The sequence below is a fragment of the Pholis gunnellus genome (genome assembly GCF_910591455.1).
Source record: "Pholis gunnellus genome assembly, chromosome: 8".
NCBI classification, from domain to species: Eukaryota; Metazoa; Chordata; class Actinopteri; order Perciformes; family Pholidae; genus Pholis; species Pholis gunnellus.
The window spans coordinates 1,969,060-2,041,148 of record NC_136534.1 but is presented as its reverse complement, the minus strand read 5'-3'; the positions used below and the strand labels follow the sequence as shown (position 1 = coordinate 2,041,148).

Here is a 72,089-nt window from a genome sequence, read left to right as displayed (position 1 = left end):
GTGTAGGAGTCTTAAACATAATCATTGGAAGTATTGAACCAAAGTATAGTCACATAGGTTAGGGGGTTCTGAGCCATGAGGCAGAGAGAGCAGGGGAGACAGGGTGAGTGAGGAATGGCCAGGCTCTTCACGACCATATAAGGTAATAGGTCGAGGACCACAGACATCACCATGGACACAGAGGAGCTGGACAGATGACCAAGAGAGCAGGAGGAGTCTGGATGACTTCAACCAAACACTGAGCTGATAACTACCCAAAGCCAGGAAGGGGCGATTGAATTCGGCCAATCACAGAGGCTGATACTGGACATTTGAACTTTCGGACAGAGACTTTTAAATATAGGATAGTTCTAGAGGGTTTTTGCTTCAGTTTGCACCATTACCACTCTGTAGTTGACCAGCTGAGCTGGCCAATTAGGTGGGGCAAGTGAGGACACTGCCCCGTGGGACATATTGATATCGATAGAGTAATTGAGTTTGCAACTGTTCTAGCTTCTCTTGTTTATTAAATACTTTTTGATTGTAAACCGGATCCAGTTCATTTTTGGTGTGACTTCGCTGCAGAAAGTTAGCAGCAGCGAAAGTCCAGCAGCCTGGCTCTCCCCTGAAAAGGTCCACCCCCAACAATACCAAGAGTAGCGAGAACCATCGCCTGTACAAATAAAGTGATTAGTTTTCTGTATGGCTTAATATTAACTTCCTGTAAAGCTGTTAGAATTGTGGCCAATCTTCTATTTGCAATTAATATGCATTCGATCCAGTTCAATTATTTAAATTTAAATGAAAATCTACTCTAGTTTATCAAGAGTAAAATAATAGCTGTGATTTAACTGCACGTGGGACTGTTGGGACTGTTAGTACTCTGGCTGTGGTCATTACAGTGAACAGTGTCTGTCAATGTAATGAGAGGGCACGTGAGCCCTTGTTGCTGTACTTTATCTCCTTGGAGCAGAGGCTGCATTTAGCATACCCTGCCTTATCAATGTATTTAAAACACTGTGACAGCAGGAAGCTGTACTCAACGTCTGTTTAGACCTCCACCTTTATCCAGGCCCAGCTCCACCTTTATCCAGACCCACCTCCACCTTTAAACCAGGCCCAGCTCCACCTTTATCCAGACCCAGCTCCACCTTTATCCAGGCCCACCTCCACCTTTATCCAGGCCCAGCTCCACCTTTATCCAGACCCAGCTCCTTCACATCTCAGCCCTGCGTCAAGCTGCGCTACACAAACAGCATCCTCTTCCTGAAGCTCTTTGACCTCATCAGTATCTGGGCCTTTCATTCTACTTTGAGTTAAAACAAACAACCTGCAACCAGATGCGCTGGTGTTCGGGTTTAACGTTAATTCAACTTTAACGGAGGGAAAGACGCTGTAGATATCTTAACGCTGATTGGCCAAGACTCTACACATCACATCAAAGATGTTTTATTGTGAAGATCACCACATCACCTTTTCTCCTCATCTCACTCCAACCTGAGAAACGCTGGCTGGCCCCCCCCCCCCCAAAAAAAAAAAACACTCTACGGCTCTACACGATTCACGTGGATAATATATTTTGATTCAAAACCGCAAAGTTTGCAGATATGAATACAGTTCTTTAAATAAAAAAAATTCTGCATTTCCCCCGTGCCCCACCTGCAATACCACTGCGCCCCACTAGAGGGGCGCGCCCCAAAGTTTGAGAACCACTGCCCTAACCAATCGTTTCACAACGTTAACCATGGGGCATTGAGCGTTCCTGCAAGTGTGATACAATGCTAATATGGAACATATTTTTGAAACATATTTTTGGTTTAGAAAGGGTGACATTCAATGTATCCCGAGGTTTGCAGAAACGTACATTACCAAAAAGAATTCTGCCCACTGCGTTGGGAACTCTGGATAGAGAATGTCAGTTGGATCAGACAACTATTGTCCAAGAGTGAGGCTGTCAATGAGTTACAACCCGAGGGGCATGCAAACCCAGTTTACTGGTTCCCTCAATTGGTCTGAATTGAATCTATGTGTAGGAGCCAGGTGTAGTCTGTGTCATTTATACCTTTTTTTGGTCACTTCCGGTACACTTCCGGTAATTGAGTCACGTGGTGTGGGGGAAAGCAATATCAGCTGTTCAGGGGTTTAGTTGCAGGATTGGAAGGAGAGGGGGTGAGAGAGGGAGCCTTTTTTTTTGTTGACCGCTACCTCACAACGTTATGCACTATTGCCATTGTTTGACTAATGAATGTATGCCATAATCAACGTTTACATTTACAAATAAACACTCAAAATTCAACCACTGGATCCGGGAAATCATTTATATCCAGCGAGTCCGCAAGTCTAATCTCCCTTACTTAGCCTCTCGGTGACTATCGGAAAGTCGCTGTTAGTCTCCTACACTATGTATCCTCATGAGCACAAAGTAGCCACTAATCCACCACTCTCTCCCGCTAGTCATTCTGTGGCAGACGAATGCCAAAAAATAGCCACAGTCCTTGCTGAAGCTCCGACTGGACACGCCAGTGTAGATAGATAATAATATGCAATGATTACACATGCACAGCAGACCGAACTGCTGCAGGATTAATGCATCTCACATGTGCAGAGCAACACTCATCACTGTTTCACTTTCCACTATGCGTATATGAGGCCTGTGCAGGGAGACAGCGTGATGATTGCCGCTATGTTCGGCTGTGCATAGATGAGATATGATGTGTGTGTGTGTGTGTGTGTGTGTGTGTGTGTGTGTGTGTGTGTGTGTGTGTGTGTGTGTGTGTGTGTGTGTGTGTGAACGAGAGAGCGAAAGAGAGAGAGAGACTGGGAGATTTTCCAGTGGAGAGGAAAAAGCTGAGCTCAGACTTCAAAGGTGTGTCAGGGCATGCAGCACTCCACAAGCCCGGCGTATAGATACCAGCTCTGTGTGACCATGTAAATCTCATGACAAGAATCTATCACACTATCTTGTTATCAGTCTCACACATGCATAGTTTTTTACACTTGCATACAATTCTGTAAGTGTTTGTTCTTCCAAATACTCGCCCACTAGCACAAACACTCATTAAAGTGCATTCCACAACCATATATATTCACACGTTTCCTCCCCTCTGTGGACTTCCCATTGTTGTATTGTGTTACTCCTTGGTTTGCCAGCTGTCAAATGCAAGCCAAAGGTTCCCTACACCTCTTTATTTCACCCCTCCTCCACAGCTCTTTGGCCCAGTGCATCTTCCACACCTCTCTAGCTCTCTGAACCCGCATCCTCTCTCTGGGGCCGGGCTGTCAAGGTGAACTGAGCCCTAGCTCCGCTTCTTTCTGCCTGAGAAAGCTGGAAGCTCACTGAAGACAACAAGCAGGGCTGCAAAGTCTGAAAACACGATTAGTGAAATGGAAGTCCTGCTTTTAAGTTTACTGAAGCAGAAGTCGAACTAATGAGCTATTTGGATAAAAGTAAGAAAGAAGCTCAAATAAGATGTAGCCATACCTAACATCTAAGGTGTTCTCTCAATCTCAACTTTTTATTTACAGGCTTTTGGCACAGCAAGAATAAGTATACTTAGTGATGTCCTTAGTTGGCTTGAGGCTTGTATAAAAGTTAAAACATTTATTTACAATTTTAAATCATTTGGATTGTTTTGCCTGTATGTCCTCATTTTCAATACACCACAATAGTCTGTACATGAATGGATAGAGAAGAGAGTCTTAGTTCTGTACTGATATTCACACCAGAAGGTGTTTATTAGTTTGTACACATACTTACCGGTGAAGCGAAAGGCCCTGACGCACCAGTTGGGTTGTCGGGGAGCATATCTGAGGCTCTAGTTTTTAACGGGGTGTCCCGCACTGTTGGCCCTAGTCAGTGGCTTTTCAGCAGATTATGCATGTGGATTCGGAGTCATAGCCCGGTGGTGAGAGAAATCCCTCTGTCTGTTCAGCTTAAGGGAATCAGTGTAGAAGAAGGAAAGCGGATCGTTCCAATACACGATAATTTACACAACGACATGGCCATCTGGAATAAGTAGTGAGCAAGAGTGTTGTAAAAATAGTTGGCAAACACTGCTTTGTTTCATGCATGTATCCTAACAGTCCTAGCTATTCCGGTTTCCTTTTTTAAATGACAAATTCAAACCGACGCCACCTCCGTGTTGTCTGTACAGTGTGTTCAAGTGCAACTTTTTGACCAAGACCCAGGCGACGTGAGGTTACGCAATAGTCTGCCTTCTTCGCCACTAGTTCTTTGATGTTGGTTTGGTGGGTCTAGGCCAGGGTTCAGCAAAGAGCCATTTTGCCCTATTTTTAACCAAATAAAATGTGTCTGGAGCCGCAAAAGCTATTTGATATCACAGCTTATAAAGTTTTGTATATAGTTATATATACAAAAACTAGTTTGTTGTATTTGTGAAATTATAGAACAAAAATAAAGACAATTCTTGACATTTTACCTGTTATGGATTTATCCATTGATAGTGTAGCCGAGGGTTAATGTTGCGCCAATACTTTATGATAATAATAAACACGGGGCTCCGTAATCTGCACCAAGACGGCAGCAACTTTATTCACTTCTCCCACACTTCACCTGAACCTCTTTTTCTCTTTCCGTCTCATCCTCCACAATAAAAGCCCCAAACACATAGACAGGAACACTGCTTCCTAGAGAGCTCTTAACATGCTCAACATAACAGCTTACAATAGTTTACAGAGGGCGGAGGTCTGCAAATCATATATGATTAGCCACCTGCAAGGAAAGGCGCTTGACAGCGACGTAATAGGATGTGGCGCACATTTTAGTTGACAAACTATTACAATTTTTTATATTTTTGCCGGCGTGTCCAGCGGTGTTATCAGCCCTACGGAGCGGCCGTCTGAAGTCACGGTTAGCGACTTTGAGGAGGACGGACACAAAACGGAGGACTTTCCTTTTCTTATTATTGTTTCTTAACTATTATGAAGTCCACACATATAAACTATAAAGGAACTAAACATTGATTGCTCTCCAGAACAACAGAGACTTCAGTCACCAGCAGAGCAAAGTATAAAGCACGACCTTTCATTCTTAAATAATTTAATACTTTATTATTTTATTTTTTTTAACTAAGCAATCAATCTTCTTCCCGTTTACACCGGCACCATCATGCCCAGTGTACGTGAATAGTCAGGTGATATTTGTTTTCAGGCGTGTTAGTCTGGACGGAGATCATCTCAGAAACGATGCTGAAACGCCGTGTGGACGGAGATCGTTTTGTTTTTAAAACTCCAAACTCCACTCCAGTATTAGTGTGGATGTAGCCTCAGGGAGCCGCAACAGAGGGGCTGAAGAGCCGCGGGTTGCCGACCCCTGGTCTAGGCCTTAACATGCTAGCAGACTTAATATTCTCAGGCTAGTCATAATAGTAACACAATGTCTCACAATTGTCTACAAACCTTGAACAGCCAGACACCACTGTTAGTGAAGCTTTTAAGTCTGCGTCTTGTTGGTGGAGGAATGATGGACGTGCTGCAGCTTATTGTCTGGATAGGAACAGAATATGAATACAGTGACAATAAAGCTACATGCTTTATTGTCACTGTATTCATATTCTAATGTATATGTACTGGTCAGTGAAAGAGTAGGCTTACCATGACCTGCTCAAATCCACCACAAGTTATTTTAGCACTAAGACTAGGCAGCGTATCCTTATGCCAGACCAGATTTGTGAATCCAGGCTTTAGTTGGAAAAGCTCTGGGTTGATTAATGCTTTGATTTCCACCTGCCGTCCCGGATGGAGGTGGGACAGCTCAAATGAACTGGCTTCCGAGATGTCGCTGGGAAGCGACTGCTCTCGCTCTCGCTCTCCCTCTTCCTCTTCCTCCTCCTCCTCCTCATCCAGGGCACGGATCAGGAGCTGCTGGACGGGCAGCTGGTTTGGTGGTGCAGGCTCTTGAAACTCCTTCAGCAGGTTAACATGAAAACACTGTTGCTTTTTCACTCTGTCAGGCATGTAAAGTTCATATGTGACCTTACCCTGGCGCTTGGTGATTTCATAAGGCCCCTGCCATTTGGCCAACAGCTTACAGTCACTGGAGGGCAGTAGCAGCAAGACCTGCTGTCCTGGATGAAACGTCCTTTCCCTGGCCTTCTTGTCGTACCAGGTCTTTTGGTTAGCCTGTGCAGTTCTCATGTGTTCCTGTGCAAAAACTGTCATTTCTTCCAATCTTTCTCGCATCTTAACCACATAGGAAACCACATCCTCCTGGTCTCCAGTTGGATTCTCCCAGTGTTCTCTCAGGAGGTTTAATGGCCCCCCTCAACTGGCATCCGTAAAGAAGCTCGAACGGCGAGAATCCTGTTGAGGCCTGTGGCACCTCCCGGTATGCAAACAGCAAGTACGGCAACCATTGATCCCAATCCGAGCCTGTTTGGGAGACAAACTTCCGTAGCATGCTTTTAAGTGTTTGATTAAACCTTTCCACCAGCCCGTCCGTCCGTCGATGATGATATGGGGTGGTCTTAATGCCTTTTACTCCTAAGAGCTGATACACTTGTTGTAGCAGTTTGGACAGAAAGTTGGTGCCACAATCTGTAAGGACTTCTTTCGGTATGCCTACTCTCGCAAACAGTTGTAACAGACAATTGGCAACTTGTCTGGCCTTAACATATCTGAGGGGAAAGGCTTCTGGATAGCGGGTGGCATAATCACAAATGACCAAGATGTACCTATTGCCTGATGAACTTTTCTTAAGGGGCCCTACTACATCCATGCCTATTCTATCAAATGGGGTAGCAATGATAGGCAACGGCTGAAGCTGAGCTCGGGCTAGTAGCCAAAACCTCATCACTCCTTCTCTGGGCTCTGGACTTGGGCTGCTTAATCGTCTCTGCCTCAAACTCAGCATTGTAAAAAGGTAACTCCTCGAGATTATTCCTGTCTCTCTGTGCCCTAGTTGTGACCATGTTGCATGCCGTTACTTTAGGTGGGGGGTCCAGCTGCTGCTCAACCTTCTGGACTGGTGCTTCTACAGTGCCCTCTACCTGTCCCTCTGCGGTACCCTGGCCCTCCCACTTAGACTGCTGTATCATATCAAATCTAACAGTGTGGGGACATCATGGCCCAGAATAACAGCGTAGGGTAGTTTGGGTGCTAATGCTACTGACAAGAGGTAAGTCTGCCCACCTACAGTAAGATAAACCTCAGCTGTGGGGTACCTTTTTTCATCACCGTGGACACAACTAATATTGGAAGTGGTCCCACACTACAGTTCTCTGGGTACTATACTAGACTGAACTACAGACTGAAAACTGCCCGAGTCCAAGAGTGTCTCCTCACGCTGACCATTCACTAACACTAGGGCAGTGAGCGCTCCTTTTTGAACAGGAATTGAGTGAGTGGGTCTGGGGACTGAACACAAAAGAGAAGGCTTACTTTGTCTGGTTGCAGGGCATGTGTACTGAGTGTGACCTAGGGCATTACACTGATAGCACCGTGTATCTGGCCTAGAACTGGAGAATGGCTTTTTACTGGCATTGGATTTACTGGGAGAGAATTGCCTGCCACCGTATGGAGGCCTAACCTTAGCTTGACCACCCCTTTCACCCCCATTGGACTTACTGCGTCCGGTGAAGTGGCTGTCACGGCCAAAGGTGGTTCTTCTGTTCCCGGCTCTGGCTGACAGGAAAACCTCTGCAAGGCGGGAAGCCTCTTTTGCCGTCTCTGGGTCACGTTCAAGGATCCAAACCTCCAGCTCTGGCTTAACCATCCTCAAAAATTGCTCTAGAATCAAAAACTCAGAAATATCTTGTACAGTGGAGCTCTCTGGTTTTACCCATTTGGTAAACATGTCCTTCAACTGCACATACAGTTCACGTGGTGTTTCACCCTGATTAATGTCCAGTGAACGGAACCTTCGTTTGTATGTGTCTGCTGTGATCTCATATTTAGCTACAATAGCTTCTTTGACCCTTTCATACACTTCAGACTCTGCTATTTCTATAAGCATATATGCACCTGTGAGTAAAGGAACTAGATGAACAGCGACTGTACCATGTTTGTCAACTCCTCCATGTTATCAGGCGTCCTGGCTGCTGCAGTCGCTTGCTGAACCGCTGAAGTCTTTGGTCCCCCCTTCTCTGGGCTCTCCTGCTGCTCGCTCTGCTTTTTCCTTCTCGTCATCGGTCCCATCCATATATCGACAGGATCCCACCACTGCCACCACTTGTAAACATGCCCGAGTGGCCATGGAGGCAAATGAACAGATCAGGAGTCCAGAGAGGTTTCAGAAGACGCTTCTTTTATTTTTAAAGTCGACCATCGTACCAACGTTCATACCAGTGTCTAGTGGCCTCAACCAATTCTCCCACACAAACAAAGTGAGGGCCCTTTTGTACACCTGGTCCATCTAATTGGACCAGCCATACCACCTACAGGTAAGTATATTGCTAGCTATATATGTATAATAAATATTTACCTAATTTTACCCAGACCAACCGTACAAATATTAATTAACACCTATATATATATATGTCCTATACCTAAAGTAAATGATCAACCCATAATTTATCTAAATAAATTCAGCAACACATATGTTCACTTCCCCCTACCTGCTTCCTGTAGTTGGTATTTCCAGGAACTATAAATGGGTGCTCAGGCCCCCGGGGAAGTCATTTGCCCGAACACCCTGGGAAGAGGAAACAGGCAGAGGTAAGTTGTTGCTCTATATAGATATACATACAATAAACTTGTATTCTCCTTGACTCCTTCTTCAGTAACGGCGGTGCGTCGTTACAATCCTATGCCACACTCCTGGATTTATGCACTACAAACTCTGTGATTACTACAAACCTTGCCTCTTTTGGATTTATATGAGAGTGGATAGTTAAAAAATAAAAATAGAAACGGCTAATAAACTGAGATAGCGACCACTATTTTGAACTGTCTGGCTCTTCATTCCCTCAAAGGTCTGTTCTGTCAAGATGGTTTGCTATTTACAACTTCAATATGTCAAATCGCACCAAAGTTTAAGTGGACACAGAAAATTCACTACGATTTCCTATGTGTTGAAATTAAAATGAACTGATTATTAAATGGTGGTGTGACCAGGCCCTAAACAATGCAAAATATTTTCATGGATTTTGACAATTCAATTGCTCTTCGGATGAATATGTTTTGACATTTTAGCACTAGCACACATCATACTTTGGGTTGAATATAAACAGGAAGGTTAATGATGTCATGAAGTGAGTTGATTGGGGGCAAAAGTGAAGCTACGTGCAATAAAAGCATGCATGTACACAGGCAAACAGTGGACTTCTTTTGATACTGAAGAAAAAGTCCAAATGTGTCGAATGAGAAGTTAAAGACGTGGTTTATTAGCGCGTTTGTTAACATTTCTTTGACAGACATACTGATATTTCTGGAAAGAGTAAGGCGTGCTGAGATACAAACCAATGGCTATGTAAATCTTTCTGAAGCTCAAAATCTTTTTGACCTTGTTTTGATTCACAGCCCTCAGCATGTGTATTTTTCAGGGTAAATCCATAACATCTGCAGTTACTTTTTGCTTTTGTTATAAGGACAAGCATAAGCACAATACTTGTCAACACTGCTGTGGTTTCATGCTAAGCCAAGCTATTCAAAGTGAAGCTGTTTCTCTGTCCTGGTATCTGATGGAGTGCCGTGGTTTCTGGACGCACTCTAGCATTTGATATCCATTGAGCTGGTGTGTGTGTCTTTGGTTAAGATTACAGCTGAGCGGATTTGTGGAGCTCTCATACTTTAGTTAGGCATGAATATTTGGCATCACATTTGAGCTTGTTGTATGCAGTACATTATACAAACTAATACAAAGTTAGCTAATACAGTTATATGAACGGTTATGATATCAGTGGTCTTGTGGTGTGCATATGCAGGGTGGCCTGAGCCAGAGAATTCCTGCACTGAAAGAGGCCTGTGGAGAAACCCACCAAATATGGACTGTTGAAAGGAAGAAATTCTGAATGTCATTGTTATAGTATTATCTCTTTTGCCTTTGTAACAGTGACAGTGAACAAAGAAAGGTCATATTTGTCTATCCAACCCTTTGGTCTGGTATCTTAACAACTACAGGCCCGTCATTTGGATCTTGATCATCCCAAGAGCAGGATCCCTAATGATTCCAGGCTAGTATTTTCATTTGTACACAAGCACTCTCAAAAATGATTTGTCAGATTATCAGGGCATTGGGATGCATTTGCACCTGTTATTAACATGCAACCTGTATCTGGGAGAAGGTGGACTATTGCATGCAATGTTTCTGTAAGTTATTATTTAACTTACACAGAATCCTGATTTGTCACTTTCTGACCCGCCCAAACGCCTGATAGTGTCTACTAATCTTACTTGAATGTTGTGGGTCGACTCACGCATCACTACCGCCTATGTAGTGGTTGTATGGGGTACTCAATTATATTTACACATGTTCAATGTGGTCACAATGCATCCCTGTCTTTTGGCTGTCCTCAGTGCGTTTTGGGTGCATTTCCACCTGTAGTTTCATGTGGCCAAGCACTATCCAAGGCCCTGGACAGGCCCTGTCTGAAACCAGAGAATGTGTCCTGTCATAATGTTACCATAACTACCTCTGCTTGGCTGTTCATAAGCCATCCCAAACCTGCATGAGGTTTCGCAGACAAGCAATAAAACACAGACGGTTTCCAACTTCTCCCATTGCTTTCTGCTTCTGATAGATAGCTTTCAGAGAGGAGACAGTGTATGTGTGTCGCTCCACATATTCAGCATTAGGACCATATCCCCATGCCTGCTCATTAGCGGGCTGTGAGAGCACTCTCGGGCCAGTTCTCACATAAACAAAGTTGGATGGTTTTCAAGAAGTGTGTAATTACATGCAGAGCAAGGGACTAAGATGTTAGATTCCTGTCAACACAGTCCACATGTGTGTCGGCCTCCCAGTGACTATCTCAAGATGTTAAAGCTGCTGTGTAGCATTTTGGGTTTCACAGAAAAGATAGTGTTTCTGGTAAACAAAGCTGTGACCTGCCACTGTGACTGGTGGTGAATAAACTGTTCTTCCCACTGAATCTTCAGTGTGATGCTGCGTTCATACTCTCTGGAGCACAGTGTTCCCTCCTGTTTCAAAGAGGATGCACACATTTGGAAAAAGCATTTGAGAACAGCCAATATCATCAGTTCATTAAGTTGAAACTATGCAGGTAAAAAGGGGGAACTGCATTAAAGTTTGTGAATTAATGTTCAGTAGTGTCCGATATGTGCTGTAAAGTACAGTTTGCCCTGCTTACAATATCCTATTGTGCCTTAAAGCAAATCAGAGGCTGCCAACTGTCATAAAATGCTCTCTTTTGTTGACACTCCAGCCTGTAGAACTTGCAGTTCTCCATGGAGGCTATGGACTCCATCTCGATAACAAGATAACAGAGCACATTTAAACAAAGAAGATTTATATATTGTCAGGATTGGGCTTTGGCCCCTGTGTCTCTGTCTGTGTAGCTCCGCCCCTGGTCTCCTCCCGGCTCCCTCCTGTGTCTGAGTGTGTTTCCTGATTGTCCTCATTCACTACACCTGTGCCCAATCACCTGCCCCTGGGTTTTCCCTCTGCCAACCCCTCTCATATAAACTCCCCTGCTTCCCTGTTGTTTTATCGGATCGTTTTTGTTGCTTCCCTGTGTGTGCTCCGTGTTCCAGGTTTGTTCCCTCCATGTCCCAGGGTTTGTGACTTTGTCTTTTTGGACTTTGCCTTTTGTGACTTTGTCTTTTTGGACTTTGCCTTTTGTGACTTTGTCTTTTATTTCAGTTTGTATTTTTCACGCTCCATGTTGGAGTTGTTTTTGGTTCCTGTTTTTGTGCAAGTAAATTAACCTTGCCTTCCACCTCGTCTCCAGTGTGTTACTTTACATCTCTTTTCTCAAGTGTCTTCACTGACTTTAAACTCCAACACGGTGCACCTTTTGAGTTGGTTTAAATTACTCTGCATGTGAAAGTATTTGCGAGCAGTTTCAGAGCAATCTAAAGAGTGAAATAACGTGGCTAAAGAAACCACTTACTTTTCTCATATGAAATTTCAGTCTTCTGACTTTGAGCTGAAACAGATCTGAGTTAGTAGCATTAGCACATCCAGTTGAAGCAGCTCTCTGTTGACAGGAGCTACAAGTAAAAGACAAGAAGATGAAAATATGATATGCAGACTCTTCAGCAGTAATCCCAGATGATTGCATCCCTCAGGGCATTTCGCCGTCTCCTGAGTGTCACTCTCAGCTTTGGCTTTGTGTAACTCTGGACCTTCAGGGTTGCAACACAAACCAACAGTGTTTAACATTGAGGGCACTGAGAAGGAGGTCGAGTTTTGTTAGCATAGTCTAACGGGCTCCATGTTACAAACATAGGCAAGATGCATTTCAGTCATCCCTTTCTCAGGGAAATTCAATATCATTTTTAACCATTTAAATATAAGTTGCATGTGTAAAGCAAGAACCACAACGAAATACATTTTATTTGTGCAGTACTGTTCACAGAAATCTAATCTGCAGTAGGATCAGGGATATACCCAGGTTTGTTATGTGACGTTGAACTCGTATTTAGGCTCTATTTAAAGGGTGGGTCCATTTTTTTTGTACCACTCTAGTTTTCCAGTGGCGTATTCAAATTGGATCAAAATTTGGTTCGAAATACACATTTGTTTGCTTCAAATTGCTAAATTCCCTAGCCCTTCCAAAGATGTTTTCCACGTAAACCTGACATAGGTGTCTGTATGATGACGTATAGCCTAGTAATAGTCAGTGTAATATCTACAGTAACGTTTCCTTTATTTGGAGAAGCAGACAGAAGTACCAGCACTAAACTAAGCAATATATTGCATATCATATAAATGTTTGACATTTGTTTAACGTGTGAGAAAATAATCTTTGTAAAGTGCATATTAGGTCTGAAGAAATAATTTATTTTTACAATAAACACTTGCAAATGAAAAAGTAGTACAAAATGTAAACCAAACTTTGGTGTTTCATTTTTACCTCTTTACTTAAGATTTCATTAAACAGTTTGGATCCAAAAGTCGCACAATAGCACAAACTTGGTAAACGATCGAGGCAGCAACTCCTGTGTTCTGTGAGGTACAGTTTTTTTGTAATGAGGTCTGTCGGCTTTGAAGTGAGCAATATAATGGCATCAGTTCCCCACCAGAAAGGGCTGTCTAACGGCAAGGTCAAGTGGTGTATATATTCTAAATATAGCTTACACTTAAATGGGCATGGTGTTTTTAGAGAGGCCTTTTTTTCAGGTCTCTGAAATACGTTTTTTGTACTGCTCCCATCCACAGCTGCTTTATCTTGCCATCAGAAAGCCCTTTCCTACAGGACCCTGCAGCGGTTATATTGTTCTATTTCTAATTTTACTGATATGATTAGTCTTATTTATTACATACACGTCATCATTTCCAGCGTCACACAGTCCATGCTGAAAAAATACGTTTAACTCCGAGATGCGAAGTCTGATGGTCAAAGACATTCGCGGCCGCGTCTGCCGGCGTCCCGCCAGAACCCCCGAGATGCGGGAAGGTGCGAGGGCCCATACATCGCTGCTTGCAGCTTTAATCATTGATTGTATTTGTCAGTATACACAAGCTCAGGCTGCCAGTTAAATGGCCGACTGTGACACATCTGTTGTATATTGCTATCTGGCTGTCTTAATATGACCTGTTATACCAGCATGTCCACCATGCACGACCATGTACTTTTGCAGCGTGTGCAGAACGCAGCAAAAGTACATGGTGTACCAACAACCTATACCAATGGGTATACCGTCTATGGATTCTGTCCACAGACGGCTCTTAATTGTACTTCACGATAAAGCTCTCTAGAAAACACCGACTTTCTCTTTAGCATGACAGCTAACAATTAGCGTTCTCTCAGAAAGAGCAGAAAGTGTCACAGCAACAGCCTTAACAGCGCATTGACTGATTGACACAGATACATACAAATCATCTTATAATTGCTTCAATGACCTATCACATGTTTTTGTTTGACTCTACGCCAACGAGCACTTGAGCAACACTTCAACAGCAACTCGGCAACTATGTTGCTGTGCACGCATTGCCTTTTTTTTTCTTTTTCTTTTGTTACTCTTTGTGTAGACATGGCAGGTTTTTCCAGAAAGAGCTGCAAGCATCTTGGCAACAGCCTTTGCCTCGACACATTGATTGGTTGTTGGATTAATACATATACAGATAAATCAGTGTTGAATTCGGTCGCTGCTAGCCCTTCTTTCTACATGGTTTTCCTTTCACAATGGTCAGAATGTTTCATTTCATTTAATTGTAAATGTAATCTATATGTGTTTTAGACAGAAAAATGTTAAGCGTGTGCTCATTTGTAATTAAATAACAATCCACAATTAAATTATGTCACTGCATTTTCCACAACACTGTCCTCATGCAAATTAAAAAAATGCAGGAATGCACTACTGTTTTTGTTTTGTCATGTGTCGTGTTTTTGTCAACAAATGAAGGGATTTTTTCAGGAAAGCGTCTTAAAGCTGCATTCTCTCTAATGGCCATCAGGCGGCGACTCCTGGTTGTATAGAAGTCTATGAGAAAATGACTCTACTTATCTCTTGATTTATTACCTCAGTAAACATTGTAAACATGAGATTAGGTTCTCAATCTCTATTTCAAGTCTTCTTCAATACAGCATGATGTTAATTTCAATCAGGAGAGATAAGTCGGATAAAGAAACGATAATTGTTTATTGTGAACAAATGATACGTGATGATAAAGTCTTCAGAGTATTTGGGGCTTGGACTCTACAGGGAGATTTGTAATGGAGGGGCGTCTGCCCTGAGCAGCAGCAAGATAAATCCCCCCGTGTATGTGTGAAAAGTGAATGGCAGATGTATGAGAAATAAACTACGGGCTTAGGCATGCAAGAGGATAGTCTTCCTGTCTGAACTTGCACTAGAGCTTTATTTAGTAAATTATGGCCACCTTGGGATTGACAGGTCTTTGCCGCTACCAGAGCCGTATACAGCATCTCAATATCACGCCTCCGCAGTCCAAATATGGTAACTTCCGTTCACTGATTGCAAAAAAGCAAGATAGCAACGACAAAAACACCAAACTCAAGGCTTAAAAACAGTGGTTACGGTCTATGGATTCTGTCCACGTAGAGCTGTTATTCTGAAACGGAAACCGGAAGTGTTGAGTTAAAAATCAATACTTGATTTCTTCATGTCTTTTTGTCTCTTCATTACATTATCTACAGATATAGACATTGAAACTGAGCAATGTTGTTTGTATGATGACAATAAAATCTGAAAAGATAATTTTCACTGTCTATTTTTGCTGTGAATCGCGCGGCACATGGAAAAAAAATAGGCAAGACTTTGAATCACTAGAAGAGAGGGAGCCTACATGAAACTGAGCTTCACCTGAGCCACACTGCTCACATGCACGATGCACGCACACTGCGGCCCATGAGTTAGCCACAGCTGCACAGGAGCCTCTGGCCAGCAAAACTGGAAAAATGAACTGCGCCATGAGCTTGTATTTGCCTTTGCAGTTGCTCCCCGTTTCATTAAATCAGAGCCGTAAGTCTGAATACCACTCAACATTTTTTTTCTCCAGTCTTTTGTTCAAGCTCTCTTTCTGGGTCAGTTTAATGTTGCCTACGGGTGAATGTGTGTAAATAGGAGCGGCTCTCTGTTTTGGTATTGACCTGCGGTCCTCTGAGAGCTTCTCTCTCTGTTCTCTACTGAGATCCCAGGTGACTCAATCATTTCTCTCCTCACTGGAGCTGCAGGGGCTCTTCTTGGTGTTCAAATGGAGATGGAGAAGATGCTGCACGTGACTCGGCCCAGAAGGGTTGATTCCCACCCATCGCCGTTTGTTGAAACAGACCACCCTGGTGCTCCTGGTTCTTCTTATGTAGACTCACCTCCATCTCCTACAGTCAGAGACATGTAAAGCCAGGTGCCAGGGAGATGGAGTGGAGCAGGGCTTTTATTCGTGTAATTGGTGGACAGTGATACCAATATATTGCCTTTGGCTCAGAAAACTTGAGTTACCCAGCAGCTGTGCTGTTTTAGACAGATGTAGCACTGGGTGAGATGGAGTTTAAATAGAATTTTAGGATTTCATAGCAAAATAGCTTAATGATGGGAGGTAAGTCATCAACAGTAGACTCGTCAAAGCTCTAAAGAGGCTGCAGGGGTCATGTTTCAACCCGAAGACTAGGGACACGCTGACCTTTTTCACAAATGTGCCAAGACAACAGAAAACATGACTGTGGCGCTACATCGTATGTGTAGCGCCTCGTAAGGCTCTTTTCTAACCTCATTTCTAACGACATTTACCTTGATATTACTTGTGTTTGAAAGTAAAAACAACAAAAGCATACTTGTCCACGTAGCTTTTTCTTAAGCATGACGAAGACCATGAGATGCAGCTTAAATACCCAGAAAAAGCTAGCAAGTGGAACTAGTTATGTTTTTTTTCCTTCTTTTTTCCACAGTCACTATCACTCAGCTATACATGCATATGGTTAGTAGCTCAGCACCTATATATCTGCAACACAGTGATCGTATCATGTTTATGAGGGATTCCAAGGTCTTTCAATAAGTCTTTAACCAGAATCATACACCATAATATATATATATATATATATATATCACAGCTGAGCTGACAACAGTGGTTTCAGTCACCAGTGAATGGAGCTTAAATGCTAAAAGGTACACATTTATTCATTTTACTAGTAAAACAGTTTACAACGATCCACAGGCCAGGTTAACAGAAGACCGGCTTTTCACAATGACTTCATTCTTTTCTTAGATTCCTCCCAAGGACACCTTCCAGGTCTTCATCCTGCCCCTTTCGTCAGAATATGAAAAGCTTATTTACATTACTCATCCTGTGTGGGAAGAGCTGCAGAGGTGAGGCAGTAGAGAGGATTCTAGCTGTTTCTGTCCCTGTCCTCATTAGTGCAGAGCTAGTCTTTCCTCTCTCTCTCTCTCGCTCTCTCTCCCTGTCACACACACACACACACACACAGCACAATCTCCAGCTCTAAACAGGCTGACAGTTTGAAGATAGGCCCACTGTGCCGAGCAGAGCAGAGGGCTGCGAGATGAGAAAGCCCCTGAGTAAAGGAGAATGCAGGCGAACGCTTGTAATTGGGCCCTGAGTATCAGCTGCCAAATATCTCCTGTTAGTTCTCTGCACTTTCTTTTTTTTGCTCCCGCTATTACTATGCTAATACTGTGCCATCTATGCATGCAAATGAGACAGGGTAAACTTGGCAGAGTTTCCTGCCCTCAGCTGGTCTCTGCCACAGGGAAAGCCTTGCTTGCTTTTCTCCCACTGATCCGTGACACAAAAACACATATACTCACTTTACCTCCAGCAGGCATTCCTACTGCATCCATGGCATGGTGCAGAGCTGTCAGGCAGCCTAAAAAACATAGTATTATACCATCTTTGTGATGTGCGTTGTGACATCCAGCCACTTATATATAGATTCATGAGGTGTTCAGACTGCTTCATGTGTGTTGAGACATGAAAAAAGTGTCTGTTTGGCTATTTCATTGTTGGAATATTGATGCAATAACAACAATTTTGAATGCAAGGAACTTTCTAGTTCTTTTTTTTAACACATGCATGTTTTCCCTGGGTTTGATTATCAGCAGCCAACTGTCATATTGACGGAGTGAACCACAGAAAAATGTGTAAAATCTGCTGTGTGGTGGGATGCACTACCAACAGAGCAAAGAACCAGAACTGAGTTTTTATAGGATACAGGCAATAAAACGTGAGGCATCAACAGGAAGAATAGTAAAACTGTGGATTGTAACAATCAGTATGTCCAACGTTACGCTTGTAGAAAGCATTTTGTCTAAATGTCAGTTGTAGGTTAACTATAGCTATATTTGTGTAAGTTAAGCTGATGCATTTTGACAGTATGACACTTTTTTAAGTGTAATGTGGATACATCAGAATGCGTACCTTAGATAACTACAGTAGCTAGCTAACACATCGCTAACAGCAGGACAGAGAACAGGACTCTGGTGGACCAGAGGAGGAGGACTCTGTGTTCACATCATGATGCTTGGTGCTCAAACACAGTCAGAGTTGATGGACAATGTTTTCCTCATGTTGAGTTTTTAAAAGTGAAGTTGTCGGCCATATTATCTGCCCAGAGAATTGTTTTTTTCTGCTGTTTCCTCTCCTTATGATGCAAATTTATAAAAAACAAAACAGTACAGGAATGTACTACTGTTTTTGTTTTGTATGTCATGTTTTTTCTTGTTATGAAAATCGGTTACAACTGAATTTTGTTGGGCATCACAGTGATGCATATTGACAAAGAATTATCCTTGAATTAGCTTATTAACAGCTAATTGTCCCATCCCATCCTCATTTGAGTTATCAACTGCACCACTGGTAGACATAGGGATATAAAAAAAGTATTTAATAATGCTAAAATCTGATGTTTGTCCGACATTTTGTTAGCTTTTCAGCTCTTGTTTTTTCCCCCCATATCCGGGGGTATGGTTTTCAGAGTATGCTCTTTCTCTCTATCTCATATATTTTAGAGCTTTTAACAGCATGTAGATGAACCATACATCAGTTTTAGAATGTGTACAAGATGGCTGTAGTAAAACTGCTTTTAGTTGATTTTTGTTCAGGTCTGTTCCCTGTTCACATTAATGTTTTAAAATCAGACAGAGAGTAAATACAAAGTGAAACACAATGAGGTTTTTTTTAACCAATATTAGTTTCAAATAAGGCACTGAAATCCTACTCAGGTGTATTCAGACAGCCAGGTTGCATGTAGAAATGTGATCAGTAGTCCTTGTTAAGCCCAGAGCTGTGTACTGTTGATATGGTCACCAGGGTGCTGTGACACAAAAGCTCTTTGTTGCTCTTCCTCATGTTTCAAAGAACAATAATGGCTCTATAAAAACAGGAGTGCAGTTTCCCACCCTGTATCTGGTGTTACATTGTATCTGTATACATCCTGAAGATGAACCGTGTGTGTGTGTGTGTGGGGCAGAGGTTGGGCCAGCTATTTGAAGCACTTTTGTGTTAAGTAAATTATGACATGATGTGTTGACAGACCAAACAAAGGTAAAGAGATATTCCCATGGTGTAGGATGCCTGAACACACCACACATTGTGTGTTCCCTTACAGACAAGTTGCAGCTAATTACAAGTTAGCCGAGTTAGGATTACACAAATGAAAGTAAAGGCTGTTTACTTTGGCTCAGTGTTCAGTCTACCTGTAATTTGCTCTGATAAATACATGTAGTATTGTAGGTTATCAAAATACTGATTGGAATAAACTTAATTGTTTTCTAGAGGCAACTATATTGGTCTTATAGTTAAAGGCACATGTAGATACATTTTGTATTTTTAAAGATTCTTGATAAACAAGATTTGGCGCTCACATCTTTGTCTTAGGAACTCTTTCCACAAAGCAAACGTAAAATACTTAACTTGCTTAACGTGGCTCTTAAGTATCTAATGTGTTTCTTGTAACCCAAACGATGACCTTTTCCTAAACCGAACAAAGTACTTTTGTTTAAATTTGCAACTTTAACCACGTGTTGAAGTCTATGAGACTACCCTGCACGTTGAAAAATAACACTAAAGGCGTAAGCAGTTAAAAGTGACCCGGAGGGGTACTGACCAAGAGTCCGTATGTGATAAGTTAGTGAGAACGTTGCTGCTTTTTTCCAGTCTGAATGTTTGTTTGTTTTTGGACATGACCATGGGCTCTTAGAATTCTTTATCAACATTTCACTGTTTTTTGACATTTCATAGAACAAACATTTGATGTGATGAACATGAATACAAAATTATAAAAAGATGAATCTATAATTAAAATAATAATTACTGCAGCCCTACACTGAATATTTCCAATGTTCTGCTCTGAGGCATGTATGTATTTCCAGACCTTTGTACTCTTCTTCTTCCTGCTTTTAGTGGAATGAGTTCAGGCAGTGAAAAGCTCCTAGACACAACCTCATGTGACCGTCTAATTAATTCATATTTAGTTTCCACAATGTAGAAAGGGAGATTAAATAGAATGCACCATCACAGCATGACAGTTAAATATGAATATATGTTAAAAAGAAATTCAGTTTTTGGTTGTGTATACATACAAAATGGTATTTATTAGATTTGGATATATTTTCTTTTTTATTCTGTTTTTAAAATGAATGAGATGCTTCTTCCCAGATCAACTGGGGAAGACGTGGCTGCTGATATAATGTAGGTCATTTTAGATGAAAATTGTTGTAGAATGTGTTTACATTGTGTCTCCATGCTCATGTCTTTAGCTCCACTCAGTCTGACAGAGAAAAACAGCATTTCTGATTCTGAAGCTACCCAGGCCTTATTGTCATCCTTCTCAATAATATAAATACAATAACACTTGATAGAAAAAAAAATGTTATGTGATTTTTTGCACAAAAAGAGATAATTAATTTTAATTTAATTTTAAAATCCCTATTTTCCCACAGGACGCAGTAACGTTCATACGTTCATCTTCTAGATGGAGATTTTGACATCTCATCACCAGAGAAACAGGTATCTGCTGTGATATCTGTAATATAGACCAGAGGGCTCATTGACTTCAGATCCAAGCTTTGGAAAAAGAGAAGAAGTGAAGAAGACAAAGTACAAGAGTGAGGCAATGAATGAAGACATGCTGAGGCCATAAGAGCAAGACTTTAAGTCAAGGCAGATAAGCATTTACAATATTTCTATGCTTCAGTTTGATATAACTGAAAAAATAAAATAAATAAAGGGTGTGCATATACAGTAGTGTTTGTATTCCATTGAAACTAAGCGCTGATTTTAGCAGTAGAGAGGTTCATAAGTCAGACTTGTCATCTAAATAAATAAAGTATAAAGAAAGGCAACATGTAATTTCACCAACAAAATGAACAACTTTAATTGCATAGTGTTCTACTGGGATGTGATAAACCGAAATACATATTCAGTCAGTTCACTGCCCACTGTGGAGCTAAGCTCGAGAACTACATACTTTCAAGCCTTCTTTCTGTTTGCATTCACACAGCCAATAGGAACGCTGAAGTGATGTAAGCCGGAGCCGCTCACACACATTCCAGCAGGGACATCGGCGAGTGGCGAGTTTGTAAATTGAACAAGCTCTCTTAGCTTTTTCAGTAACGTAAGAAAAAATCTGTAAGATAAGAAAATATCGATCTATAACTAAACTTTATATTTATTGGCGTAATAGGACCAGAAATAGGATAAAACCCGTGGATGTGCGTCCATGTTTTTATCCCAGTCATACAAAGGATGTTTCCACAGACACGAATAGGAGCAGAGAATGTGGCGGGCGGGGGGGGGGGCACTCTGATATCTGGCTCATTTGAAGTGTTGATAGGCGAACAGCCACAAAAAGCCGAGTTAATAAGCAATTTAGAGCTTTAGACCCAATCCATGATGAAAGTTTAATGATATCAACACAAATTTGCTGTCACATAATCTCCCCTTTCAATCATTTCCCACTGTCAGCACAGGGCTAACAGAAAAACAAGCCTAATCCACCTGATTGACATCTCTTGCTAAATTCGCTGGGGGAAGGACTGGAAAATATGTCAGGCAATTAATTAAGTGTTTTTTTCTTCTTTTCAAGTTTTTGTGTGAAATGCAGAGTGACGTACCCAGAACACACAGAGGCAGTGGTGCATTACTGAGGTCAGTCACTGGTCACTTGTGTAATCGGCTTTAATATGCGCCTGCCACACAGAGTTCACATCATCCCTGTGAGATGTAAAACCACAGAGCTGCCAGACGCACACACACACACACACACAGCAATGTAGGCTATGGTTTATGTTTTTGCATGAATCATCCATTTTTTTTCTACCTAATCAACGTATTCAGTACCGTCTCTGAGAAGATTGTGTCTACATGTGAGCCTGGGTAAAGTAAACTTATGTAGACCAAAACTATGAATGCTTTCTTTCTTGTTTTGACCCAAAAGGCATTGCATGCAAAGGTCACTTCTAATAACGATAACACACACTAACTTCTATGTCAGCAACCATCCAGATTAAATTAAATTATGATCGTGATAAAGATCGTTTGGGGTGAAACACAAAGAAATAAAAGAAAATGAAAGTTGGTACACTAAGACAGAAGTACTCCAAATGTAGATTGAGATACTGTTAGCAAAAATAAATCAATTAAAGTAAAAGATTCTGACTGCTCTAGTGGAGCCAGAAGATATATAGAAAGTAAGTTTGTGAAAGCATATTTATACAGCACCTTTTTAACACAGCTTACAAAGTGCTTTATATTAACATTAAACAGAAAACACAAATACCAAGCACAAAGTACATACAAGAGAAGAACTTAATAAAAAATACATAAACACAACACACTTCCAAACACAGAGCATACAACAACCTGTGACCACACAGATCAACCCATGAACTTAAAGATGTATAGAATGTATAGTAAAACATTTGTAGGAAATACAAATTTAAAGATGTAGGTTTTTAGATGTTTCTCGAAACGGACTCATCGGATCTAACATGAGTTTGTTCTAGGGGTGGGAATCACCAGAGGTCCCACGATACGATATTATCACAATACTGCAATATGCTGAGTATTGCGATAACATATATTGCGATTTATTACCTTTTTTCAACTGCAAATGATGTCCCCAAAGGAAAACGTTGTCAACATGTTTTATCTAATAAGATAAAGTTTTCAGTCTGTTCATCTCACTTCAATCATTTTTATTGCAGCAAAATAGGATTGTCAAGCAGACAGACTGACCAACAACACTGTCATAAATGTTGCACCTGACAAACTTAACTGTTTGTATTACAGTCTACATAGTCCAACTTAACTGAATGCAAACGTGTGTGGACTCAGTATATGAACTATAACTTCTATAAGTATGATAGTCAGTACAACTTGTGATGCGTGGACGTCGAGGGCAGAGAGCCAGTTATGCGCTGCACTCTACCCATGAGCCTGGCTACTGTTGGCAGATGTAACGCCCGTTGTGAGGCCAGATTGAGCGGGTGAGCGAAACACTTCACATGCAGGAATCCCGCGAACTGAACGGCAATGCCCACGTTAGAAGCGTTGTCGGTTACAATCACCAGGTTTTTGTCGGCATTCCCCCATTCTTGTGCTGCATTTTGCAGGAGGTCTGCAATGTTTGCCCCGGTGTGACTTACGTACTGCTCTAGTTTGGAGAACGAGAGACAGTCCTCTGTGAGATAATGTGCTGTTATAGTCACATAGGACTCCACTGACCTTGACCTCCACGCATTGCAAATTAATGCAACCTTTTCTGCTGTACTCAAAGATTCCTCAACTTTCACTTCTCTGTAGAGCTTGGGCACGGCTCTCGGTGAAAAAACGCCGCGATGGAGTCATACCCATGTGTCATATCCATGTCCTTCTTCCCTTCCTTGTTAAAAAATCCAAAATATGTCCGGACGTTTGATTTAAACGCGGACGGCGCATTTCTGATTTCTTTCTCCGATGTCTCCATCTGTTATGATTCCCGTCTGTGTGCTCCTCTATTGTTTTCCCCTGTCTGTTGTTGTTGTTATGTAGGGCCATGTGCTTATGTTTTGTTTTTGTGTCAGCCGGTTTTCACCCCTGTGTTCTGCCCACAACAACGCCCCTCGCCGCAGCTGTTACCCATTCCGGTGATCGCCACTGCTGTGGTTAAATACCACATGGTTTCTCCGACGCGGCGTCAGTCCATCCATATCTTAACCAATCCTCTGTTTGCTGTTTCCTCTGCCGCTCAGCGCCGAAGCCCTGTGTCCCTTTCACTTTGTCGGACCCCCCACACAGTCGTGCCAACCTGGCCGTGAGAGAGAGCGGTTGAGTTGCCCTCCCGTCTCCGAAGACTGCCTGTACCGGCATCGGTCGAGTTTCCCTCCCGAGTCCGGTGGCGAAGGAGTGACCTTTTGTCCACCGGACACTTTGCCGTGTTTTGTTTGTTTTACCTTTGTTTAACCTCCTGCATCTATAAATAAACTGCTTTGCTGGATGTAACCTGCTGTGTGGCGTGCATTTGGGTCCACCTCGACATCATCCCATAACACCATCTTTGTTTTGACCAACTTCTTACCAATCACGCTGACCCGGGAGCTCAGCTGACCTCACCAGAAAACAACAAACAACAAAAGAACCAATATACTGGAGAATGTCCTTTGTAGTTTTGTTGGGGCCAATAATGGGAGGCTCATTTTCCCCTTTAAACCAATCACATACCCTCTCCCTCTCTTAAGCTAGCAAGTGCAACAACTGCTACATAGTTTTACCTGGTAACCCTGATGGTAACCCTATATTTGCAAAACTTCCACGAGACTAACTGTCCGACACCCTATCCTAAAGCGTCAAGGTCAATGCCTAACCTCAGCCATCTTGCCAGAGTTTCTCAAATCTAGGGTTACATAAAAAGAAGACCAGCAAATGTAGCCTGTTAGCTACTGAGGCGGCAGTAATTAAAGTTAAACCTCTTCAGGTTTGAAGCCTTAAGCTATATTCACACTACAAGCGAAAAAAGCAACAACACGGCTATGCGCGACATTGCCGTGAGTCGCCTCTGAAATGTTGCTCAAGCGAGCAGTATAGCACTGGGACCTAGCTAATGGCATTTTTGGGGGGGATTGAATGTAAGAAGGTGAATGACTGGTCGATGTTTCACTTTGTAGCGCTGAAGAGAGTTGAGACCTGCTCAACTTTGATTTGTAGCGCATCACGGCCGTCACACATAAACAGGTGGTGAGCGCCAGTGTGTGGTTTCATGTCACCGGTGCTGTCGCCCGTAGTGTGAACACATCTTTAGTTTTAGAAGGCTGCTAATGCTGACTAGCTAGGTTGCCTTGTGAGTTTAGATTAGACCAGTGGTCGCCAAACTGCGGCCCGCCTCCACATTTGGTCCGGCCCCCTGAACAATACCAGAGACGCATTATGATTTTTTTTCAGTCTGCACAATTAATAGAATTTTAATTGCGATCACGATTTTGGCTGCCACGATTAAATGAGCATGATCGTCTGCGATATTAACGTTTAAAATACGTGCTCTGCTACATATCAAATCAAACGCTTCCTGAATCAGCCAACCACCAGGGGGCGAACGAGATGAGAGCTGTCATGCGCGCACCCTGTAGAAGTAGAAGAGTAGAAGAAGTAGAAGAGCCGAGAGATGAGAGATGGGCTTGAAGGACGAGTACTTGTGCTTAATTTATTTACACGCCGGCATGTCATGTCTGTCACTACATGGTCGCGTTTTCAATTCCCCTGCTCTCTGTATCGCGCACGGCGGTGTTCCGCCCCGATCCGCGCGCACGATGCAACAGTCGCTCACCTGCGCGTAGCACCCCCCCCATAATCGGGCCCTAGGTCAAACGATATGTTCAGTGATGTGGCCCTCACAGGAAAAAGTTTGGGGACCCCTGGATTAGACTATTACTCACCAAAATGAAGGACCGTTTGCAGTGTTAGTTAGGTCCTGTTGGCTTGAGCGACAAGAGACTTTTCAACCTTCAGAGTTATGTGTTTTTCTGAGCAACATCTTTAGAAAAAAAATACAGCAGAGGTAACTGAATAAACAAGGCAGCCGCTCGACTGCCTCTTCACTTTGAAGCTAAGTAATAAACTAAGCTCACAAGCAAGCGGTAGTTCCTTTAAAATCTGTTTTATCTTATTGTAATAATAAGATTGAGTTGAGTTTAACAATTCCTTAAATCATTTTACAAAGTATTGTTTCATTTATATATTTTACAATTTAATTGTACAACATTTATTATATCATAGATCACCTTACTTTAATTGAGTTAATATTGAACACTTTGGGGCTCCATAAAATTGTCTGTTTTGAAGCTCACAGGTTTGATCTGGATGAGAAACAGTTTCAAGAGAGGTTGGCCATTTCATATTTTAACAAAGCGTTTAATGGGAATGCTTGCCGCCTCATAAGAAGAAAGTTGCAGTTTAGAATCTCAAGTGGCATTACTCAAAGATGAGTCAGCCCCAGAGTATATGTAAATAGTAATTAAAAGTTCAAGGGAACCTAGCTAGTGGCCCTCAGGTGAGCTGAGTTTGAGACTCCTGCTTTCGGCTACATGAAACTGTTTCATGGTCGCAATCTAACAAAACAACATTGTTTTCAAAGAGCAGTCATGTAAAACATGCAACATTAGTAAAACAACATTTTACATTTGAGTGTAGTTGGTGTATGCTGTAATTATGCAAATTATAATAATGATTATAATAAAGTCAAATTACTGAAAGAAGTAGAATATTGTGCAGTCTGTGACGCAGTATTAGTATTGTTTGACTCCTGCTTTAATTCTTATGTTGAGTAAAGTAGGCTACACATGTTATCTGTAACACTATCAGCCAAAGATCAACACAAAGGCTTATTCTTTGTTGGGTGTATTGAGTAGAACTGATAGCAGTTCTTTTTACATCAGTGTAATACCTGACCTCATATCTACTCACCTGCATTAAGAGTTAGATGATTGTGACCAGCTGTACAAATCTGATCTTTACTGTTTGAGTGTTGTAACACTTTGGGACATGGACACAGCCGCTAGTGTTGGGTACTGTTGACAGCTTCTTTTGACCTGGAGTGTCTGAACTGATTTGATTAAAGCAACACTGCCATCCAGTGGTGTGTAGGAGAGAAACAGGAGATACCATGAGATTCTACAAGTAGGTGGAATCTAGAGAAGAGGGCCAGGATGAGGAGACAAAGAGTCAAGCGAAACCATATCAAGATAAGGATACGCTGACACTCTAAATGCTTTTTTTTCAGTAGTCTGCAGTTTAGAGTTGTTGGCAGCAGGAAGTAGCCTATAGCACGGTTTCCCTACATTTGACTGCCCTCCCCCAAACCCTCCTGCACAGAATGCCTAACAAAGCCTGACTGTTGTGTGTCACAATGTTCTCCATGGCTCTGATTTGATTAGAACAAAAGGATGAAAAGCAATACTCTATGATTGCTGGTGCAGGATTTGTACAGTGGAAAAAAATATTACAAATTACAATAGTCATATACAAATGAATTTCGACATCTGTTTTCAACCCATCCTCATTATTAGGAGCAGTGGGCTGCTGTAAAGCCAACGGGGAGCAACTTGTGGTTCAGTGTCTCACTCAAGGACTCTGGGATGTTACTTTGGTTTACCCTGAGTTCAGGCTTCTGAATACGTTCACTTAACCCCTGTACTGCTCAAAGTAAACTCCACTTAGTCATAGGAAGTGCATTTGGAAGTAAAGTTAGCATATAAACCCTGGTATCCTCGTTTGAAACACAGGTAAACGTTCCTCCAGTGGAAACCCCAATTAAAGCTTGGAGCCAGAGTCTATGAATGTCCACATACTTGCATGTCCTTCTTAAAACTTGATCCAGAAGAATCAAAATGGAAATTAAAAATGAACTGTAGTCCAGTTAATGCAGTATTGTGTGTACTATCTGGGCCCTTCTTTGTACTTACTTCTGATCTATGTCTGTGTATATATACAATCCATAATAACTGTATAAATGTGCAATCACTGGTCACAAATGATACTTGTTTTTGCTTAAATGTAGGAAAACAAAACTCACAAAACAAAACTTTCACACAAACTGGGAGTATTAGAATAAACTCCTATAGATGAAAACTCAAACAGTCCAACATAGTCAATCCAACTGTAACAGACGTGTCTTTTTTGGTTTTCTGTATTCTTCCCTAATGGCCAGCAGTGTGGATTCTGGTGGAGTTCTGTGAGGTACTTTATAATAACATCCTTCCTAATAAAAATGGAAAATACAATAGTAAATAATAAGAAAATATATTACTGTCCTCATTATTTTATACTGGGAATATTAACAGTAGTAAATACGATTTGAGGTTGTGGCTTGAAAGCAGACACATCAGATTTGTGATATCTGAATGATGTAATGTTTAGTTGTGCCTCAGGCTGGACAGACCATCCATGATGCAACCTGAAGTCCTCCTCAAAGTAAAGGTGTGCTCTACGGCTGATGAGGTGAGCGATTTGAAAAGATTGTTGGACCTTGAAGTAGCACGGCTCTATTTTGGTCAAAGAATGGGATCAGTGTAGGAATGAGGATTCACAAAGACCTGATTCCACATCCCTACAGATGATGAAATGCTTGTTTAATGTCTCCCTGAGACCTTGATCCTGCTTCTCCAAATGCTAGTTGTCTGCTTTAAAATGAGGCCTCATCGTTAAATATGAGTAAACAGTATGTTTCCAACATGAAGCTTTGTCCTAAACCAACAATTTGTAAATTTAAATTTGCGCTGATGACAGATTATCCTCTTGGGAGTATTAACATATTACGTATTACATTTGTAATGCATAACAAACTGGCTCCAAGTTCCTGGGCCACTTAGTCTGCAAAGTGTCTCTGCTTTAACCCGTGTTCCATTGAATAAATGAGTCTCAGTGTACAGGAGGCAGGGAAAACCGAATGAGGGTTTCGTCAAGGATGGTGATTATTATCCAAAGTTACATCACAGCCCAGTCCACTGCCTTTCGTGATATTATTACCGGTGACACATTCTCCACAATAACACACGGTCAAACACTTGTTTGGAAGTCTTGCAGACTTCCAGCATTGTACTAGCACCACGATGTCATAAACTTTCTCCAATTAAAAACTTCCTGATGGCACAATCACTTGGAGTAAATAACACAATATACCTGTATTTTACCACTTAAAAACCCAATAATACCAAAACGACACATAACCTAAATATCCACCAATAATACACGATTCAATGAACAGTGTATTATGCAGCTGGTGAACATAGTGGAGCATTAAGCAGCTGAAGAGACTTGGTGGAAACCAGACCAGAGCTAAAGGGAGAGTGGATCTTGTGCACATTTCTAAATGAATGCTGATATTTAACTGAGTCTGTTTTCATGTGTCTATGGGTCTGTTTGCTAATATCAACTTAATAAGGTCATAATACATCAATGTTGTGTTTACAGCTGGTTCCGCTGCCCCCGAACAATTAATATCGCTTTAAGTGTTACTTTGAGTATTGGTTAAGTATTAATTGCAGGTGGTATCGATCTATCAAACCCTAGTGCACACATGGGTTTCTGCGTTAGAACTTTAATATATGTTGTCACAGGAAATGCTTAACAACAATATGAACACAGTATACTTGTGTGTACTGTGTGCTGTAGATCCCAACCACTGGGATCTTCAGCACACAGATCCCAGTGGTTGTCAGGGGTGCAGGGTTAGAGACGGAGCTTTTATTTGATTCACTTTACATAAACACATAAAGATATCATACCACTGACTGAAAAGACATATAAAATGTTTTTAATGTTGTATGCCAAGCCCAGAATAAAAGTCATAAGTAATTTCATATTTTTTTGAGGAATAATTTAAAATGTGAGTGAGTGAGCCTCTGTTTCTGTGTCACACCTATTCTCCCATGCCGCTGCAGCAAAATAATAATAGGCATAATATTTTGGGTGCCCAGTTATGGCTGCATGTGCAAGGACCTCTCGAGGTTGCTCTGACTCGCACGTTCTCAAAAGAGAATGAATTATTATTGACTGTCTGATACGGCTACTGATTGACTGCTTACTCCTCACTCACTACTCATAAGCGACCCCCGGACCGGTGGGGGCTACAAGTCAGACACAGTGGTGTAAAAACAATTTGCTCTTATTGTTTACAAAGGTGTATTTGGCTATCAGCTAACAGCTAATAAAACTACACAAAGCGCATCACCGACACACATTTCTGATTGCATCGCCGCCGCTCAGTTGCCAGAGACGGTAATCCCGTGCGTTCTATTAAGCATTAATTCTCACAAGGGGGAGGGGGGGTGGGGGGGGTTAGCCAACTGCTGGTTATAGTCATTAAATCAAAGATGACAGTAGTGGTTGTTGCAGAGACACCTGGTGGAGATCTGCACTCTGAGTACACCTTTCTAGTTACATATTATTGCAGGTTGAGTTAAAGGAGCACTGTATAGCATTTAGGGGGCTCTATTGGTAGAAATGGAATATCATATTAATCAGTATGTTTTCTTAAGTGTATAAGAAAAATGTGTAATATAAAGAAATGTATATTATCACTGAAAATAGGAATTGTGTTTTTCTTTAGCTTAGAATGAGCCCTTCATATCTACATAGGGCGGGTCCTCTTCACGGAGTCTATGTTGCACCTCCATGTTTCTACAGTTGGCAGAGGTGACTAAACTAGTTCACATTCACATCCATTCAAACACCGATCAAATGTTAGAAACTTGGGGTTTAGTGATTTGATGATGCCAAATCCTACACACTGCGTTCCATGGTCTCAATGCTGTCAGAAGCTTGAGTACACACACCCCTGATACCCAGCACAGACCGAGTCCACAAGGATTCCTGCCAGTAACACCAGTAACACCTAAATTAAGCAAACCAACACTAGCCATTAAGGCTAATGTGATTGCGGTTTTGCTGTGGCCGCTGAGCCGCCCCATCCTCTTCACCGTGCAGCTGGGGATGGATGCTGTAGCCATCAATCAACAGATAACCTGGGCTATTTCCAGACAGAGGAGATTAGAAGGATTAACGCAGTGGAGGGTGAGAAAAAACTACCTTCCTCACCAGCTCTGTGAACTCTGCTGTCCACATAATGTTCATGCTGGTGTTGACAGAAAGTCATTCTGCATTAGAAACCCTCGGGGGAGTCCTCACTGACGTTTACTGCACACACACTTACCACAATAAATCTACACACATTTTACACTAAGCATAGGCCTATTCATAACTGTAAAATCATAAATACATAATTTTACAATTATGTATTGCTCACAAGAAATCTTTACAGCCGTCACCTCATTTGAGGTCTTCATGTACCATAATATCTGCAGCCACTTTCTTCAGTTTTATATAGTAATCATATCAATTTGTTTGTGTTTTAAAAACACTCTGCACCAGATTCCAACTACAGGAAGCAAAATGAAAAGGACTGAAATAAGTACTGACTTGAAGGCAGTAACTGTTGACAATATGTGGTGAATGTAGTTGCACTAACAAGATGGTAGCAAAACAAAACCATGCCAACAGAACACCACCTGAGTGGAGCGTGTTGTTCGTCACTTAGAAACATCAGGATGAGGAGTTCAGGAGGAAGACTATGGGTACATCCCAAGTCTCTTAATTGCCATTTCCTCGCTCCTCCCTCGAACCGGAAGTTGTTCTGCGCCGCCATATTGACGGTCGTCCCAAAGCTCTTATTTAGCTCGGAGGAGCGAGGATCGAGGATGGAGGAGGGATCTCCGAGGAGCCATGAGCGAGGACACACGAGAGCAGCCTTCCAGGAAGCGTTTTAACGGCCGACACGCCCCCTCATTGTTCATCAGTCATGTGATTGGACGCTGCAGCCGATCGGACTGAAGAGATTTCTTTCAACATGTAAACGTGAAGACGGATCGCAGATTAAACTCTAGTTTATATTTGATTAGTTTTCTGATCTGGTTTAAATATATGTTCATTGTAGTCTGAACAACAAAGGGACCACAAACAACTTTCTTCATTTATTAGAAAGATTTGTCTTTTCATGATCTGATATTTCCCTCAATAACTTTAATTATGGAAACAATTAAAGTCAGAGAGCGCTGGAGAGACGAAACACTTTTTACATCATTTATCATTTCATTCAGTCACGTGAGGCTGTTCATTGCTGAGTGTCGGGTTTGATGAGTTTTATCATTTAAGAGAAACGAAAGTTACGAATGTAACTATGGTTCTATGAATCCTGGATGACCGCCAGAGGCAGTGTTTAACACTGGATATCTTCTGTCTCGCGCATGCGCAGGTCGAATATTTATATCAACAAAGTCACCTGTGACCTCGGATGACCCCCGTCGTCTATAAGTTCCGGTGTCATTCCGAGTTCAGTCCTACGGAATCTTCTCGCGAGTTCACGGGATTCCGAGTGACCAAGAACTCTGGCGGTCATCCAGGATTCATAGAACCGTAGTTACATTCGTAACTTTCGTTCTATTTCATCCTTACTGACCGCCAGAGGCAGTCTTTAACACTGGATGACTTATATCAACAGAGTCACGAGGAATCACCATAACTACCTCGTATAGCTCCGGCAGAGAAAAATTGGCCAAAGAACCCTCCCCAGTGGGTGAGGGGTGGCAACCTTAAGTCTGTAGTGTTTGGTGAATGTGCTCGGTGATGCCCATAGATCCTCCACAGGCACACCTCTCAGTGTTGCCCCTGATGTGGAGACACCTTTGGTAGAGTGGCCCTTCACCCCGGATGGCAGAGCACGGTCGCTCGCCTTGTATGTATAGGCAATGGCCTCCACTATCCAGTGGGATAGGCGCTGTTTGTCCTTCAGAAGGAGCACAGCCCTTCTTAGGCTCACCATAACTGACAAAGAGCTGCTCCGACCGCCGTATGCAGGCGGTGGCTTCCACATAAGCTCTGAGGGCCCGCACTGGGCACAGCAGCCTTGACCTCTCCCCTCCTGACGGGAGGGCCAAACTGCGTGAGCTGGATAGGCTGGTTGATATGTGAGCGTGTCAACACCTTTGGGAGAAAACGCTGCATTAGGCCACAAAGTGACACCCAAGCCATCTGAATTCCACCTCAGACATGAGTCTTTCACCAGAGAAAAAACATTTTGGCTGATAGCCATCTCTGCTCCGCCTGTGCCAGGGGTTCAAAAGGAGACAAGCATAGGGTATTTAGTACCAAGGATAGGTCCCATGCGGGGGCCTTCGGGGGACGCAATTGCAGAGCCCCTTAGGAAGAGGAATGCCAGTCTGTGGCTCTCTCCTGTGTCATTGTCGATCTTAGTATGCTGCCCCGAGATAGCGGCCACGTATACCTCCAAGGGTTTAGAGGGAGACCGGCCCTTATCTAGAAGGGACTGTAGAAACTCAGTACAGCAGGCACGGGGCACTGTACTGGGACATTGTTCTGAGCCGCACACCAGTCAGAAAACAGCTTCCACCTGTTTTCGTACTGCAGATGGGTAGATCGCGCCCTGGCATTCAGAATAGTCAGTCTGACTGGTTCTATGCAGCCACTCAGCATCTGGTCGAGTCAGACCATAGTTGAAGGCGGCAGGGATTGGGATACCAAGTCCGGCCTTCTAGTTGCGACAGGAGGTCCCTCCTGTCGGGGAAGAACTCTGAGAAGCATTGCAAGATCAGAGGGTATGGTGGAAAGGCATAAAGAAGATCCTCTGGCCACGTGTGAGCCAGGGCATCTTGATCCAGAAGGACTGGTCCTCTCCGTCAGGGAGAACCAGTGGGGGCAGTGGGTCGACATCACGTCTGGATGCAGCCACCACTCTCCCGGTGGAGGCTTGTGACGGAACAGGAAAACCACAACCTGGTTCCGTTCTCCTGGTGGGTACATTGCCCGAAGGCTGGTCAGGCGAGGGGCCGCCCAAGTCAGAAGGGCACAGTGATCCCTGTAGCAACTTCTGCAGATCTGGTGCCCCCTTGATGGTTTATGTGAAAACACAGCAGAGGTACATGCTTTCCCTTCAAATATGGGAGGAAGTGTTTGAGCACTTAGCTCTAGAACATTGACTTGCCCCTGAGGTCTTTGAGCAGACAACTGCCCCCAAGCAGTCCTGTTCTGTCACACTGCACCTTGAGAGGCAGATATCTGTTGTGACAATCTCCCGGCGGAATGGAACCGAGCCCATGGGGCCACCGTTTGCCAGATATGCACTCTCCCTCCATGGGGATAGAGTGAGTAGGCACTGTTTTGATACTATTATTGCCCTGTCTGTGCCACTTCGCATCCAAGTTAAGGCTGTTCAGCCATCAGCAAACCCAAGGGAACGACAGTCGAGACAGCTGTCAGTTTACCCAATAGGCGGAGAAAAGGATGTAGGGCAACCGTCTGCCCCCCGGAAGAGGTTGTGGGGGATCTTGTCCATAGGCTTGGGCAACAGATAGGCCCTCATAGGGCCACACTAATGAAGGTTATGCTCTGAAGAGGGCTCAGGTAGCTCCTCTCCATGTTCACCTTGAAGCCCCACCGGGCCACGTGAGAGAAGGCGAGCAGTGTCCTGAGGTGCCTGAAGCCGGGATGGCGCACAGGCCAGCCAGTCGTCTAAGTACAGCAGTACTTTCACGCCCTGTGATTTGCAGGGGAAAAGGACAGCAGTAACACACCTTCTGAACACCCATGGGAAGAAGGGAGAGTCCGAATGGAAGCCCCCTGGACTGAAAGTGGCGGCCTCAAAAGGCGAAACGAAGAAGCTGCCTGTGGTGATGCACCATGGGAACATGGGAATAGGCGTCGACAGACGTGAACCACTCTCCCTTGGGAATCTGCTGCTGGGAGAAAAAAACCGACAGCCGGCCTGGAGACATAGTCTCCTGGCCCCCCTGCCTCTGGAGGTTATGGGGGCGACTGTTAGCCCCCAAGTTCGGAGATTGCCCGGCGGGGACTTAGGTAGGGTTGTATTGGTAGCTGGCCGGCCTCTCAGCGGGACGCTGAGGCCTGTGGCGGCTACTGGGGTAAGCTGGAGGCTGACAAAACGGCCCTGGGGAACCAAGTGGGACCCCTAGGTCTGCGGGGTGCAGGCATGTCCCTGTGAAGACAAGAGAACTGCTGCCTGGTCTGGCTAGCAGTTCGCTGAAGCGCCTGTATAGCAACTGACCCGAACAGCTCACCAGGTTTGAACCTGGCGGAGAGTCTGGACCAGGGTGGACATCATATGTCCAAGTTCCCTCGACATGAGCGCAAACGCCTGCAATGAAGCCTCACTTAGGCTGGAGGCGAAAGCGTCGAAAGTAGCCTGCTGCAGAGAAGCTGCGAGGGCAAGCATGAGGTGTGAGAGGGAGTTGCCGATACAGTCCACAGTGCTGCTGTGTCATAAGCCCTGGATAGCAGGTCATCCTTGACCCAATGTTGGGATCGAGGGCACCTGGCATCGGGCCTCAGAATCTCCTCAGGGGAAAACTATGAGGGACGCAATAGTCAGCTAAATGGCTGGCATACGTGCAAGGCCAATTTTGCCAGCTCCTGCATGGCCGTCAGGTTCGGCCATCTGATGTAAGGCAGGAGAGAGCCCTGGTGTCTCTCCAGCATGCATGCAACTCCCTTAGATATTCCTCGGAGGGAGGAACAGAAAAGGTGGTGAGGGCGGGAAGGTGCCTGAAGAAGGCACTCGCAGGCGGAAGTTCCGGCTGCTGTGTATCCCACTGCAGGCGTGCCAGCGGGTAGGTTGAGCTGGATTCAGCTGTCCTGACAGGGGGAGGTAAACCTCAAGCATCAGGTGTTCCATTTCGGCCAGCCTAGCAGACCTTACTGCTCAAGGCATGATGCCGCAGGTCCTGCCTGGGTTCTCCGAGAGGCCCTCCCTCAAATACTCGAGGCTAAGGCAAGAGGTCATGGCCGTCCCCAGGCAGAAGAGGAGCTATACAGGTCCTACAGCCGGGAGAGTTAAACATGGCTGCGATTCTGTGGGAACCCATGTCCCACTAGTTGATGCGGATTCCAAGTCAGTCTGAGCGGGAGCGCTCTGCTGAATGTTGAGAGAACAGGCAGGGGGCAGTCAGAGGGGAGTGATTTCTTCAGACACTCTCTTCACTTGGACAGTCGCTGCAGATATTGGTGACCCACCAGTTAGCTTGAGCGAGAGCACTCTGCCACTGTGACCAAAAAACAGTCCTTACAGTGAGAGGGGAGCGAGGACACTCTTCACTAGGATATTTGCTGCAGATATTGGTGACCCACCAGTTAGCCTGAGCGAGAGCACTCTGCCACTGTGGAAATAGACCAAAAAAAACAGTCATTACAGTGAGAAGGGAGTGAGGACACTCTTCACTAGGACATTCGCTGCAGATATCAGTGTCGCAACAGTTGGCTTGAGCGAGAGCACTCTGCCACTGTGGAAACAGGCCAAAAAACAACAACAGTCCTTACAGTGAGAGAGGAGCGAGGACACTCTCTTCACTAGGATATTTGCTGCAGATATAGGTGACCCACCAGTTAGCTTGAGCGAGAGCACTCTGCCACTGTGGATACAGGCCAAAAAAACAGTCCTTAAGTCAGAGGGAAGCGAGGGCACTCTCTTCACTAGGACAGTCGCTATAACTAGTGGTGTCCCACCAGTTAGGCTGAGCGAGGACACTCAGCTAACTGCGATAGCCGTAATGTTACAAAATCAATGGACACAATCCCAGTATTAGCTTAGTCTAGTTAGTGTCCCACCAGTTAGCTTGAGTGAGGACACTGCCAACTGCGACAGCCGTAATGCGTAAAAAGCATCAATGGACACAACATCAGTGTTGATTTAGTATAACTAGCATCTCACCAAGTTAGCCTGAGCGAGGACACTCTGCTAACTGTGACAGCCGTAAGGTTACAAAGTAAATGGACACAGTCCCAGTACCAGCTTTATCTAGCTAGCATCTCAACAAGTTAGCCTGAGCGAGGACACTGCTAACTGTGATAGCCGTATCTGTGAAGGGTGGGCTGACAGCGTATATTCCACGCTCTCGTCGGTATGCCACTCGATTAGCTAGAGCGGAAGCGCTCTGCCAACCATGGAAAATGAACAACTGTTATAGAAAACAATGTTAATCGATCTCACCGATTGCTGTCTTCACGACTTCGGTGGCCCTTATCAGACTGGTGATGACCGATGATAGGGGCGTCCACCAGTCCGGGGCTCAATGGTCCGAACGGCGAAAAAACGCCACTCCCTCCTAAGAGGGACAGCTTGTCGCAGCCTTTGGAGGGCGAGAGATTCGCAACTCCAACCGGTGGTCACAAGGCTACAGCGACAAGCTCCAATATGTCTTGATCGTAGACACATCTTTGTTTAAGCTTATGCTACCATGGTAGCTAACCTGCGTAGCGAGAAGATGAAAAAGGACTGAACTCGGAATGACACCGGAACTTATAGACGATGGGGGTCATCCGAGGTCACAGGTGACTTTGTTGATATAAATATTCGACCTGCGCATGCGCGAGACAGAAGATATCCAGTGTTAAACACTGCCTCTGGCGGTCAGTAAGGATGAAATAGAACTCATGTTCTGGGTTATTTAATGTCGATCTCACAATCTGAATTCAAAACGTACAGACGCAAATAATGCATAAATAATACGAACGCATTCCGCCGGTAGAAATTGATCCTGATCTTATAAACCGAACACAGACACAGTTTGTTAACAGACTACAGAGAGACAACACCTCTACAGTCATGATTACTGTCTTTATTAGTTACTATTATTAAGTACAGTGATCATGTGAACAGACACAAACTTCTTTAGTCTCTCCAGCTGTTAAAGCCAACTGACAGCTGATCCAGCTGTGATCAGCTGTGATCAGCGGCCGCTGTCATCAGAAACAGACGTCGCTTCACGTGACGCAACTGAGGAAAGGTCTCATCTTAAAATATATTTCCTCGTTTCCTCTCTCCTCGCATGGTTTCCTTGCGTCTCTCCATGCATCCCTGGTGGGAGGGACTAAGACGCAAGGAAAGGAGCCAAGTTAGGGAAACGGGGATGCAATTAACAGACTTGGGATGTACCCCATGAAAGTAGCGCGAGGCTCTCTGGTGTTATTGTCGTTGCTGCGCTGCTGACGTTGGCCGACGCTGAATGACCAAACCTATCAATTTTTCATATATATACCATCAGACCAAAATTAGTCTCTTTTGATTTCACAATAAGAGCATGACTTCCGTTCTGGAGAATGATTTTAGAGATCAGGTTTCCCAGAATATACAATATTTAAAGTGCCCAATGGAGTGAAATTGTTACATAAAAGAGTACATTTCTGATGCAAATTGCAAAAGACCATTTCAAGTTATACAAGATGGAAGATTCCTATATTTGACAAGGACGCTTAAACTGAAAATATAATTATAATAATATAAATATAAATGAGTATACCGTCTGGAGCAAAGTGTGTCATTAAGTTGTTATGCAATGAAAGTTGCAGTTGAAATTAACTTTGTATCATGCAACGTTGCAAACACACTGTAAATTATAATATCCAGTGTTTGGACAGAGCAGCAGATTGAGCTTGAGCCGGCTTGACTTAACATTCATTCACCAGCCATGTAGATCATCTATCTGTTTTCTAGAGAGTTTTTATACATGAAGTGTTTTGCAGTTCCTTCAGTCAGCTGCCAGACACTAGACAGGTTCAAATGCTGTGAAATATTATTCATTGCTAGTTTGTATGTACATGTTTTTTCGATATGATGATATGGCTGCATTGCTCATTACAGGGTTAATTAACTTTAGTTGCCCTCAACATGACCCTCCCCTACTTCCAAGTCACTCATTCTCATCCTTCAGTTCAATCACTGAAATGGACCTCTCCTCCATGTTCTCCAGCATGAAGACCTCCACCTGTGCCCTTGACCCCCTCCCCTCTTCCTTAGTCAAGGCCTGCCTCCCCTCACTCTCCCCTCTCATCACCAACATCATCAACTCCTCATTGTCCTCTGGTCTCATACCCCCTACACTCAAGATCGCTGCTGTCACCCGCGTGCTGAAAAAACCTGGTCTTGACCCCGACATCCCCAACAACTACCGGCCCATCTCCAACCTCCACTATCTGTCCAAAGTCCCTGAGAGAGCTGTTGCATCACAACTCAAGTCCCACCTCAATCTCCATAATCTCTACGAACCCTTTCAATCCGGCTTCCGCTCAAAACACAGCACAGAAACTGCCCTACTGAAAATCACAAATGACATACTTCTCTCTGCTGACTCTGGCTAACTCACCATCCTCATCCTCCTTGACCTCAGCGCCACCTTCGACACTATCAACCACTCCATCCTCCTCTCACGTCTCCAGTACTCTCTTGGCATAACTGGCACTGCCCTCTCCTGGTTCACCTCATATCTCTCAGACCGACATCAATTCATTGCAATAAACAACTGTAAATCCTTTACCTCCCCAGTCACCCACGGTGTCCCCCAAGGTTCCGTGCTTGGTCCCCTTCTCTTCATCATTTACATCTTTCCCCTTGGACAAATCATCCGTCGTCATGGTCTCGATTTCCACTGCTATGCTGACGACACCCAACTCTACCTCTCCTCCAAGACCATCACCTCAGTCACCCACTCCACTCTCACCACCTGTCTCACTGATATAAAATCATGGATGCAACAGAACTTTCTCAAACTCAACTGCAATAAATCGGCCCAAACTCCCTCACCCGCTCAGTCCAGCCCTTCTCTCTCAACATTGATGGCTCCATCGTCACCCCCTCCGCCCAGGTCCACAACCTCGGTATCATCCTCGACCCCACCCGCTCTTTCCTACCCCACGCCAACCACATCACCAAAACGGCCTTCTTTCACCTCAGGAACATTGCATGCCTCCGGCCCTCCCTGTCCTCTGCCACCACTGAAATTCTCATCCATGCCCTCATAACCTCCAGACTCTACTACTGCAACAGCATCCTTTATGGCTCTCCCAACAAAATCCTCATTAAACTCCAATATGTTCAGAACTCTGCCGCTCGACTGCTCACCTCCACCCGCCGCTATGAGCACATCACCCCGGTCCTTTGCAACCTCCACTGGCTCCCGGTCAAAAACAGAATAGACTTTAAAATATTACTCACCACCTACAAAGCCCTAAACAACCTGGCCCCTCCCTACCTTTCAGACCTCCTCCCCCTCCACGTCCCAACCCGTTGCCTCCGGTCCGCCGGTGCAAACGCTCTGAAGACCATCAGGACCAAGCACCGGACCTGGGGTGACAGGGCCTTTTCAGCTGCTGCACCCCCCCTCTGGAACGCCCTCCCCATCCACATCCATGAGGCTCCCTCCCTATCATCATTCAAACAAGCCCTCAAAACCACCTCTTCAAACTCGCCTTCATCTGCTAACCCCTGCACCCTCCACTACATGACCCATTCTCCAGTTCTTTTTTTTACCAAAAATGTTCTGTTTGTTTGTTTTGTTTGCTCCTCTGTCTCTTTTTTTGTTTGTGTTGTTTGCCCTATGTACTTAGAAAAGCGCTATATAAAGTTAAAATATTATTAAGTACTTTTACAGCCAGTTTACATGTGATGTATACATCTATTTTTTACATAACTGCTCACAATTCTGCAAACATATCAGTGTTTCTTATGCTAACCTACTTGGGATTATGCTTATTCATCTCAATAAACAGGACTGCAGGAAAGGTTGTTACGTTATTGTTGTGTGGTGCAGTTGACCATGCCGACTACATGAAAAGCTGCAGTGCATTAGTACTATGGAAGAATAACTAGTACTGTCATCAATAAAAGCATCATGATAATAATTGTGATAAATAATTCATGTAGGTTTTAAGCCTACAGGTTCATACTAGAACGTATTAGAGCCTGACTGAGGTATCAGCCGATTTGATCTTATCACATAAATAATATATATATTTTATATGTGGGAGCCAGTAAATAACCAGAAAGCAAAAGATACGTCATTGAGAAATGGGGGGGCTGTCTCATAGTTTGTCCACCAGAGAGCACTGACAGGTTTTCTTTTAGCCACATTCACATTCCGGATTCTGGCTCATTGACATAACCTTCTTTAAAATCACAATGTTGACATTTTCCACTAGGAGTATGAAAAAAGAGTTGCTTACTCTGGCTCCATACATTTCTTATTTTATAACAAATAACAAGAGCCACTGTGTCTCCTACCATATAGAGATATTTACATTATGCATAAAATGTTTTGATTATGAACAATTAAATATGTAAAAATACACAAATACTAAATATATTTTAATAGATGATAGCAAAAGTTGAGCCTGCTTCATGGATTAAATGTAGATTATGCCTGGAAGTGTTTTGTTCTTGATGTTCATCTAGAACCGATCTTTAACTTTTGCTATATATGTGTGTGTGTGTGTGTGTGTGTGTGTGTATGTGTATATATATATATATATATATATACACACACACATATACATATATATATATATATATACACACACACACACACATATATATACACACACACACACACACACACACACACACATATATATATATACACACACATATAATTGGTGAAGTGAAATGAGTCAAAGGAAACTTGATTCAAAAAATTTTAAATGACAACAAATAGTGAAAAGTGGGGCATGCACATAGACTGGGCGTGCGTAGATATTCCTCCTATGTGTATGTCAATGAGCTCTGTGTGAGACAGATTATTTCCATTGAATGATAGACCACTGTGGGTGAAACCCTTTGAGTTGCCACAGAGTAAAGTATTTGGTCTAGTGAGTTGCCGTGAGGGGAATCAGACCTTAGCGTACATCGAAAAACTATTTGTTCCACAGTTTCAATTACCTGGGGGAGTTTTACTGATTACCTTCAAAGGTCATATCATTAAGTAAAGTTCACCTGTGTGTAATCGAAGTATCACATAATCTGTCACATGATCTATCAGGGCACCATTAAATCCATTATTACAACATGGAAAAAATATGGTACAACAACAAACCTGCTGACAGAGGACCAATGGTCACGGAGCAGGTGAGGAGGACATTAATCATAGAGGCAACAGAGAGACCAAACATAACCCTGATGGGGCTGGAAAGTTCCACAGTATCTGTCCATAGTACATTCCACAGGGCCAGAAAAAAAGATACAAAACATGTTTGGAGTTCACCAATAGGCATGTGAGACACTCTAAATGTGTTTTCTTGTGACAGATCATGTGACACTTATTGTGCACAGGTAGACGTTATTTAACTGATGATGTGACTTCTAATTAGGTAATTGGTACCACCATTTAGGGGCTTCATAACAAAAGGGATGAATATTGTATAATATATATATATATATACATACCGATCTTTTAATTGGACTTCACCAATTTATACTTGGTACAATTTATGCAATTTAGCTGACTATAGGCAGAGCAATGTGTCTCAGATGACACTGCCCTGGTTGGTCTACCAGGCAATGACCTGGCCTATAAACGGGAGGTTGAATCTTTTGTCAGCTGGTGTGATGAACACTTTTTCAAACTAAATGTTGGAAAGACCAAAGAGTTGGTTATTGATTTTAGAAGGAAGAGGACTCCCCCCCCAGTGACAATTGCAGGTCAGCAGATAGAAATTGTCCAGTCGTATAAATATCTCGGGGTCTATCTGGACAGTAAATTAAACTGGAAAAAGAATACTGATGCTGTTTTTAAAAAGGCTCAGTCAATACTTCTTCCTGAGGAAGCTTAGATCATTTGACATCAGCAGGAAGCGTCTTCATGTTTTCTATCAGGGGATCTTAGCTAGTGTTCTTTTTTATGCTGTGCTCTGCTGGGGGGGGGGGGGTTATCACTGCGGATGACAAAAACAGGATCAATAAGATGATCAGGAAGGCTGGCTCAGTGATTGGCCTTACCCCAGACTCACTAGACATCACTGTTGAAAAGCAAACAAGGGCCAAGTTAAAAACAATTGTTTGAAGGCCATCCACTACACAGTGTCTTCAATGGACTCCGAAGCTCATTTAGTGAGAGACTCAGGATGCTTCAGTGTTCTACTGAACGACTGAGAAGGTCTTTGGTTCCAGCAGCAGTCCGATTTTTTAATGAACACCTTTAGAGGTTTCTATCTTTCTGATGTCAATCATGTTTTATATGGCATTGTCTGGTGTTATTTATTCTTTGTAATGTGTCTTTGTCTGTTGTGTACTGTGGACTGTGTCGTCTGTATGAGTTTTTGGGTGGCAACTGAGTTTCCCCACTTAATAAAGTTTTTTCTAATTCTAATTCTATACTATTTTGTGCAGGTCCTTAACATACATAAAACATAAAAAGGTTGTCATGCAACAGCATAGGAAAACCACCAAAGGGGGGCACTACAAGTACATTGGCTCTTGTCATTTAGTTTGAAGTAATTTCATTAAATATGATGTAATCATCATGTGTGATTAGGGTGTGGCCCATATAACACTTCTTACTATGATTGTTGATCTTGAAGAAGGCCCGAGGGCCAAAACCTCATCTGAATACCTTTCTAGTACCTTTCTAATCTTTTCATTGTGAGCATATTAGCATGCTGACAATATCTTGAAGCAGGGCTTTGCAGCCTCACAGAGTCGGTCAAGTGTGGATGTAGACTCTTGGTTTGTTCTGTGAAGTGAACTGTTCTACTCACTATATCAGATACCGCTCAGCAGTACCACGAAGTACACACTTAAAAATGGGAATAATAAGTAACAATTCCAAATTCTAACAAAACTTAAATTTCGACCTTCTTTAGTTGTATCTACCCTCCTCAGCTTGGTGGACATTGGGAACTGTAAACGCTGCCTATATCAAAAACTGCAACGGCTTTATTTTGAAACTTCTCAACGGAAATGCTTGTGAGCTCAGCTAGTTAGCTTGACAGCTAGCCTGTACCGAGTCTCCCTCCTGCCGCTGATAAAACGGTTTTGTGCGGGGCTTTCTCCTCCATCACTTCCTTCCTTTGAGCAATGCGTTGTGAGGCGGGGAGGTGTGAGGAGCCCGTTTCTTTACTCTGTCATGCTGTTCAGGAGCCATGGCGGAGCGGACACTGAGGAGGAACCAGCGGTCGGAGCTCAGCGGGACCACAGCGGTGGCTCAACCGAGGAGGGATCAACGTTACCTACGGCACAGCCACAACTACCGCTGACGGAATACAATGGTGACGGCTTCTAAAGTTTTACACACGTCCCTAGCTTTTATCACAGCTGGCTGGTTTAACTTTTCACCCACTGGCGTTTTCTAAATGTCGACGGGATCATAGCGACGCAGAGTTAGTTCTGCTTTTCTTTACCTCCAGCAACGGTACGTGTGCCCTGTAAAGCCATCTGCCTCAGGCTTAAATCTGGCGCACTGTCCCGCAGTGGCTCATAGAGAGCCTCTTTAATATTTCAAAGCCGAGTCACTGGAGGTTACCATGGGGGCAAAGCAGAGCAGCCCGGCCGCTAATCCAGCTGCCAACGGACGGACCAGAGCATACTCCGGCTCGGACCTGCCCTCTAGCTCGTCCAGCAACGGCAGTAATGTCAGCAGGACTACCGCCGGGGTTGTGAGGTACCATGCGTACAGTGCGTCCGGATCCTCCGGAGCCTCGTCCAGCACAAGTCAGCACCACGGAGCCAGGGCCAGGTCTGTGGGGGGCTCGGGGACCAGACCCCAGTCCGGTATTAACATTCCGAACAGCAGCGGAGCCTACAGCTCCCAGGAGTCCGGCGGCAGCAGCCCGGAGGAGGCGGACAGGGGGCACGAAAGTCCCCGACTGTTGATCGGATCACTACCAGCTCACCTCTCGCCTCATCTGTTCGGAGGTAAGCGGGACACAGCTCAGCGGTTCACTGAACTGAAGCCACACTGACACATGGCTGGATGGAGCCAATGTTTCCAACATGTGGTTTAGATATTTCATATAGTTCAAATATGATAAATGTATGATTTCAAACCAGCAGAGTGAGCACCAAGTTAACAAACACAATTTGTTCTCACAGCTGAATGAAATGTTACTCAAATGAATGACTATTGAAATGATCAGAGGATCGATTAATCACGTGACAGCTAGCGAAGAGAACAACCAGCTCAACGGGCCACAACATGAACATCTGTGGGCACTAAATGTAAAGGTGACAGAGCAGGGTCCTAGCTAGGTGCTGAGCTCATGTCACCAGCTCACCATAGAGAGATTTCAACAGACACCAAAACTTAGACACTTTATAAAATGTTTAACTTATTTGTATTTGTGTGTTTGTACATTTTCTGTCTATTTTTATTTCCCAAAAGTCCGTTTTTAAATCCGTCGGGAATAATATTCTGGCCGTGAAAAACTGAAGACTTCATTCATTTATAGGCCTAAAAATAGTTTAAAAGGGAATCAGTCAATACATATCCACTGTTAGTTAGCTTTATGAAATGGTAAAATTCCCCCAGGTTACTGAAACTGTGAAACAAATTGATTTCCAATGTACATTAAAGTGTGACTCCCCTCACGAGCATCACTAGACAGAGTACGTTCCCATTGGGCCACAGGAGCCTATCATTCCATGGAAATATCTAACACAGAGCGCACTGTCGCACAGAAAGGCAGGCATCAAGGTAACAGTCTTTATTACAACACTATGTATTGATTAGGTTGATTGGACAAAACATTCAACATGAAGACATCACTTTGGCAAACAAAAGGTTTCCATGCACCAGGGTTTAAAAAGGTCACTTTGGCTTCATCAAATAAGAGCTTATTGGACCACATGTGTTCTTCAAAGCAACATGATGACCAATTGGTAGCGACTCTTTATTCAAGAGCTGGGCGATAATTCAACATGATTATTCATAGTCTGTTAAGGGAATCAGATATCGTGATACACAATTACGTGGATTATAACAAGCATGTACTCAATCACATTTCTCAGAAAATCAGACAATTTTGGACTAAAGTTCTTATTATTTCATCCAGAATATTTATTTATTGAACTATCAGAAAACCAGCTGTATATAGTGATAAATATTGCTATGGAGAAATGAAATGACCTATAAATATATATATAGATATCTATATCAGGTCTACACTTCAGTTTTAGAACAGGCTATTTGAAATCCATCAGTGCAGCAGAGCCAAAGGTAAACCATAGTTTCAGTATTTGGAGAATCATTGACATTCCTCTTTCACCAGCTGCATCATTTCAATCAGCAGCCATTGAAAGCAGCAGTGAGGATTTAGGTGTAGTTAGAAAAACCAAACAAGAAATGCACTGCCGTCTGTCCCGTTTATTTCTATGACGGTCTTCAGCGTTGCGATTGTGAGCGCTCTAATGCCTCGGTGTCGGCCTGGTCTATACTCAAAGTACTGTGGTACGCACTAGGAAGCAACGCTGTGCTCACAACTACTCCACAGCTTGATGGAGACGCTGGTTTAATGGCATTCATGTGTAAGGAGGATGAGTCACACATTGTGAAGGTAAACAGCGTGAGGCTCCTTGTGAACTTCTTCTTGTTGTTGAGTTCATTGATCATCACTCACTACCGTTTGTTCCACTGTGTATGGAAGCCTCAAGACAGGCTGCCTGTCTCATAGTCTCTTGTTGATCTCAAGTGGAAAAGCAAAAACTCCAAACAAGAGTGTTTGAGATGAATTTAGCATTGCCTGGAAAGTGGATGAGAGCCGGTGGTTACAGCTGGGCTACTTTACAGTTTCCAGCAGAATAAAGAATGTAATGAAAGTCATATTGAACATTTGTCAGATCCTTAGTAAATCAAATGGTGTTCATGACACAAATCTATCCAGCTTTTACTAAGTCATCAATAATTGTTGCTTAAATGATGTCCTGTCTAATATGGGAATAAAATGCCTGATATCTGAGATATTTCTGATGGCATTTTCAGCTTTCATATTTATTCAAATAGTTTTACATTCAAATTTCATCTAAAATCAAACTCTGACTTGACTAACCCTGAGATGGGGAACTTTGAGTTGTCGGTTCCAGAACAGCTGATCAGAGTTTGTTCACTCTGAGTTAAGCCATCATCAATGGAGCTCTGATACCACGATTCACCATGGCAACAGGTAAATAACAGGCAGAGCCACCATTGTAGTCTAGTGGATGTAGAGATATTAATGCATGTATATATGGACTGTGCACATTTATCTTTAAACAAGAGCCGTAGGGGAAAAGTGTCAATGGGTGAAAACAAAAGTTTCATTCAGTATTTACATTTATAATATATTTGTTCAGCTTTTATCTGACGGGGACAAAACACGAAAGTCAGATAACGAACAAATATAATTAAAGCAGAAATAGATCGGGAGACATGATCCAGTGATAATGTTTGATGATTTAAAGGTTCAAATCCGGTGCATTTTTAATGTCAGACATCATTTTTGGGTCTTGACTCCACAGCCTTCAGTGACTTTATTTCATCAACAAATGAAGTTCAACACTGTCACTGAAATGCTGTTAAAACAAGACCTTTTTAGAAAACTACATTCTACAGCTGCACACTCGCTATTCTAATGATTTTGTTCCATCAGTGACAGCAGACATCAGCTGTGTGCACAGAGTCATGATGGGATCTAGAGTTTAAGTTACCTCTCCTTCTGGGCCTAAAAACCCAGTGTTCCTCATCTCAGGGAGAGTATCTCTAAACCCACTTTCTGAAACAGGGCCCTGTTTGTGGTGCCAGCCGCCGGCTCAGCCATCCTCCTGTTGAGAGCCGTGTGGAGGCAATCCCTTAATCAGAGATGTGTTCTGAATTAATCTTTTAACCTGTGATGGAAGGGGATGCCGGAATAGAAATGCAGCAGCGAAAAGTGAAACTGACTATTTTTGGAGAAATGCAACCCAACGTCACGCCAATCATGTAAGCGGTGATCCAGAGCTGTGCAACCCAGCCATGAGACAACAATAGAGATTCATTACATTACATTAGTCATTTAGCAGACGCTTTTATCCAAAGCGACTTACAATAAGTGTATTCAACATCGGTATTCAAGAGAACTACTAGTCACCAGAAGTCATAAGTGCATCTCCTTTGTTAAACAAGTATTTAAGAGCATAAACCAGAGCAAACGTACAGAAACAAACTAATACAATAAGTACAAAAAACTAATTGGAATAGAATAAGTGCAACGAACTAATATGAATACAATAAGTGCTAAGTGGAAGGCTCAGGGTAGCACTTCTTGAAGAGGTGGGTTTTCAGCCTGCGCCGAAAGATTCATCACCGTGCAGTAGTTTGGTGTTAACAAGTTCCACTCCCATACCGCTGCACAACCTTGTGCTAATCAACACCTGATGTGCTGTGAATGCAGCTTAAGACAGGCGTGTGGTTAACATTCTTTTGAAAATGCTAGGTCCCATACACACATTTAGCCCCTAACAGAGTGTGTGTGTGAGACAGACAGACAGACAGACAGACAGACAGACAGACAGACAGACAGACAGACAGACAGACTGTGTGTCGTGTAGCAGTTGTCCAGTTGATTTAAGGCATGTGTTCACTATCCTCTCTTAAATCTAGTGGCATCTATCCAGCTATGAGATTGAGATGCTTTTGGTTTTCATCTGACCAGGGTTTGAGGTCTCTGTCTCTAATAGTTATGTATCCACACAGTGACTATGGAGGTGAATAGCGTTCGCTCAGCTGTGATATAATCACAACATACGTGAGCTGTCGTGAGCTATTGCTTTTATAAAACAGGTCATCAAGTATGGCAATATGAAAGTTATAGATACATTCTAATTTCAAAGCTTTTCTTTATTAAAGTTCAAAATTAAATAGTACGCTATCACTAACATATTTATTTTTTCATCACAGGCTAGCGATATATTAAATGAATTATCTGGCTATTTATTCACATTACAGCTGATAGAACCATAGACTGGTTTGTTTACATGATGTAACTCAATGCTTGCTGTTAGCACACGGTGTCTCTCTCTGGTGTTGACTTATTCCTCATTCAGCTTCACCTAACCACTCATTTCATCTTCAATTAATGAAAGTAATGTCAGTGCAGACGAGGCAGTAATCCAAGTTGCCAAAAAAACTAATGAATAAAATTTGTACACTTTAAAGTAGAAAGCATTTATCTGGTGCACTTGTAGCTCTTGTAAACTGTGGTGGAACGCAACAAAGTACATTTAGTAATTGTACTTTACTTGAGTATTTTATATGGTATTAGAATATAAAGTAGTCTGCTTCACCTTAAACATTAAACACGTTAATACATCTGTAATAATCAACAATATGGCCTATATTATGGAATGGGCCATTTTGCATTATAGTTTTACTTTTGATGTTGTTTTAGTTAAGAGTATTTGTACACTGTGGTATTACTGTGGCTACTTCTTCCTCCACCGCTGGGCTTTAGTAAACGATCTAATCACAAACAACAGTTTAAATATGAGAGGTGATGACACAGCAAAAAAGTCTCACCTACAAAGCAGGCTCAAAGAGACAGGGTCTGTGTTTCAGGACGGGTCTGGCATTGGATGCTGACGTTGCTCCAGACCCCACAGGGGTCCGCCACAGTCTAGCTAATACATTATATATAGCAAAACTCAGTGTTCATTTAAATATACTCAGGAAATATTGTATAAGTTGATAATGTTGCACAGAAAAGACGGTAGCATTTGCAGAGAACATTGAACCGTTCTATCTGCCCACAGACCCACGTCTTGTGTGTCATACACCCTCTCCTCCATACTAGCTACCTCACACTGAAAATGATCCTATAAATGCATCAGTCTGTTGTTTGGGTCTGAACATGTTGGCACTACAGTTCAGTAAGGAAATGGCAGGGAGACAAGTGAAAAGACACAGACACTGCTAGCCCTATTGCAAAGCTTTGCCTTCCAGATAACAGCAGCAACCTTTTACATGCACAAAAGACATATCCCTGGGAATAAACACGATGCCCTCAGGCTGCCACAAAAGGGTCTGGATTGAACTCTGGATCTCTTCAAATCCTTGACTCCAATCTAGTCCTAGAATTGAAGAACCCTGGGAAGCTTCTAACATCTATGGAGCAGTCTTGTGTTCTTGTTGTTAAAACGGAACACAGGGAGATGATGTCATACTCCAAAGTCCGTAACCATTATGTGTGGGTTGATTGTAGAATATCCATCCCAGTTACACTGTAAACTGTTCTTTGGCTGTAGCTTCCTATTATAGTTGAATAACAGATCAGCAGTCTGGTTTTAGCAAATGGCTACAGATCTAAATGTGACAAACTTTTGATGTCATGGATGTGCTCACAGTGGGCTGCGCTCTGACTGAGAAACGGTAAGATAAGGACTTTTTACGAGTGCAATTAAAGATTTTCCATCTGCAGTTCATCTATTCACTTCCTGTGTCCCCTTCAAAAAGTAATTACAGCTGGGTCAAAGGTTTGATACAGAGCTATAGATTCTCTGAAACGTATTCTGTACATGTCTCTGTATAACAAAAGCAACAAAAGCACCAGCTGTAATCTTCTATTTGCAACAAACCGTTATCTATCCCCACAGTACCTCCTGTATATTAGTATGACTGCCAAGAGCCCAATGTGACAGTCACACCTCTGCAGTGTTGCTATCCTGCTCTCATCATTCCATTTTTCTGGAAGTGTAGCGGCCGACAGCACTACATATTTGTCCACTTTCCAATCATAACATGCCATCATCTATCTGTTTTTTTACTGAGCATATTCATGATCCCATGGGGATATACACCCTTTTGAATTTTGAGACCGAATGCTTTTCTTTTATAACCATCCTGAAAGCAATAGAATAAACACACAGTCAGTATTGTGTAATAATCACGACGTTACTGAGACCTTCATAAGATTCCACAGTAGGTATCGTCTGGTAACTGAAGGCAAACCTTTTTATTGGAATTTAATGACTCCTCGCTCATGAACACTAGCCAGGGGTGGGCCTGCTGGCCTAAACAGAATCACAAAATTATAGCTATTTTACAATTGAATAATTTTTCACAAATACACTACATGTATTCAAATTGTTTTCCCCATTAGCTTATTTTCTCATTGCACAGCTCCTGCCTACCTCTGTTGCTCTGTTTCAAGCCTGCAGCGCTGTTTCCAGCACAGCTTGTTTTAAGGAGAGCTGTTATCCAATCAGATTCAGCCCCTATGTCTCTATGTAAGGAGAGAGGCCCGATGCCCGCTAGAGAGCCTGTGCAGTTTAAGTAAATGGGGACGATATTGTGGATTGTCATAGTCTTCAACCAATCAGATCTTTAGTTTGACATGTTGGGCGTATTCTTTGACGTGCCAGTGGCACAGAGGTAGCCTGCTAAGTACGTCAGCATTAACGTGCGGTGTGATTGGTCAGTGGGCCAGCATGACTTTTGTCAAACAGAAAGCTAGCTAGCAGATGTTAGTAAGAGTTCAGGTTGAAACATATGTAAGAGAAGTTATGACATTTTTAGCGTTTTGCTTGGTGTAGATTCTTTTTTTTTTACCTAGCTGTGTTTCTTAACACTCAATGGCTGAAGGAGAAATGGATTTGAGAGTTCCTGATTTTGTTAACAAAGAAAGGAGGATGGACTTTGTCTTTAAGTGAACAGCAGCTTTGGTAAGTGAACTACCTTTGTTTTTTTACCATTGCAGCGTTACTACTTTGTTCATTTGTCTATCGTGTTGTTTTTATGAATAATATGAATGGCTCGTGCTCTAGCACTGCAGTGTTGCTGGATTGATTTGTTGCTTTGTTGTCATATAAATATATGTGACTGGTTCTTGTGAGTTTGTTCTTGTCAGTGTTAATTACATTGATTTGGACTATATGTATTGTCCATTCATTACGAAGCATCCCGTCATGCGCAGGGTTATTGTCCTTTCGGGCCGTTGTTTTCTTTTTACAAAGCAAGCATGATGGTCTGGAAAAATGGGGATTGTGTGGCGATTGCTTTAGCCCTGTCTGAATCAGTATAGGGAAAAGCTCAACGCTGTGGGGAGAGTTGGTAGATTGTGTGTTGCTGTTGTTTCCCCGCTAAGCTAGTTTGGCCTAGCCTCCCTGAACAAAGTGCGGGGCCTCAGCTGTTTTTTGTTATTGTTCTGGGTTCAAAGGTTCACACAGCCCGTTGTGTGAGGGTTCACGGTTTTCGGTGTTTAGCAGAGACTCAGGCGCAGACAACGGCAACAAGGTGAGGTAGAATGCAAGGTACTTTACTGGACACCAAGCAGTCAAGTACAGAAACCAAAAACAACTCCAACAGGGAGCGGAAAAAATCCAAACTGAAATAAAAAGACAAAGTCCCAAAAAGGCAAAAGTCCCAAACCATAGGACTGAGAGGGTCAACACGAGGGATGAACACTGGAGACAAGATGAGCCCACGGGGAGGGACAAGGCCGAAACACGAAGCACCCCGGGGGGAAGACAAAGAACAAATGACAATCCGACAACCAGAACAGGGAAAGCAGAGGAGTATTACTGTGTGTGGGGTGATGAGAAGATTGCAGGCAGGTGAGTTGAAATGAGTGGGGTTGGCAGAGGGAAAAGCCAGGGGCAGGTGATTGGGCACAGGTGAAGAGCATGAGCACGATCAGGAGACACACGCACACACACACACCAGGCAAAGCCCAACCGTGACACATTGTCTGTTACGTGAGCGCAGTCCACCGAAAACATATTTCTGACAATTGAAGCTTCTGCATTTTCCAAATGCACTAGTATTATTCAAACGTATTGTTCGGTTCGTAAGCCTCGTACCGAACTGTTTAATACGAATATGTGTATTGTTACACCCCTAGAAACAAATAATAACCGTAGCTGTGGCGTCATAATGAGCTTATTAGGAGCTGGCTCAAGTGTAGTAGGACAGCACTGAAGGCCCAGGTATAAAATGCACGGCCCGCCACTGACACTAGCTAATGAGTGGCAGGGGCTTGCTGTAGTTACCTATTAACCCTGTACCAGCTAGCATAGCAGACATAGCCTTGAGTGAAAAAAGCGCAGCTCCCCCCTCAGCTCTACGATACCTCATATCAGTAGAGACCGGACCAAACTATGTGTATAAATGTTATTTTGGAGTTCCTTTTTGTTGGTTTATTGCCGTTAAATCATAGCCAAATCAGTTTATGTTGTGTTCATACAGCTATGGTAAACAGCCGACGTGTGGCTTGCTAGACACAGTGAATACAGTTCGATGAAATCCACGGAGCTCCACGGAGCTCCTCCGGACTATGTTATGAACCAGACATGACGGTGTTTAGTTCCCCGTGATATCTGGGACTTCCACAACACATACTAAGCAGAAATAGAGGTTATTTTTTCCACAGTTGACGGCGGACAGTTGAACGGCTATCAGGGCGATAAGCCGCGCTCCCTCACCGGCGCGTCCAGTGCGATTCACCGATTCACGCGAATGAACACAAATAGTCCCCCGGCGAGACCGGCGGCGCGAATCGTGTTTGGTGTGAACGCAGCATTACACTGGCAGCCTCGTGGCCTCATTGTTTGTACCATATGGTTTACACACGTAGTTTGGTCCGGTCTCTACTGATATGAGGTATCGTAGAGCTGAGGGGGGAGCTGCGCTCATGTGATTGGTTGAAAATGAGGCTGACATCTGATTGGCTACAGATAGGTCTATGTTGAAAAAAACGCATTTGTGAATCCAGCGACGGCAGGACAGTCTCATAAATCCACAAATGAATGTGAAGCGATTTGCAAATAAATGCAGTGCGATCCACAAATAAATACATACAAATCCACAAACAAATACATACAAATCCACAAACAAATACATACAAATGCAGAAATATATTTGTGATTTTTTTTTTACATTTATATAAATCGTAATTTATTTATTTGTGCATTGGAATGTATTTGTGAATTGTTCTGCGTGCATTTGTAAATCGAATATATTTGTAAATCCTTCTGTGTGCATTTGTAAATCGAATATATTTGTGAATTGTTCTGTGCACATTTGTGAATCTTTCTGTTTGCATTTGTGAGTCTGTGTGCATTTGCAATTATTGAGACTGATCTGACCCCATAGTTTTCTAGTCAAAGCTATTCCAAAGGGTTGAGTCGTGTTGCGTATCACATTCTTGTGTGTAAAGAGGAAATCTTTTTGTCCAGAATTTTAAAGTAATCAGAAGCTTCCCAATCCAAAAATGTTGTGTACTGGTATCTTTAGTTGTCATAATGCAAAGAAGGTTTAGAATTACATATTGTAAACCACATGAAGGGGATCTATAGTATCTTTCTAAGTGAATCCTTAAAGGGAAAACTTGCCAGTTTTTTTTGTGCCTGATTTCTGATGGTAGATGTAGTCCTCTGAAGAAATAGATTCTGTAGTGCATGCTGTATTGAATGAAAAAGCGGATCTCTCCTGCTGTGCCTACATGTACCAGGATGCATTGCGCGTGAGCGGCGACATTACACAAGCTCTCTTGGCTTTTTCTGATGAATAAACAAAATGATCAATACAAAATAACTATATGAACGAATATGACCAATATTCTTACACCAAAGCAGCAAATACAACGTACTCCTTCTGAATTAAAGTTTCACTATAACAGAAACACGACAAAAACTAAATATCAAAAACAAACTAAGCAAAAAACAGTAGCTGCATTTCCTGCAGCTCTGGTGTTAAAATAAAATAAAAAGCTGGTTGATGTAGAACATCTGCGCAGCGAGGACGGGTTTGTTGCAACTGTTTTCTACAAAGATCTGAAACCAGATTGGAGATGCTTGAGTTTGGTGAGCAGACAGAGCTGTCTGACGGTTCTTTACTGATGCTATAATTATTCATTTACAAGGACGCAGTGATCAGAAGCCTGCAAACTCTCTCATACTGAGAGCATCTCACTGGAGAAAGGTCCACAGGTCAGAGAGAGGTTTTCAGGAGACCATGGACTACGGAGCTGAGCCTCGGTGGTGTTCGTGGCTGAGTCAGTCCAGGTTAGCTAAAGTCTATCTTGATGAGATAAGCCGGTGGCGACCTAACCCGCTCTCCTAATCTTTGTCTGAATACAGCAGCAGGTGTGTGCTGATGTCTCGCTGCATGGCCTCACCTGAAGACAGGTTTTGAAACCTCCTTTGTTAGTCGGAGCATACATTCACAGCTCTGCCCACCTGGCCAGTCGCTGAGTAAAGTGGGCTGGATTGTCTGAGTAGCCACGGCTGGTTTGTACGATGTGTTGTCTAAGCATCCCGGAAATAAAAAAGTATTTTTAGCTTTTTTTTAGTGTGGTAACACTTAAAGGTGCGGTGAGAAGCCCACCCTCATATGAGGTTTCCAAAACTGTTGGACCAGCTTCCTCTATTTTGGACTCTGGCTCTCCTGGCCGGTGCTGTTCAGGCTGTTGCTCAGCATCACACGATGTTGAACTCAACATGAAAGAGTACTTTATCTCTGCAAAAAAAAAAAACATCCACTGATGCTGGTGTGACCGAGTTGTTATTGATGGATGTTAGCAGCTGCTAACACCTTAGTGTTCAAAGAAATAGGACCGAGTGCATCCGGTTTAAATCCTGCAGGTGTACCAAGAAGGAGCAGGTGCTTACTGCAGTTTGCATGCACAAACCTCTAACATTTAGCGACCACGTTCACTACTAGGGTTTTGGTAGCGTAGCTATTTTCAGTATAATGTCAAGTTTACGGTAGCAAGGTATTTTTTAACCTAAATGATTCAGGTTCATTCTGCACCTCCTTGTCATGCGAGTCAGTTGTCGGTCCCGGACTCTCTGCCCTTTAGAGAGCTGCAGGAATGAGTCCTAAAACCCAGACATGAGTCAGCATCTTTGAACTTCTGGTTCGCTCGTCTTGAAGTCGATGTCTTTTGAATGTGTTTTTGGTTAGATGTCTGAAATAAGGTGTGTGGTTAAAAGAAGCTGAAGAGATTTTTTTATGTTTTGTTCTACAACAAAAAATACGTCAGTAACTACATACCTTGTGTAGTTTGAAGCTTTTATGTGTCTGTTTTAACAAACGTCTTCACTAGAGCACTAGTCCTCTTTTATCTTAGTGGTGACGTGAAGTCATGTGACCGTGGCGGAGTTCCTTTTTAGACTAACATGAAGTCATGTGACCGTGGTGACCAGTGTGATGCTATTTTCCTGTTGGCCTACAAAAACATGTCATCTCTACAGCTCTCTATTCTGACTACCCTATCCTACTGCAGACACTAAGGAGACCGATGTACTGCTTTGAGCCACGTCATGCACATTCATTTATATAGATGTTCAAAAGTTTAAGTCTAAACTGACTGGGAGAGAGAGGAAGAGCATGACAGAGAAAAGTGAAACTGAAAGTCAACCGTATTTGGTTGTGTAATGTAATTTCAAGTCTTCATTATTAGTATTATATTACAATGAATGTAAGCTAGTTTTAGAGTGTTAAAAACGGTGGGGTTAGATCATGATAAAATCAGCTGCTTTGAACTCTCATTGTTTTCCTGAACACAGCCCTCCTGCTGATGAGACCCACACACACACACACACACACACACACACACACACACACACACACACACACACACACACACACACACACACACACACACACACACACACACACACACACACACACACACAGGTAGTCTGGTACACTAACCAGGCTAGGTTTACACTCACACAGCCATGCCCCGGCCACATGTGCAGCATAAAGAGCCAGTCAGCAGCCACTTAAAGCCTTTGCTTTGTTTGCCAGCCGTCAGTGTTTTTTTTTTCAAACCCCCCTTTGCTCTTTTTCTTAAATGTTGTCCATCTGCTGAGTGTGAGATGGCAGATGATTAACAGCACACACCACCTGGTGGAACCTTCGTGGACACGCTGGCAACATCCATAGATGTTTTTAGGTGACTGTAGACTATTTCAAAGTTGTAAATGTGTCACACTTTATTTTCCTGTTTGTTACAGTCAGCGAGGAACATTTGATGGAAATAAAACGTGTTTTTAAAGTCATTTTTAGAACTGTGATGGTTTTATTAAGTACTCATATCAGTACTCTGTTTAAGCAAGTACCCAAATGTGAGTATGTGTACTTCTGCGCACGTAGTAGAGAGCAGAACTGCAGAAAGAGAAAGAGACTCTCAAAGACTACCCGACAACTATCCCATGCAATTCTCAACTTAACAATTTGCCTGCCTTTGTAAAAAGCCGTGGGCTGCAGCCAGGCTTGTGAACTGATCGATAAAATGACGATTCATAAATCCCATTTAATAGCATGGAGTCCAAGATGTGCTGATTCAGGCTGCGTTGAGCTGAGTTAAGGGCAGCAGATAATGAACAGGCTACTCTGAAGCTCTCCAAACAGCAGATACAGTCAGTAATGTGAAGAATGCTGGTTAACGGTGTGGTAAGATCTGAAGCTGTGGCTGTTGGAGGAGAAACTTTAACTCTGTGGGTCACATTGGTCTTTATCAGCACACAGAACACGATGCAGGAGAACATCCTTGATCTCAGGACCACTGTAGTCACTGTGAGTTTCCTTCAGTAAAAATAATTCTTTGTGCAGGTAAATAAATAAAACCAGGGAGAAAATGCATAGAAAAACGAGATGTCAGAGAACTGGGTAATGACCGGCCTTGTGCTATTTTGAATGGGACTCTTACTGAACCTGCATCATCAACAGCCCAGCCATTAGCCCGACCTTTGTGCTGTTCAATATTGTCAGTATTTGATTAATCTCGCTGGTGTTTTTTGGAGTTGGGCTGAACACCACAGTTAAGCAAACGCAGTTCTTCCTTTCACCAGATAGTGATTCCCAAGCCAGTCCCTCCAGCATGTCCTTGTACACCATCTTTCATGAGTTTTTTTTGTGAAGGAAGCATATTTCAGCAACCTGCCAGTGGTGGCTGACCTAATTTATTGTTTTTGCCAATGTGGATTTCAACTTCCTAATGAGTGGCGGGTGCTAATTTTAGACCGTGTTCTTGCTAAATATCAACATTCTAGCTCAACAAACAGCAGTGCTTAAGATACTTTCACACCTAACCTGTTTGGTTCAGTCAAAGCAGAACAAAACTGGTGTCAGAACATGTCCAATAATGCCTGTGATCAGTTATTTCTTTGTGAGGTCTTTGTGACACCAAAGAACATACATACAGTATATACACAGAAGCATTGAAGTGCATAATTCTGGTCACTCTGTATAACTTCATGTTTACTCTTGGTTCATTCAGAACTAACATGCTACAATGTATCATTGTTTTACCAGATGAACCAACCACAGAAGTGAAAGCACCCTAAGTTTAGGCCTCGCCTTTACCAGAGCTGCTAACACATCTCTTTCTCTTCGGCCTCATCAGCATTTGAGGCGTCAAACTTAATGCAAATAATTATCCTCCTCAAGGACAGACACCCAGCTGTCTAGTGTTCAAAGCTCGTCTCATGCATGGTTATCCAGAGTGAAATTATCATTGTTAAGTGTTCTCTCAGTCTTTCTGGAGTTGGAATGTACTGTTCTACCTTTTTCAACCTTCTTTGCATCCAAATGAAGAAGTATCTGAAACAAAACCATCAAAACTGGTTTTCTGAGCTGCTCTTATGTCACACCTATGGGATACTTCCTCTTTTGTTCTTCCTCTCTTTACTGAAACCAAAAGCCATATTAAACGATGCACTGATCTTTTTGTCCCCATGCAATTGCTATCAGAGCAGGAAGTAAAGAGGAGGCTTTTTTGTATGTTTGCTGGCTTTTTGATTTTGTTTGCATGAAGAGAAAGAAAAAATAATAATGTTCTATTGCCTCATCCTCCATTTCCACCTTTCTTCAGTGTTGTTTAGGAAATTTGCAACTTAATACTTTCCGTATCTGTGCCGCATCAGGCAACAGATGTTTTAGATCACGCTGTGTTGTTGTCTTGATTCAGTTTGTTTTCATCAAGTCTGTGGATAGCAATCCCACCACAGCAGCATGCTTTAAAAATAAGAACTATTACCTGATTATTCCATCTTATGTTTGTAATTTTAGGAGAAATATACTTTAAGAGGGCAAAGGTTTAATGCTAGCAAGAGCAGGTATGACCTCAGACAGACATGCATGAGGACAAAAAAAAGCCAATTTCACTTCCTGGAGAGAACATCCAGTTTACTGGATGAGTCATCACGCCCTCACACAATGACTTGTAGAGTCGTGCAGACCCGGAATTCATCCTCGTCTCTCTTTCAGGTAAATACACCTAGACGACACACTCCTAACTGTCAGCAGATGGCGGGCAGATCATGAGCGACGGTGTCCTGTGTGTGCATGTTGTGATTCACTTAAATAGGTCAGACGAGCGGTGGATCGCCTGCTTCTGGCCGCACTAATCTATTTATCCCATCAGTGTCACAGCGTGTGGATAGACTGTAGGAAGCTCCACATACTGTATACGTACAGCACACAGCAGTCACCTGTCACTGATATGTGACGGTCTGCACAGCTGTATGCTGGTGGATGAAGGTGATATCTGACAAAGGGCACACTGATGTCAGTGGAAACTACGTGTTTGCTGTTGTGTGTGAGATTATCACAACATGATTTTGATGGAAATTGAAAAGAATGTATTTACAACAAGCGCTGTAACTGGAAACATTTAGGGAGGATAATGTTTGGATCATCTGTTAAGTTATCAGTGACCTTTTATAGAAATACATCTACTTCTCACTAATTGGTGCTTAGCTGTGCTGCTGCTATTCCTGTTCATGCTCTCTGGTAATACATATGAAGCACATCTTTAATGTGAAATAAAAAGGGGTATCTGGCTGTTAGGTGCATTTTACAAATATAGGTCAACAAATCAAGGGGATTGCCAACCTGGTGAAAACTGTTACTAAATTAGAATCCCTAAAGCTCCACTGTGATATTTTTACTTTAACAGTGTATCAAATTGTTAATGTAATGTGGAATAATACTTGAAGAGTGAACCATAGAGAATGATCACAGTGATAAACACCTGAGCTCTACGGAGAGATTAAGCATCTCTCAGCTTCCCGTGTTGGTTTTCCAGCAGCAAACCTCCCTCTCATCAGCCTTGTTTCAGCAGCAGTCGGCCTCTGTACTCATGTCTGTCGGCCTTGATGCAAAGTCGCCTACTGACCAAATGGTAGTTGTCAAAAACTGTTCAGAAGACACTGCAGTACGAGGGCAAGCATTGCTTTTAAAATGTGTTGTAAAGAATAGGCAGATCTCTGCCTTACCAATGTAATATGGGACCGGCTGACAGATGAGTTGACACTACTTGAATACTGTGTGGTAACGTCAGCCTCTGAAGACATTCATGGGTAGTATAGAAATGTAGTATAGAAAATCTTAAGGACTATATTTTCCTGTTATCATGTATAATAGTGATCCCTTACTATAACATTAGCTGCTGTTAACAGTTGTGTCTGGGAGGGCAAGGCTTTCCTGGGTTACATCCTCAGATAGTGATGTGTTGTGTTTCCCATTTGTTTGCAATAAATACACATACATACTAAGTAAATACAACTGGGCAGTTTGCATCAATAGCTTCTGAGGCTAGATAGAACTGGACAAACTGACAAGTGGTCACTGAAAAAGCAGTCCTAAAACACCAGGATACATGGTGCTGCAGAGAAAAGCAGACCACCTGAGAACTTAATGATTAGGACGATTCCCTCAGCGTATCATTCTTCTGACTGTGTGTGTGTGTGTGTGTGTGTGTGTGTGTGTGTGTGTGTGTGTGTGTGTGTGTGTGTGTGTGTGTGTGTGTGTGTGTGTGTGTGTGTGTGTGTGTGTGTGTGTGTCCTTTCTTTCTTCCAGGCTTCAAGTGCCCTGTGTGCTCCAAGTTTGTATCCTCGGATGAGATGGATCTTCACCTGGTCTTGTGTTTAACCAAACCCAGAGTAACGTATAATGGTAGGACTCTGTTCCTGTTGAACTTCACTAATATCATATATAAGTTACGAAAGCCAAACTGTGCAGCTGCAGAACAATCAGTGAGAAAATAGAAACTAAAACTATGATGATTAAAAAAAAACTATCTTTAATCTAAGATAATAGAAGCAAGAAATAACATTTATTTTTACAATTACCTCTTGAAATGATGAAGGACCTTGCAAATGGAAAGATAGTACAACATGGAAACCATACTTTAGTGTTTTATTTTTACCTCTTTACTTAAAGTTATTTTCTTTCTTTTTTACGTAATGAACAAAGACTTAGAAGAAATATACAGTATGTTAAATAAAACTAACTTCAATATAAGATCATATATGATAAATAAAAAGTAATAGAAATATAAGAAAATGTCACAAAAAGAATAAATAAATTATGACACCTTCGGCCTTCCAACAGGCTTATAATTATCCTATGTTCAAAAAACATCCTCATGAAATATGCAACCACAGCTCTCTGCTTATGTAACGTGATCCTCTGTTTGCAGTCTGCTTCCCTGGGAAATCTTTCTGTAACTTTTTTGTATTATTACTGCTATTTATTTGTATATTTTATCTAGAATGATACAAAAAATATTTTGTATCATTCAGCCTTACTGATTTCTCTCTTAATCAGTAAGGCTGACTAAGAAAAGTTATTATCCTTAGTGATGTTGGGGATAATAATGATAATAATAACAACATTAGTTATGTAGTTATCAAACTTACCATTTTTTTCCACATTTCTTGAGTCTATTTGTGTCTCTCTCCTCCTCGGACATTGCAGCACATTCCTCTGGTCACAGCTATTCTCATTCAGCAGCAATAAGAATAGCTGCTGAATATGACACACTTACACACACACACTTAATGCACGCACACAAATACTTAATAAATAATAATTTCAAAAAGTTCTGGTGTTGTTCTGACAGCCGTCAGAGAACTGAGCCAATCAGAGCTTGATAGGTTACAAATGGGGACGTCGCATTCCTGCAGCAGAGCGACACAAATGGCAAGTGTAGTTTTACAGTTTGTTGTAAGTTGACTTACAGAAAAAAGCAACTGATTGATGGGACAAACATTACATTACAGTCATTTAGCAGACGCTTTTGTCCAAAGCGACTTACAATAAGTGTATTCAACATCGGTATTCAAGAGAACTACTAGTCACCAGAAGTCATAAGTGCATATCCTTTGTTAAACAAGCATCTAAGAGCATAAACCAGAGCAAACGTACAGTGCAGAAACAAAGGAATACAATAAGTGCAACGAACTAACACGAATACAATAAGTACAACAAACTAACACAAATACAATAAGTGCAATGAACTAATATGAATGCAATAAGTGCAACAAACTAATATGAATACAATAAGTGCTGAGTGGAAGGCTCAGGGTAGCACTTCTTGAAGAGGTGAGTTTTCAGCCTGCGCCGAAAGATGGGCAGCGACTCCGCTGTCCTGACATCAGTGGGGAGTTCATTCCACCATTGTGGGGCCAAGACAGAGAAAAGCCGTGACCGGGTCGATCGGCCGCAGGGACCTCTGAGTGACGGGGTAGCAGAGTGAAGTGGTCGGGCGGGGGTGTAGGGCTTGACCATGGCCTGGAGATAGGAAGGAGCTGTTCCTTTCACTGCCCTGTAGACTGGCACCACAGTCTTAAACTGGATGCAAGCTCTGACGGGGAGCCAGTGTAGAGAACAGAGAAGGGAAGTAATGTGGTAGAACTTGGGGCGATTGAACACCAGGCGAGCTGCAGCTATCTGGACAAGCTCCAGAGGTCTGATGGCTGACGCTCCGGCAAGTAGAGAGTTGCAGTAGTCCAGGCGGGAGATGACCAGAGCCTGGATTAGCACCTGCGCCGTCGACAGTTGGTCATCCAGGGCCACACCCAGATTCCTCGCAGTCCGAGTTGGCGTCATATATGCCAAATGACTGTAATGTAATGTAATATACGGTATATATACATATAATGCTCAACAAAAATGAAGGGAACACTTAATTCACATGGTGATCGAAAAATTCAAGTTGAAAATCTTTATTGATATATTAATTGTGTAAATTCGTCAAGAACAAAATTACGTCAGAACTGTCAATGAAAACCAAAATCATTAACCCATTGAGGGCTGGATTCAAAATCAGTCCGAAAACCTAAGTGAAAAATTGAAAGCACGGGTGATCCAACTTCATAATGTGGCTCAGTAGTGTGTTTGGCCCCCACAGGCCTGTATGCACCCCCAACAACGTCTGGGCGTGCTCCTGATGAGACGGTGTCTAGGGGGGATGTCATCCTAGACCTGGATCAGGGTATCAGTGAGCTCCTGGCACTGTGGTGCTACTAAACCTTTGTTGGGATCTGACCATGTGCTTTGAAACAAAGGGATATGGCCTGCCTATTTTGCAGAGAAATCTGCAACCTGATCTCAGTTTCAGATAAGAGCAAGCTCCAAGGAATGTTTAGATGCGAAAACAATAAAACATAAACACTGCGACCCCCAGCTAACTGCTTCAGACACATGTAGATAGCGTGATCTGTCTATAGAGTCTGGCGCCATTTTGTAGTCTCGCGAGGTGGTCACGTGCAACCTCCATTCTTCAATGTGTAGTTCCACATGACGTAGCTACGTTTAGATTACATCATACGTTGACTGAGCTGTTCTCTTGCCCCCCACACACACACATACATACACTCGCACACACCTCCTCTTACCACAGTTTGTTGATTTTAGATAGCGTGCTAATGGATGTATAGTTTTGTTGTTTTAGATATTAGTTGACTAGATCATTATTACTGGAATTTAATAAACTCTGTTATACTTTAAAGAGCAGCTGTCTGTGATTACTTTGTGCATGTATTGTGATAATATCTGGATATGTGGCCTGTGCTCAAACTCAAACCTTCACTTTCACTCTGAATGTGTAATAGTACTCAGACTATTGACATTGTGAGTGAATACTAATTATGAGACTTAGTTTATAGTTTAGTTATTGGTCCCTGTTCGCAGGGCGGTGCCCCGTTATAAATAATTGTTCATTTTACTGACATTAATAATTCTATTGATGTCAATAATTTAGTTTTTCATATATGCTGATAAATCAAACCCTGTTAATTTTCCCTCCCAACACCTTATGTTGGATAAAACGAAAATGATGACATTTTCAGAGTGTTAAGCCGACAAATAAATGTATACATACGATTTCTTAAAACAGTTTGAAAAGTATTGATTCCTGTAGCCACAAACATTTCACTGGCACTACTCCATCTCGGTCTCTTTAGCAGTATGCTCATGGCGTCATTAGAAGCTACTTGAAGTCTCTGTAAGCTTCTTTTTTGTAGTTTGACAGAGCACTTACTATATCATTATACATGAAGCAGAGATCTCTCCTATGCACCAAATCCTTACAGTTAACGTCAGTCCACATAGCTGCATCTCTAGGTAGATGAATATTACTGAAGGATTGGTCTGTACGAGCAGAATAGACTAAGACGTCCTGTTCAGTGAGACTTGACCAGTGAAGTTTTTCTGTGTTGACACTATTTCCATTTCTAGATAGTGCCGGTAGATGTTCGACATTTATCGACATAGCAAAAGGTATATGATCAGTTGTTGCTGCCCCATAAAGGATGCCCATACATCCCAATGAAGCATGTGCATCAGCTGTACTAATACAATGGTCCAGCCATCACTAATGTATGTATAGCTATCTGTAGGTAAAGGCACTTCGCTTGACAATATAAAATTATTGTTTTTACAGAACTGAGCCATGTGATTGGCAAATAACGAGCTTGTGTCTGCGATATCTGCATTCATATCCCCAATGACATATATACTAGAAGAAGTATTATCTTCAATGAAGGAATTGATGAAGGCAAGTCTATTTAGATATCCATCCTCATTGTGATTGCACTCATAAGGTGTATAGACATTTAGGATAATGAATTCCTTATCATCATGAGTAAACTGTATTGCAACACACCAGTCAACACCAAGCCTGACCACATTTATCAATGAGTCAAGCTTCTTATTCCAGAGAATAGCCACACCCCCTGGTATCCTTCCTCTGACTGTTCCCATGCCAAGGTCAGTTGTAGACTCCCCAGCACCATGAAAGTTATTATTGAGAGAGTTCAGTTTTTCCAAGTCTTGCTTTGGTAAGAATGTCTCTGACATTCTGAGAATGTCTCTGCTGGTTGACAAGTGTGCCTGTCAACCAGTAGGCACACTTATTCCCCGCACAGCAAGGGCAGGGTTAGACCCGATAACTCCCGCCCCGCGGGTCTCAAAATAGCCCTGGATAAATGCCCCTTCTGGCCAGAGCTCCGGAACGTACATTTCATCAACCTCATTGCCTTCAGCAGATACTTTAAATTAGCTGAATCTTCTGTGGACAGTGTCGATCTTTTGACAGTTGACCTCACGGCCAAGTAACAGATCGATATCCCAGAAGTTTAATTGACTTGGTGTTTCGCTATGATTATTACATTTTTTTTATGTGTTAGATTAGATGAGAGAGAGAGAGAGACCATAAATAAAGAAGTTGTATCTTTTGTATGAATCTGATGGGACTTTTATCTGTTTTAAGATTACAGATCACCTCATCCTGTGTTTTCTCATCAGAGATGTCCTATCTTTACTCCCTGTGACTGTATAGAAACATGACAGCAGTGGAACCTTTATCTTGACTGGAAACCATCAGTACATGTCATATCTGTGTTTGACAAAATGTATGCATTATGACCCAGTACTTTGTGCTCTGAACATAAATAAACCCATAGTTGATTGATGATTCCATATAGTTATGTCCAAATACCAGCAAAATGAATGACATTTTCGGCTGTAGTTAATGTTTAGCACTAATTTGCAAATGTTAGCGTGCCAACACGATAAACTAAGATGTGCAAGCATTTAGCTAAGTACTGTGACAGAGCCGCTAGCATGGCTGCTAGTCTCACATCAGCAGACCTTTCTCCACAGCGCTGCGTCAGTGCTGAAGAAAGGTCTGACTCCACACATTGTCCTTCTGCAATAGGGAAGAAAAGAAAAACTAGCTTGTTTATGATTGGTTTAGATAAATACAATCGTAGGGTGACACTAAGCCCAGGATGCAGCAATGGTGCCCTTACCATATGGATAGTGGAAGGTGAGGGCAATCCGTTTGAGACACAGCGACTTATACCCACGGTCTACATCCTTCTGCATGGCTGTAAACTCCTAGCCTTGTTTAAATATTTTTGTGTCCAACATGTCTTTTGAAGAGGGACCAATAGTGTGCACATCCTGACAAAAATAATCCGACAAAAGACACAAACGTAACTGTTGAGCACATAGGAGGTCTGCACACTGTTAAGCTCCTGATATGGTTTATTTCTCATAAAGATTTCTCAATCCCGGACTTGGCCATTGTTCATGAAGGAAGAGCAACACTAAAAGTGTGCAGACCTCCTTTGTGCCCTCCAGCGTGTCTCTTGACATGCTATATATACACACACGTCTCCTCATGAGACGGTCCTTTAAATAGGGGGCATGTGGTGTAAAGGTGCGGGTCAACAAACAACAGTCCATGTGAACTTGTTGAGTGGTGTGGATGTGCGTGTCCCCCCACATCATGGTCACTTAGCCCAGTGATCACAGCTGCTCCGTGGTGTTTGTGGCCGTTCTAATAAGATAATCACCCGCTCAGACCTTCCTGCTGACTGCCTGCACGCACACACGCACACACATTGTCTCACATGACCCTGAAGGACTGTAATCAGCATGTTTGTTTCTCTCAGTTTGCTTTTAGCCATGCAAAGACTGCCCTCCACTACAACACACACACACTCTTCAGCTTGTGCAATACATCAACGGTCTAGTCTTTTTTTGCATGCTATTGAGTAATGCTTTTTCTTGTCTAATTTGACATGTTTTTTATGTCAAGTATCAACATTGTGAAAAGACAGAACTGATTTTTTGATTATTTTTGCCACCAAAGACCTCTTACAATCTGTCACTGAGATCATTTGTTAATGATTGACACAGCCAATCAGAACGCTACTGCTGGAAACCTGCACAGCAGAAACAGCAAAGATCCAGGTGAAACCTCCCCACACCTCAGTCAATAAGACTTGTGGTTTGGCCCTGTAGTGCTGTTTATTTACACCTAAATATATCCAGCGCTGGTTCATTATCCAGACACACACAAACAGCAGCTGTCACGTGGACACAACATCACAGCCCCCTGTCTGCATGTGTTTCCAGAGAGACGCATTCTGCAGCATGACATTTTTTACGACCCCGTTTCAGATTTACAACCTGCTGTGAAACAGACTGATGACGCTGCCAGAGCCCAGTTGTTCATTCTCGTAAACACCATAGACAGGAAACTACAGCTCAGCGATCATCCCTCTGCAGTAAAAGCTCTTTGCTGATCCCCTGCCGGGGTCATTATCGAGGTCAAAGAGATATTTTAAACTGTTGTCTGCAGTCTAGCTATTGATCAGGGTTGCCAAAATGTTTTTTTTAAATATATCTTCCAGCTGAATACAGAGACACATGACAGTATTTAATGGTACTTGAAACTAGAAGGTTTGGCATCTCTTTAAAAAGGCACAATGAGTAGGATTTTCAGAATAAACAATTTATAGACTCATACAAAAATAATCCTGCTCAATCATCACATCTGACAGAAGTTTGTGGTGGTGTCTGGATCTGCAGAGACCCTGCCCTCTGACTCTGACCTATTTTTAGATTTTGCAATGTGTGGGACATTTCTTGGCATCCATGACATAAAAAGCGACCAGCTGTCAGATCGTACGCACGCGTCCAAGAGGAAGCTACAAAAATGGCGGACATGGTGCAGAAAAAACGCTAAAATAGTTTGGGGAAACACAAAGCTTGTTCCAAAACGAGGGTGAAGACACTCAGCGTATGGCCCACAGTAATGTCACATTTGGAGCATAGAACCACCTAAACCTCTGACTACCAGAAGTTGGTTGCACAATCAGTGTCGATGTACAAAGACACCAATGTGAATAGAAATACGTGACATACAGATGATATATTAAATTGCTTTGAGTGTCAGTCAGGAAGCAATTAGCCTAGCATAAAGACTGAAACAGATGGCGTAACTCAAAAACAGTCTTTATGCTAAGCTAACTCCTGGGCATCAAACACATATTACAAGATGGCACCCCATTCATTCCAGTGAAAGTTGCTCACTGGTCACGCTGAACAGGTTGATCACATGTGCGTTACAGCCGCTCTCTGGCCAAGCCAGCTGACCTCCTGCTGACTCACTGCACGCATGAACGACATAAACAATATTGACATGAAAAAATAACATAAGAGTAAAATTTGATTGGACTCAGCCAGCTGTTCCTTTTGCAATAATTGTAAATTAGAAAAAGTAATTTTGTGCCAGTGTCACTGCATGTGAACCCACAGACAAGCGTCCTATCTCACTGTATCGTGTGTGTGTGTAGCTACTGTGACGGCCCGGCCTCTAACAGCAGTCGTGGCCGATTACCTGATGCCGAGCACCTGGTCCTGGAGCATAAAAGCCCTGCTCCAGTGTTGCTCTGCCCTGGTCTTTCTCCAGCGTACATGGAGTGATCTCTGCCAGTGGCTGCCGGTTATATTTTGGTTTTCGTCTTTGGTTTCGCTGACAACACCCCACACGCATCCACGTTCACATTACTGATGTTACTGACTGACACACTTCAAAGATAATTACTTCTTTATTTAGTTAAAATAAATACTTTATCACCATCCCTTGTGTCTCGTCCGTATTTGTCATGGCCTAGGAGCTGGGTTACGACACTACTGAGAACAATAATGGCCAGCAACGAAAGAAAACTGTAATAACAAAGCAAGTATCTGCAGCATACATCAGTATAATTATTAATCTGTCTGTATGAATGAACCGGCACAGGTCATTAAAAGATGTTTCCCCCTCAGCCGAGCTGAGCTGCAGCCCATAATAACTAGCTTTCTGGGCCTATGTGGGTTAATCCACTGTTACATAAGGACAGTTCTAATGACTGTGTGTTTTGCTGCAGGTGATGGGATTAATGGTGCATACTCTGACTTTCACTTTAGACCCGGACCAATGCTATGCATAGCAGGAAAAGATGAGAACTGCTGAGTGTTAACTCGCACACACACAGAAGGGATACAGAGGTTCAGTTTTCCAGGTGGCCATTCAGCCCAGATCGAGTGCAGTAACACAGACAGGAAAATATTTCAAAGTGAGCCAACACATCAATGCTGCCTTCAGGGATATTTTGGTAATAACAGAATTACAACTTGGGTATGCATGAAAGATATGAAGGTAGTAGTGGAGACAATAACAGTACTCCTGTATTATTATGTATACTATGTGTAGTAATACTAAGGAAGTACTACAAGTCGTGGTGACATATCCAACACAAGCATGTTACTTTATCACTACTCCATCTTACTATCGCTTATGTCACAGGGCATGATGGAGGACTCAAACGCAGACCAGACCAGAAGTAGAGTGAAGCAGGAATTTAATGAATACTTAAATCAGAACATGAAAGTTGCAGGAACACAGGGGATCCACGAACGAGACAACAGACGAGGGGGGAAATCCAGCAGAACCGAGACAGGGCAGGCAGACGGGGAAACCGGGAACAGGACAAGCCGAACGGGCGGGTAGACATGACAATGATCTGGCGGTGAGTGAGCGTGTGACTGGGGTTTAAATAGTGGCTAGAACAGGTGAGGAGAGTTGTGCTGATGAGGAGGGAGTGCTTGATTAGTGATCAGGGGCAGGTGAAGGGAGTGGCTGACAGGTAGAGTGATGAGCTACACAAAGACACAGAACACAGAATGCAAAGTCTAATTGTGAATATTTTATGCTATATAATAGTAATCTTTTTATTTGTATTATATATTCACAGTACTGTATTATTACTGTATAAGGTGTCTATAATTAACGTAACCTCATATGACTGAATGATATCTTGTGTGTAATATATTTTGTTATTTTTCGTACATTTTCCTACAAATGTCCAGCAACACGAGCATCAGTGCGCCTGTGGAAGCCGCTGCAGGGTTTGAGCAACTAAACTTGGGTAGGTTTAGGAGAAGATGGTGGTTTGGGTTACAATCCGTACTGAAGTGGTGTTGCTGAAGTATGGAAGTTGACTTTTGGTTTCACTTGGGACATGACCAGTCTCCTTGGTTAAATTCCACCCGCCTCTCTGTGGGGATTTTCTCTTTATAATACACTACCGTTCAAAAGTTTGGGGTCACCCAGACAATTTCGTGTCAATTTTCAGTTTCTTCGCAATTTCTCCCATGGAATAGCTTCATTTCTAAGAACAAGAATAGACTGGCGAGTTTCACATGAAAGTTCTCTTTTTCTGGCCATGTTGAGAGTATAATCGAACCCACAAATGTGATGCTCCAGATACTCAACTAGCTCAAAGGAAGGCCAGAAACAGTGCTTTTCTTTGAGAAATAAGGACATTTCTAAATGACCCCAAACTTTTGAACGGTAGTGTACATCACCTGACTCTTCATAGTTATAGTTAGAACAGCCTGGTATGCTGCACATATATTATTCATAACACTATAAAGTTATGCATGTATATTGTATTTACTTTTTTTATATGCATTACAAACTTATCTCATTCTATACATGTATATTGTAACTATTATACACATCATGGCTGGTTGCACAGGTGGAATTCTGGGTTGCTTCTGCACCTATGAGTGTCAACAACAGATTGCCGTGAATATTGCTGTGTATATTCATAGTCACCAGAGGAACACATGAGCTTCCTCTAACACCAACAACAGGACCACATGTGAACTTTGCACACAAGATATCATAATCTAGTGGGACGATTGCAATGAATTCCTGCGTACAATAAACTGTTTTCATTTGAATTACCATCTAAAGAAAACTATTATATTTTAGAGGTTCCATATACGGGATTCAGAGCATTAATATAGCAGCAAACAACTATTTTCTTTCCTTTTTTGTGGTTTCTATATATATATTTTTTGTTTTTCACAAAGATACATAAAATGTTGGTTAAGAAATAAAACATTGTGATAAAAACATTACTGGTCTTGTACAAAAATAACTTTCCGTACCAAAGATGACAATAATAGTTAATACAGTAGAACAGTGACTGTTCAACGGTATACCTCTCCAGAAAAAATTTATAAATAGAAGCACAAAAAAAACTTAACTCAAAGTTAAACTAAGACAAATGAAGATCACATGTTTATGTGTATTTTATTTAAGAAGGGAAGATGCTCATTAATTATCATTATATGCCAGATTTAGCTGCGCAGGCTAATTTTCATCTGCCGTCCTGGCTGGTTGATGGTTTTACAACTTAAACATACAAAAACATGTATCATATATATCGTGCTTTGCTGCAGATTCTTTGCGTGTAACCTACTTTCATATTACAGAGGACGTCCTGACCAAGGATGCAGGAGAATGTGCAATATGCCTGGAGGAGCTGGTGCAGGGAGACACCATCGCTCGCTTGCCCTGCCTCTGCATCTACCATAAAGGGTAAGAAGGTTTCTTTCTCTTGCTATCTAGTGGTGAAGGGTGGTCACCACTAGATGTCACCAGATCCAACATGTTGGAATTTTGACGAGAACTACTGTACAATTATCTGTCTTTGTGTTTCACTCTTCTTCCTTACGCAGCTGCATCGATGAGTGGTTTGAAGTGAACAGATCGTGTCCAGAGCATCCATCAGATTAAAGCTGCTTTGCACTGGTAAATTGTCCCCAACATCCCACACAATGGATTTGTCCTGATTTAACCTGTTTTTAATATTCTCTCTTGGTTGTTTGGTGCCAGGTATTCCACAATGTGAGGGATCTACAAAAGGGAGTGTGGATCCACGGAGACTGCTGGACACTGTGATCTGTTTAACCCCCCATCCCCACCCAATAATGTAGTGCCACTGTGTGCCAAATCTCATTTAAGCAATATTCAGGGATACAGACGTTTGTGTTTATGTTTAAGTTGCACATCCACACTCAGCCTCCTTCTGGACGAACTGGTCTCCACCTCACATCGTCTCCGGCCCTGACACTCAGAACTACACAGCACATCACGGCAGGCGGGGCTCCTCCTCCTGAGCGGCCATTGGACAGCAGGTGTCAGCTGATTGTACATCCAGACGCTGGAGGCGGTGGACAAGGTCCTGGAAGTGGGGGGCCGGCGCTCCCCTCTTCCTTCAGCGTCAGGGTTTACCAGTGCCTTGTTGTTCGGATGCCCAGCCTCAACGAGGCAGGACAAAGGAGGACCGGCCTGTCAGCAGAGACGGCTGGACGGACTCGCAGGAGCGTCTCACCACAACTGCTAGTCCAGCAGAAACGAGCCAGAGACGGGAGAGCAGCTCGGACATTTCCAGAACCGAAGCTGCTGCTGAAATAAATGGTGCCAATCAACTGTGAATATTGTCAAACACACACACACTTTATCATCAGTGCTTTTTTAATCACATACCATGGAGCAGAGGTCTTCAGGTACCAAAACCTGACCCCAATCCTGGAAAGGACCCCTGAGTTACCGACCTGAGCCAAAACTAGAGTCCTGCTGCCAACATGACAAACACATGTTGGCTCAGAAACATTATCTTGTGTGAACTAGACCCTTCTCATGTCATAACACGATATGTTTCTTGTTAATGACATATAGCAATGTGAGAAAGATTCTGGTTATACAACGTATCATGTTATAAGGACAAACTGTTCTTGTTTTAAAGAGATTTGTTGATTTTGTGTTATAACAAGAATGATTTTTGATTAAACAAGATGTTGTTATG

The 72,089-nt window shown here is 42.7% G+C and overlaps 1 protein-coding gene across 1 annotated transcript; it reads left to right on the top strand.

The window, feature by feature from the left end:
• Positions 1–43,503: 43,503 nt before the first annotated feature.
• Positions 43,504–71,148, top strand: znrf2b (zinc and ring finger 2b). Its single transcript, XM_079164725.1, has 5 exons — positions 43,504–44,267; positions 60,166–60,261; positions 70,714–70,819; positions 70,960–71,032; positions 71,117–71,148. The coding sequence occupies exons 1-4, from the start codon at positions 43,877–43,879 to the stop codon at positions 71,015–71,017; spliced, it is 651 nt and encodes a 216-aa protein (XP_079020851.1). The 5' UTR covers positions 43,504–43,876; the 3' UTR covers positions 71,018–71,032; positions 71,117–71,148.
• The last annotated feature ends 941 nt before the right edge of the window (positions 71,149–72,089 follow it).

Excerpts from the sequence above, each read along its gene's own strand:
- znrf2b (XM_079164725.1), top strand. The coding sequence starts at position 43,877 with ATGGGGGCAAAGCAGAGCAGCCCGGCCGCTAATCCAGCTGCCAACGGA. Across the intron at positions 60,262-70,713 it reads ACCCAGAGTAACGTATAATG|AGGACGTCCTGACCAAGGAT; the intron begins GTAGGACTCTGT and ends TTCATATTACAG. Across the intron at positions 70,820-70,959 it reads CTCTGCATCTACCATAAAGG|CTGCATCGATGAGTGGTTTG; the intron begins GTAAGAAGGTTT and ends TTCCTTACGCAG.